The sequence below is a fragment of the Lithobates pipiens genome, unplaced genomic scaffold (assembly GCF_037356315.1).
Source record: "Lithobates pipiens isolate NorthernLeopardFrog02 unplaced genomic scaffold, aLitPip1_a1.2 Scaffold_19, whole genome shotgun sequence".
NCBI lineage: Eukaryota > Metazoa > Chordata > Amphibia > Anura > Ranidae > Lithobates > Lithobates pipiens.
Window position 1 is genome coordinate 245,656,615 of NW_027507764.1, and position 72,089 is coordinate 245,728,703.

At 49.8% G+C, this 72,089-nt stretch overlaps 1 protein-coding gene across 1 annotated transcript; it reads right to left on the bottom strand.

The window, feature by feature from the left end:
• Positions 1 to 5,788: 5,788 nt before the first annotated feature.
• On the bottom strand, positions 5,789 to 35,927 carry CFAP90 (cilia and flagella associated protein 90). The gene is made up of 3 exons (XM_077491884.1): positions 35,658 to 35,927; positions 28,957 to 29,073; positions 5,789 to 6,018 (listed from the first exon to the last, which is right to left on the bottom strand). Exons 1-3 carry the CDS (start codon positions 35,805 to 35,807, stop codon positions 5,839 to 5,841), a joined length of 447 nt encoding a protein of 148 aa, XP_077348010.1. The 5' UTR covers positions 35,808 to 35,927; the 3' UTR covers positions 5,789 to 5,838.
• Positions 35,928 to 72,089: the final 36,162 nt, after the last annotated feature.

A 72,089-nucleotide genomic window follows, 5' to 3' on the forward strand; every position in this document is an offset into this window, starting at 1 on the left:
CTTCAGGGCCGGACTGGGAATAAAAACCAGCCCTGGAAAAAATTTCACATTTGATGAAGAGAGTATTATATATAGATATGACATCACATAGGGCTATATATATATATATATATATATATATATATATATATATAAAAATTCCAGTTAAAAGTGGTAAGTGATCAATCATCAAGGGGGACCCCAGGAACACAGAACGTGGGGGGCACCTTCTGCAGAAAGAATACACTAAGGTAAGGGGGGTGGGTTACTAATATTAGTATTCACTCGCCCCTTAAATCAGTGACCCCCCCCCCCAACTGGCCTGGCGGTGCTGTCACTGACCTCCTCGCAGGTGCACGGTGCAGGGCTCAGTCAGTCGGCTCCAGCTTGGTGGCTCTGGTTTTATCCTAGAGTCTCCTGTCCACAGTCCACACAAGTCTGACTTCTCCCATCACCCCCATCCCAGTGGTGCTCCCACTCTTGACACCTCTCCAGACTCCCTCAGAGACTGCAGATATGCTACAGGAGATGGTCAGAGACTGCAGACTTGATGCAAGAGCTCAATGCAGCCTCACCAGTGCCCATCAAATGCAGGCTCACTGTCCCCATCAATGCAGCCTCACTGTGCCCCCTAATGCACCCTCACTGTGCCCACCAATGCAACCTCACTGTGCCCACCAATGCAGCCTCACTGTGCCCACCAATGCAGCCTCACTGTGCCCACCATTGCAACCTCACTGTGTCCATCAAATGCAGCTTTACTGTGCCGTGAATGCAGTCTCACTGTGCCCATCATTGCATCCCCTCCTGTGCCCCATGTCCCAGTCTGCAGTCCCTGTCTGTGGGAAGGTGTGTTGTTGATACTTGGTACGGTATCTTGCATGCCAGCAGGATATCCATGATGGCCAACAGCAGGCAGCGTCTGTTCTCATTTTGGATGGGGATGGTGCTCCTTCCAGAGGATCTGTTTGCTGTGAGATGGAGTGGTCCCTGGCCACCTGCACCTTCAGTCGTCCTCATTTTCCGGCCCCAGTCAGCCTGTCCTCTGGTCCTGGAGAAGGGGAGAGCACTGGATTGGAGTTGGAGAGAAATGGAGAACACATGGGTGGGGGCAAAGAGCGGGGGGAGTGAAGATCACGGGTGGGTGCGGAGAGTGCTGGGGGGAACTTGAAAGCACTGGGGGGGCCAAAAAGAACAGGGGTACAGAGCACGGTAGGCAGAGAGCACTGGGGGGCTAAGAGTGTGGGGTGATGAAGAGCACGGGGGGCAGAAAAACAGGGGTGGAGAGCACAGGGGCTGGAGAGTACTGGGGGGTACAAAGAGCAGGAGGTAGTGGAGAGCAATGGGGGGGAGCTTGAGAGCACCAGTGGGGGCCAGAAAGAACAGGGGTGGAAAGCACGGGGGACTGGAGAGCACTATGGGGGATGGAAAGCACTGGTAGGTTTGGAGAGCACATGGGTGGGGGCAAAATGTAGAGGGGAGGGGAGAATACAGGGGTGGGGAATGGAGAGTGCTGGGGGGAGCCAAAAAGAACAGGGGGAAGAGCACGGGGGGTAGAGAGCACTGGGGGGGCTGGAGAGCACCAGGAGGCCAGAAAGAATAGGGGTGGGGAGAATGGGGGGCTTGATAGCACTGTGGTGGGGGCTGGAGAGTGATGGGGAGAGCTGAAGAGCACTGGGGGGAGAAAGAACAGAGGGGAGAACACTGGGTGGAGTGGAGAGCACTGGGGGAGACCACCGGGGGGAGTGGAGAGTACTGGGGGGGAAAGAACAGGAGGTAGAGCACTGGGGGGAGTGGGGAGCACTGGGGAGAACAGGGGGGGGAGCACTGGGGGAAGTGGAGAGCACTGGGGGGGGGGAGAACAGGGGGGAGAGCACTGGGGACACAAGGTGAACTGGGGACAGTAAAATAAGTTGGATAGGAGAATCAGCAGGGGGGACCCCTGCAGCCCCCCCCATCGATCCTCCCATCCAGGCACTGTGGCACACAGGGCAGACTGTACGCAGCATTTCTTCCTATGGATCACAGCACTGGCTGGCTCTGTGTTCGGCAGCCGCTCTGTAACACAGTTCCGCCCCCTCAGACTGGATTGTGTGATAGGCAGAATGTTGATTCCCTATACTATCTACTATCTGAGGGGGCAGGACTGTGTTACAGCACGGCTGCCAAACACAGCCAGCGCTGCGATCCATAGGAGAGAGAGGAGGATGCAGTCCAGCCCTGAGTACCTTTGGTAACATGCATGCCATTATTGTTCCAAATAGACTGAGGTCTTTAGCCATGTGTTGTTTTGATCTGACTGGGATTAGTATGAAGCAGCACCTATCCCATTTCATTCTTGTGTGGGGTGGAGTCTGCAGAATGTCTTTTGTCAGATTGACATACAGGTGTAGGTGCGGCTTTAGCCTCTGAGCTTGACATGGCCTCATCCTGCCATAGATCTGACAGTGATGCCACGTACACACAACTGGACTTTTTGACAGCAAAGGTCCGATGGAACAAATCCATCGGACAATTTGATCATGTGTGGGCTCGAATGGGACCCAAAAAACTGAGTTTAGAAATAGAACATGTTTTAAATTTTCCCGCTGGAACTCGGCCAGACCCAGTTCCTAGCGGGAAACCCGTTCATCTGACGGACCAAATACGACGCAAGGGCACCTGCCCGCGAGAATGTTTTCAGCTTGATGCTATCGTGCTGGTTCTCGACTGCAGGGTACTGTACATCTTACGCTCGCTGAATTAGGAAAAACTAATTTTTCTATTGCAGCAAGCGCGAGAGAGAGGCGACAATGTGCCTTTTAGGTCTGGTGTGGATTTCAAGGGGAAGCCCCTACTCTGAAAAAACGGCATGGGGCCCCCCAAAATCCATGCCAGACCCTTATCCAAGCACGCAGCCCAGCCGGTCAGGAAAGGGGGTGGGGGGGAGCGAGCGCTCCCTCTTCTGAGCTGTACCAAGCCACATGCCCTCAACATGGGTGGTGGGAGCTTTGGGGAAGGGGGGCGCCCTGCGGGCCCCCTCACCACAAAGCACCTTGTCGCCATGTTGATGAGGACAAGGGCCTCTTCCCGACAACCCTGGCTGTTGGTTGTCGGGGTCTGCGGGCGGGGGGCTTATCGGAATCCATGAGCCCCCTTTTAATAAGGGGGCCCCCAGATCCCAGCCCCCCACCTTATGTGAATAAGTATGGGGTACATCGTACCCCTACCCATTCAGCTGGGGGAAAATGTGTCAATAAAAAACACACACTAGACAGGTTTTTAAAGTAATTTATTAGGCAGCTCCGGAGGTCTCTTCCGACTTCTCTGCGCTTTCCGGTTCTTCTCCTGCTCTCCGATTCTTCTCCCGGGTTCCTCCGCTATCTTCTGCTCTTTTGCCACTCTTTTGTTAGCGGTGGCCCAGTTTTTTCCGTCGTCGTCTTCTTCTTCTTCCTTCTTCTGTTCTTCCGATGTTGACACAGCGCTCTCTCCCACTGTAATGCTGTGGTCACGGTGCGCAATGACTTATATAGACATGGGGTGGGGTCACCGGGTGATGTCACCCTTATGATGGCACAGTCCCAGCATGCCCCGGGCGTGTGTCCACAACATTACAGCGGGAGAGAGTGTCACGTCAACATCGGAAGAACAGTAGAAGGAAGAAGAAGAAGAAGAAGACGGCGAAGGAGAAAACCGGGCCACCGCTAGCAAAAGAGCGGCAAAAGAGCAGAAGTTAGTGGAGGAGCCTGGGAGAAGAATCGGAGAGCGGGAGAAGAACCAGAAAGCGCAGAGAAGTCGGAAGAGACCCCTGAAATCGGAAGAAGACCCCCGGAGCTGCCTAATAAATTACTTTAAAAACCTGTCTAGTGTGTTTTTTTTATTGACACTTTTTCCCTCAGGTGAATAGGTAGAATGAATGAATGAATGACATACAATGTACCCCATACTTATTCACATAGGGTGGGGGGCCGGGATCAGGGGGCCCCTTATTAAAGGGGGCTCCCAGATTCCAATAAGCACCCTCCCGCAGACCCCGACAACCAACGGCCAGGGTTGCGAGAAGAGGCCCTTGTCCTCATCAACATGGGGACAAGGTGCTTTGGGGTGGGGGGCCCCCATGTGTTGAGGGCATGTGGCCTGGTACGTATCAAGGGGGTAAACTCGCTCGTCCCCACCCCCTTTCCTGACCGGCCGGGCTGCGTGCTCAGATAAGGGTCTGGTATGGATTTTAGGGGGACCCCCACGCTGTTTTTTTGGCGTAGGGGCTTCCCCTTAAAATCCAGGCGACAGGGACCTTAAGGTGTCAATCTCGCCGATAAAAGTGGCAAGATTGACTTCCTTTTCTAGTCCTGTCAAAATTCATCACGTTCAAATTGAACAGACTTAAGTCCGTTCATTTGGAAGTCCACCGTAACTCCATCGGAAGTCCGTCAGGAAGACCGGCAGACCTAGTCCGCCGGAAAGTCCGCTCGTTTGGAAAGTCCATCGGAAAGTCCGTCGAACCTAGTTTGCTGGAAAGTCCGGTTGTGTGTACACGGCATGAGGCTTGGTTATCTCCAAGCCTCGCTCTCGGTTGCCAGGACACTCTTGGGCACATGTGCTATGGGACCTCGAGCGTCCACACGCCACTCTTGACGTCACATGCCGGTTGACATAAAGGGGATAAATAGGTCAGCCGGCGGCCTTTTGCTGGAGCCATGAGGAAGCGAGCAGCCAGAGAATACAAACACAGTAAGCTGAGAGATTTTTGATTATGTATTGCTAAAAAAAACTTCAGCCAGTAAATGATAAATTGGTCCTAATGGGGGTGTCTTAAACAACCGAGCTACCCTATTAGAGACACACATATACAATCTGTAAAAAGAAATGTAATCACTAATAAGAGCAGTACATATCTCTGTTAATATTTAATACATTTTTGTTTAGGTCTGTGAATCCTCACACCTTGCGGGTTTTGATAATCCAGACAAAAAAATTTAAAGCCTCTGCTTGCTTCTGAGGTTCTTTTAGGAATTCAGAATTCCAGTTAACATCTATATATTCATGTTCAAATAGTATGGAGTATGGTTATACACATATAATATACAAGTATAATTCTCAATATTTCTTATACAGTATAGCTTGGGCCCTTTGTCCGCTCTGTGGCTTCCTAATCCGTTGTCCAAATCATTACTGTATGGCTATCAACTACCAAAGAAAGGACAGATAATATACTAATTAAATAGGTATGTAACAAGAATTATAGTGAATAATGACTATGAAGTTGCCAATATTTAGTTGGATGCGCAATGCAATGGAATGATTTATTTATTCTGTATAATAGAATAAATCATTTTGCATGAACAGTTATGTTATGAACATATAATTAAAACGTTTAACTATGTATAATAAGTATATTATTCTTAATGATTTTTTTTTTACTTTTCTACTTAGATTGATGCATATACATCTGAAGAAGCTGTGTAAAATATTTGTCAAAACACGTTGAGTGTAAGCATCAATTTTTACATGAAATGTTCTATATGTGTCTGTTGAATCCATTCATTTTACCAGATGATTTTTATTGATGTAAAATAAATGTTGATTTTGTAACATATCTGTGTCTACTTTGCACCTTTAAAGTCCCCCATTTTTCTGTATTTTTAATATATAGATATGCGTTGCCTACCTGAAAGCAGCACTACTATTTTGTAATAATAAGTAGTCACCTAAACAATGTAATGTGGCAAATAATTTGAATTGTTCTGATTTTACACTGATTCATCTGGGGTATAGTGATCCTTTCTGAAATTATGTTAATCACTTTGCAAAGAATGAATGTCCTCACTCATTATATTGATCACATTTAATGAATAGATTTTCTGCATCAAATGACCAGTGTTATGATGGAGTTACACAACCATAACCTTCTTCCAGTGATTTGCTCATTCCACTCTTGCGGTAAAATTCCAGACGTACCACACCAACTCTAACATGTTCTCTGTTTACTTTGTCTACATTAAGATGAAGGTGTCTCCCATATTCTGAAGAGCTTAGTACTGGCACAAGTCGTGAGGTTTCCTGCAAGAAGAAACAGTTTTATAGAATGTTAAATGAGAAGAAAGTAAAGTCCACAAACTCCATGTAAAGAAACACAAACAATTCTAATTTGAGTCTTTATTGAACACACCCAATAAACATTGTAATAGTGCTTCGCTAGAATGATTCGACTCAAAATCAATATGTGAATATATAAAGTGCTGAAAATAGTGCAAACCAAATATAATAAAAATAGTCCAAAACAATTTATATATAATGGGGATATCCCCAACAAACTGTATGTGACCAAAACAAGTGCTTTAACCACTTGGGATCCGCGCTATTGCCAAATGACGGCATTAGCGCGGATCTACTTTCCCGGGACTACGTCTATTGACGTCGTCCCGGGTACGAGTGGCCTGCGCGCGCCCTGAGGGGCGCGCGCGGCGCGCTCTGTGATCGGCGAGTCCATGAGACTCGCCTGATCACCGATCCGTGCAAGGGGTCGATCCCGACCCCTTATCACGTGATCAGCTGTCAGCCAATGACAGCTGATCATGTGATAGAACGGAGCCGGTAATCGGCTATTATTCCTCCTCGCGCTGACAGCGCGAGGAGAGAAAAAAAAAGCCGATCACCGGTGGCCGTGATCGGGACATCAGTCCCGATCACGGCCAGCAATACAGCTGACCACCTGCCCCCTGCCAGTGCCCACCTGCCCACCGCAGTGCCATCCTGAATAAAAGTAAGTGCCCCCCATCAGTGCCACCCAGCAGTGCCCATAGTGCCCACAGTGCCCACAGTGCCACCCACAGTGCCATCCAGCAGTGCCACCAACAGTGCCACCCACAGTGCCCACAATGTGCCTCAAAGGTGCTGCACCCCAGTGCCGCCCAGCAGTGCTGCCCATCAGTGCCACCCATCAGTGCCCAGCAGTGCCACCTATCAGAGCCACCTATCAGTGCCCATCAGTCCCATCTATCAGTGCCCATCCGTGCCACCCATCCGTGCCACTTATCCGTGCCACCCATCCATGCCATCTTATCTGTGCCCATCTTTGCCCATCAGTGCCGCCTTATCTGTGCCCATCGGTGCCGCCTTATCTGTGCCTATTAGTGCCGCCTTAACTATGCCTATCAGTGCCCACCAGTGCAGCCTATCAGTGCCCACCAATGCAGCCTATCAGTGCCCACCAATGCAGCCCATCAGTGCCCACCAATGCAGCCATCAGTGCCGCCTAATCAGCGCACTTCAATGAAGGAGAAAAATGACCCGTTTGCAAAATTTTATAACAAACTATTAAAACATGATTTTTTTTTTTTTTTTTGCATCTTTTTTTGTTTGTTTAGCAAAAAATAAAACTCCCAGCTGTAATTAAATACCACCAAAAGAAAGCTCTATTTGTGGGAAAAAAATGATAAAAATTTCATTTGGGTACAGTGTTGTATGCCCGCGCAATTGTCATTCAAAGTGCATCAGCGCTGAAAGCTGAAAATTGGTCTGGGACTGAGGGGGGTTTAAGTGCCCAGTAAGCAAGTGGTTAAGAAACCATCCTTGTCCACTCCTGGTCTGCCTTAACCACCTCAGCTCCCACCAGTGATACCCCTATGGAGTTATTCTGATTCATGTTGGCACATTGCTACTGCATTGATACAGATAATGGTCAGACCTTACAGATATTCTTGTTACTATTATATTACAGCATTCAGTTTTCCACGTGAATGCTCCTGAAGAGTGAATGAATCCACGAAATGCATAGAGCTACTATATGCCATGTTTTATGCCAACTATATGTTTTACTTATTCAACGATCACTTGTAACGTGTGATTTGTATTTTCAGTGGTCAATTGTTATTGCTGTATGTTTATCCATTGGATGTAATATATTGGTTTTCTTGGTGTTCTCATGATTACCCTCATACAACTTACCACTGATTTTCCAATAAATTTAAATGTTTTGCACCTGTCTGCTTCATTTAAAGTCCCAACCCCCAGTCATCCGGTTTGTTTCTATTCATAGGGATGGAGGCAACTGACCTCACCGTCTCATTTAAAGTCCCAACGTTATCTTTTTCTTCTGTAGCAATCAAATGCCCAAGCTACAATATCATTCCTTCTAAATGGAAAAGCTCACACCACGGCGCCCACAAAAGGAGTAGTACACTGTAGTGTAGTAAGGTTCATATATTATTTCATTTCATCCAATAATCCACATGTGGATTCAATGAGCGGAGATGCTGGGTATGGATGGGATGCTGGGTATGGATGGGATGGCTGAGTATGGATGGATGGATGAGTATTGCTGAGATGGCTGAGCATGGATGGATGGATGGATGAGGATGCAATGGGCACAGAGCAGCACTGTGGGCATTACAGATCCAGCCCACAGTGCTGCTGCACCCGATCTCTCCCCTCTCCGCTCACACTGTACCGATCGGTACAGAGAGGGGAGAGAGGAACCGGACATGATGCTGGTTTGTTTACAAGTGATCACTCCATCATTTGTCATTTGTCATCACTTAGATGTTATAAGTTGCACTCAATAAATACAGCTGGATAAAATAAAAACTGTATCTGTTGTCATTTCAGGCTGCAAAGCAACAAAATGTGATTTCAAAGGGGGGTGATTCCTTTCTATAACCATTACAGTATCTCACAAAAGTGAGTAAACCCCTCGCATTTTTGTAAATATTTTATTATATATTTTCATGTGAAAACACTAAAGAAATGACACTTTGCTACAATGTAAAATAGTGAGTGTACAGCTTGTATAACAGTGTAAATTTGCTGTCCCCTCAAAATAACTTAAAACACAGCCATTACTGTCTAAACCACTGACAACAAAAGTGAAAATGTCCAAATTGGGGCCAAATATTAATTTTCCCTCCTCAGCGTCATGTGACTCATTAGTGTTACAAGGTCTCAGGTGGGAATTGGGAGCAGGTGTGTTCAATTTGGTGTTATTGCTCACTCTCTCATACTGGTCACTGGAAGTTCAACATGGCACCTCATGGCAAAGAACTCTCTGAAGATCTGAAAAAAAATAATTGTTGCTCTATATTAAGATGGCCTAGGCTATAAGAAGGTTGCCAAGATCCTGCAGGGGCGGCACAGTAGTGTAGTGGTTAGAACTCTTGCCTAGCAGTAAGAAGGGTCACTGGTTCAAATCCCATACCACAACACTACCTGCCTGGAGTTTGCATGTTCTCCCTGTGCCTGCGTGGGTTTCCTCTGGGTACTCCAGTTTCCTCCCACAATCCACAGACATGCAGGTAGGTTAATTGACAGACCATACACTGCATCAAATTGGTCTGCATGGCTGTTGTTCCAGAAGGAAGCCTCTTCTAAAGATGATTCACCAGAAAGCCTGAAGACAAGAAGACTAAGGACATGGATTACTTGAACCATGTCCTATGGTCTGAGGAGACAAAGATAAACTTATTTGGTTGTACAAGTAAATGGCGCTAGAAAATAAAACAACAATCTACCATAATTTTCCCAAAAGAAAACCAATCACACAGTGCTCAGTATATAGATTACAGACTTAAAAGCATGACAATGCTATAGGTCTAATCCATATGCACATGAAAGGGCAATAAACATAATATGGGTATTAAAAACAAAACAAAAAGGGGACAAGGAGGAGAGGGGAGGGGGAATGGGGGATTTTTTCTCAAAGACAGTCCAGCAGCCTTCCGATGGAAACTGAAACCAGGTTCCCGATAGCACTGAAGAAAACAAAAAAGAAAGAGGCGCCTCTGGGTGCAGACTGTATAACGGTTTCTTTAATGTAAATAATAGTGATAAAACTCACATTTTAGTGATTAAAAACAAGCAGTGTACTGGTCCCATATAACGGGGGGAAGAAGGCATCAGTGTAGTCATTCCCATAAGCTGTTGAGTCCTGGCGAGTCTGTCCTCAGCTGATCACGGCAGTGCTGGTGTTTAACCCGGACGGCAGCATGGAGGAGCGTCCGCACAAGGCTTGGAACGCAAACAAGGCTTCAGGCGAGATGGGAGATGATGTCACCAAACGTGCAACGTGGGAGTGCAGCTTGACAAAGGAGTGCAGCCGCCCAACCATCCACAGCTCTGCCAGCTCAGGAAATGCGTTGCACGTTCGGTGACGTCATCTCCCCTCGCCTGAAGCCTTGTTTGCGTTCCAAGCCTTGTGCGGACGCTCCTCCATGCTTCTAGCTGGATTAAACACCAGCACTGCCATGATCAGCTGAGGACAGACTTGCCAGGACTCAACAGCTTATGAGAATGACTACACTGATGCCTTCCCCTTCCCCCCGTTGTATGAGACCAGTACAACGCTTGTTTTTTAATCACTAAAATGTGAGTTTTATCACTATTATTTACATTAAAGAAACTGTTATATAGTACCCAGAGGCGCCTCTCTTTCTTTTTTGTAAACTTATTTGGTTCGGATGGTGTCAAGCGTGTATGGTGGCAACCAGGTGAGGAGTACAAAAACAAGCGTGTCTTGCCTACAGTCAAGCATGGTGGTGGGAGTGTCATGGCCTGGGTCTGCATGAGTGCTGCTAACATTGGGGAGCTATAGTTCATTGAGGGAACCATGAATGCCAACATGTACTGTCATACTGAAGCAGAGCAGTGGGCCGCAGGGCAGTATATTTCAACATAACGACCCCAAACACAACTCCAAGATGACCACTGCCTTGCTAAAGAAGCTGAGGGTAAAGGTGTTGGACTGGCCAAGCATTTCTCCAGATCTAAACCCCATTCAACATCTGTGGGGCATCCTCAAATGGAAGGTGAAGGAGCGCAAGGTTCCTAACATCCAATAGTTTTGTGATCTTTCTTCCAACACAGCGATTCTATTTTTTTGAGTTATTAGGGGGGACAGCAAATTTACACTGTTGTACATTCACTACTTTACATTGTAGCAAAGTGTAATTTCTTCAGTGTTGTCACATGAAAAGATATAATAAAATATTTAAAAAAATGGAGAGGTGTACTCACTTTTGTGAGATACTGTATATATGTATATACAGTTGTGTAAAAAAGTATTTGCCCCCTTTCTGGATTATTTTTTTTTGCATATTTGTCACTCTGAAATGATGGTTCAATTTATTAAGGCAAAAAGCTGTCCAAAACTGCCCGGCTTTATGTGAAAAAGTAATTTCCCTCTAAACCTAATAACTGGTTGTGCCACCCTTGCAACAACTGCAATCAAGCGTTTGCGATAACTGGAGATGAGTCTCACATTGTTGTGGAGCAATTTTGGCCTACTCTTCTTTGCAGAATTGTTTTAAATTAGCCACAAGTCCAGGCTTTAACTAGGCCACCCAAAACCTACATTTTGCTTTGTTTGAACCATTTGGAGGTGGACTTGCTGTTGTGTTTCAGGTCATTGTCCTGCTGCATAACCCAAGTGTACTTGAGCTTGACGTCACAAACTGATGACTGGACATTCTTCTTTAGGATTTTCTGGTAGAGCTTAGAATTCATGGTTCCATCAATTATGTTAAGTTGTCCAGGTCCTGAAGCTGCAAAACAGCCCAGACCATCATGCTACCACCACCATGTCTGACTGTTGGTATGATGTTCTTGTTATGAAATGCTGTATTCGTTTTATGCCAGATGTAATGAGACACACACCTTTCAAAAAGTTACAATTTTGTCTCATCAGGGAGGCCCGGAATGGCTGGACTGCAGGGGAAGTAAAGAAGGGCCGGGCATGACAGTGCTGGCTAAGGTGGAGAAACAAGGGGTTAACTTTTGTGAGGAGAGCTAGGAGGGCGGAGGAAGAGGGGAGCTGGAAAGGAAGGAGGAGGAGCTGTATATAGGGGTTGAGCGGCGGAGCAAGAGAGCAGTGCGGGAAGAAGACAGAACGAGGAGGCAGTTTTTTACCACTGCTCCTCAGCTATGGCGGCCATCGAAGCAATTTTGGCGGAGCTGCAGCAGAAGGCGGAAGTCAGAGGACTGGACTGGTTGCGGCGGCATGTGGAAGAGCTGGCAGACGTGGCAGAAGAAGACCCCGGGACTGGTGAGCGGTCGCAGTGTGCGCAAAGGTCTCGGCCTCTGGCGCGTTTTTCCCCTGCACCTGCTGCTTGGCCACCTCATATCATTAGGAGCCCAGGGGAGGACCAATTGATCCCCCCTGGCGAAGAGGACACAGCGGGACAGTACAGGCCTGGGGCGGTCCACACGCTGCTGGCCTGTGTCGGGGAGGCGGGGCCACAGGCACACATGACGCTGGCTCCCAGTTGGTGAGGAGAGACAGAGAGGAGAGGGGGGTCAACTATAGCAGGGCCCAGCAGCACTGGAGGATGGCTGAGAGGGATGGAGCTTCGGTGGATAAGCTGACAGGAGGAAGGAAAGGAGCCATGCAGCCTGTAAGGGGACGGGGACCACCTGCAGGTAGTTCAGCAGTGAAAGCCGGAAGGGGCACCCGGACATCTGCTTCTTCAGGGGATGCAGGTCTGGTGCGCACCGCCAGTCTGCCGTGGAGTTTTCAGCCGGAGGAGTAGCGGCACCGTTGCGGGCGCTGGCATTGGCCTCCGGGGTCTCTTCCCCCGGGGGGCTTACACCCCTGCCTACCTGGGACCAGGAGGAGAGGTCGAAAGGGGAGATCTCAGATGCTGAAGAACCACAGGTGCCAGCGAGGGAGAACATCGGTCCCTCGGGGGGAGAGTTTCTGGACAGCCTGGTCAGTCACATGATTTCATTTCTTTGACTAATGCTTTACAGGGTTTGCTGGGGGTAGTCCAGGCGGGCACGCGGAGGGGGGGGGGGGTTTGGTGACGCCTGCCATGCAGGGTAATGGGGTGGCAGGGGATCGGCCAACGGCGGGGAATGCCCCTGCCATGACGGAGCCCGACGCGCAGATGCAGGATTTTCTCAAGGGGCTTTGGGCGTTAGTGGGGAGATTCGAGCGGGGGCAAGGGCAGCCGAGTCAGGTCGCCCTGTGGTCGGGGTTCACGGGGGGGTTCCCGGGGCCACAGGGGGAGCGACACCCCTGGCACCTTCCTCGCCCGTGCAGGCGGGAGAGGGGAGGTTGCGGAGACGGCAGTGGACAAGGGGGCCAAGGAAGCGGCCGCAAGGTCGGACATAGTTAGGCTGCCCGACGCAGCACGATGTGAGGTCTGCGTGTGCTTCGAGGGCCCGCTGGGGGCGCACTTGAAGCAGGAGGTGCGTGAGAAGATTGCCAAGGGTGAGTATGTTGAGATCTTCTCGCTGCTCCCGTTGGAGAAGTTTAACTTGGATAGGGTGAAGCCTGACGATTCCAAGAAGGAGGACGAGGAAAAGAGACGGTATCGTTTCATACCATGCACTTTTTCGAATTGGTTGCAGGTGTTCGCCATTTTGGCGAGCGTCATAAGAGAGAAGAACTCCGAGCACTGCTCAGCTTTATTCTGTTATATGGACGCCATCAGGGAGGCCCATAGAGTGTACGGGGGGTAAACGGGGCTCCGGTATGACGAGCAATTTAAGCAGCGCAAGGCGGTGCGACCTGAATTGCGCTGGGATCACAAGGACATCAGCCTCTGGATGAGGCTTATGTCATCGGCGAGGGCCCCACTTCAGTTTCTTCAGGGTGCGCCTGCCTCAGGACTGCCAGCCAGAAAAAAATGGGGGGTATGCTGGCAATTTAATGAAGGCGCCTGCAAGTTTGGGGGAGCATGCTAGTTTAAGCATGAGTGCTCCGGGTGTGGGGGAGCACATATGCTGTTCAGATGTTTCCGAAAGGGGAAGCGGGCCGGAAACTCTGCTCAAAAAAGGGAAGACGCCGGGGATACTGGAAAGGATGCTTTCTATTCTAAGTAAAAGGAAGCGGCTCGTTTGCTGGCGGTGGGGTTTCGGGACGGCTTTAGGATACCCTGTCCGCTGGCAGCGGTGGTGTCCCCTTTGGGGGTAGTCCCCAAGAAGGAGGTGGCGAAGTTTTGTCTGATCCATCACTTGTCCTTTCCAAAAGAGGGCTCGGTCAATGACTTTATTGACCCAAAGGCATGCACAGTGTCATACACGTCGTTCAATGCGGCGTTTAGGTGGGTGAGGCGATATGGACAGGGTGCGCTTATGGCCAAGGTTGATATCAAAACGGTGTTCCGGCTGCTCCCTTTACCCCTGGATAGCTTTCGGCTATTGGGGTGCTACTGGCGCGATCGATTTTATGTGGATAAGTGTCTGCCGATGGGTTGCTCAATTTCGTGCACCTAATTTGAGGTGTTTAGCTTCTTTTTGGAATGGGTGGTGAGGGATGTTTCGGCCTGGAGTCGGTCATCCACTATTTGGATGACTTTCTCTGCGTGGGCCCACCTGCCTTCGCTGTGTGTGCGATACTTCTGTCCACGTTGCAGCACATTGCAGGCAGGTTTGGGGTCCCCTTAGCGGCTGATAAAAGGGAGGGCCAGACGTCCGAGCTGAGTTTCCTAGGTATAGTGATTGACTCGGGGCGATGGAATGCCGGTTGCCTAGGAACAAATTGGAGGAGTTGCAGCGGGAGATCAGGGAGATCCAGGGGTGGCGTAAGGTGCACTTGAGGACTTTACAGTCTCTCCTGGGTAAGCTGAACTTAGCTTGTAGGCGACTGTCAGCAGCCACAGTGGGGGTCACAGTCCCGACTCATTTTGTGCGGCTGCGGCATGAACATAGGGAGGACTTACGGTTGTGGAATATCCTGTCCAAGTACCAATTTGTGTCGGTTTTTCATGAAGTGTTTACGGGAAGTGGGTTTGGATAGCAAGGAGTATGCATCGCACTTCTTCCGCATCGGGGCAGCCTCGGAGGCTGCCAGGTGTGGGCTGGATGAGGCGGCCGTCCGTCTGATCGGCTGATGGGAATCTTGCCGATTCCATACTTATGCGAGGCCACAGTTGGCAGTGGATTAGGTTTGATTTCTTTAAAAAAAATAAAAGAAGAAGAAAAGGGGGGGGGGTTTCTTCTGTTGGGAACTGAAAAAAAAAAGTGAAGTAGTGTGGTGTTCGTTGCCTGCTTGAGTTATTCTGTTATGGTCTTTTCTTTTCAGATGGAGGTGCAGCACGCCTCGTCTGGATCATAGGGCACTCCTATGTGTGTTGGGGGGCCAGGAGAGGAGACCAAAGACCAGATAGCAAGCAACTGGGTATTTCTAGGAGGGAAGCTTGTTTAAGGTGGTTGGGGATCCCGGGGATGAAGTGGGAGAGAGTTTTGGGAGAGGTGGAAAGATACGCAGAAATGGACAGGCCCCCGGACATTCTAGTGGTTCATGTGGGTGGGAACGACCTCGGAGTCCGGAAGGTCAGGGACCTGATCGCGGACATAAAATCAGATTTCATGAGACTGAGGTTCCTGTTCCCGGGTACTATTCTAGTCTGGTCGGACATCGTAGCCAGGACGGTGTGGAGGTGGGCTAGGTCCATTATGAGCATTAATAAGACTCCTATTAGGGTCAACAAAGTGGTGGGGAGGTTTGTGGTGCAGAATGGCGGAATCGTCATTCGGCATCGGGAACTGGAGTGTAATGTGGGGCTGTAGCTGAGGAAAGATGGGGTGCATCTCTCGGATGTTGGGACTGACCTGTGGTCCCTGGGGTTGCAGGACGGTATTCAGAAGGCCCTGGGGGTGTGGGGTTGCTCTCAAGGTTGAGGGAATTCACCCTTTTGGGCTGTGGCGGTGTTTGTCTGGTGGTCTTTGATGGTTGGCGGTAAATCAGAGGTAATACGAAAGGGGTGGGGGGCTCATCACTAGTATGGGTCCCTCTGGCGTATTCCAGAACGTTGGATGGATTGGATTATGGTTATCACTGCCGGAAGTTGTCTCCGAGCGGTCACAGCTGGAGGCCTGGTCAAGTTAAAAGGGGTACTGCAGTGAGTTGGTTGTTTGGTAAAGTTATGGGTCACTGTCAGAGATCACCAGACTGGGCATGTTATTTATATGCTATTTATTTGTTATACTTGATGGTTGTATATGGATATATATATATGGTTATATATATATATATATATATATATTGATTGGAGTGTTTTTTTTTTGAGTTGTGTTAATAAAGACTGTTATGGCCATTTTACTCCAAAGTAAGGTTGTGGTCTCATCTTTTAGGTATGAGGTAGAGGGTTGGAGTAGAATGGATAACAGGGTGAGAGTAAGGGGACCTTTAGACTACACTGGTCAAGGGAGGCCCGGAATGGCTGGACTGCAGGGGAAGTAAAGAAGGGCTGGGCATGACAGTGCTGGCTAAGGTTGAGAAACAAGGGGTTAACTTTTGTGAGGAGCGCTAGGAGGGCAGAGGAAGAGGGGAGCTGGAAAGGAAGGAGGAGGAGCTGTATATAAGGGTGGAGGGGCGGAGCAAGAGAGCAGTGCGGGAAGAAGACAGAACGAGGAGGCAGTTTTTCCCATCCTCCCTCCCTATTTTGTTGAAGTGGGGATTTCTTGTCTGCATTTTTCGTTTTCAAGCAGCAATGGAAGGGCGTCATGACAGCTGATTGGACTGAAGAGGATGTTGGTGATGTTCGTCTGGTGGTCTTTGACAGTTGGCGGTAAATCAGAGGTCATCTGAAAGGGGTGGGGGGCTCATCGCTAGTATGGGCCCCTCCGGTGTATTCAAGAACGTTGAATGGAATACTGTTATGGTTATCACTGCCAGAAGTTGTCTCCGACCAGAGTCTAGCAGACATCCCGGGTATGATAAAGTTTGAAAAATGAAATCATAAATTATAATATAATAAATAACTATAAATAATTGTACCAAATAATAATATAACAATAATAAAAATTATTCAATAATGTAATCAAATCAAAAACACTGACATTTGCTCAGTTGCAGAATTGTCACTGTCATTACTTTTCAATATTTGATGACGGATCTCCCCACAAATCTCTATCCCTCAATTCTGCGAGTGATTCCAATTTATTATCGCTGTTTTCTAGCTGGTCTAAAATCATTTTTGATGTAAAGTGACAGTTTTGGTTGCTATGGACAATCTCCAGTTTCCAGGCATAAAGAACAGTTTTTATAATATAAAACTGCATGGAGGACACTGGCAGAACACTAGGGACAAAGAGGATGTGAAATAATTACATACAGCATTGTAATCTGTAAGATTACATCATACTGTATGTATACTGTGTGTTTTACTTTTTGAATTTGGCGCCGATCTCCATCCCTGTGCGTCGCAACGCTCGCAGGGAACGGAGATCGGCTCTGTGATAGATCCGGTGGAGGACGAGCCGCTCGTGCAGCGGGGGGACATCGCTGGATCCAGGGGAGAAGGTAAGTAGTCTCCTCCTGCATACAGCGATGCGGTCCCGAGTCTGGCTCGGGGTTACCGCTTTTGGTACAAAATCTCCACCCCGAGCCAGACTCAGGAATACCGCCAGGGGGGTTAATAAAGGCTGAATGGATAACAGGGGGAGAGTAAGGGGACCTTTAGACTACACTGGTCAAGTCCACAGAATATTTGCCTAAAAGTCTTGGGGATAATCAAGATGTTTTTGTTAAATGCGAGATGAGACTTTGTGTTCCTTTTGGTCAGCAGTGGCTTTGGCCTTGGAACTCTTCCATGGATGCCATTTTTGGCCAGTCTCTTTCTTATTGTTGAATCTTACCTGAGGCAAGTGAGGCCTGCAGTTCTTTAGATGTTGTTCTGGGTTCTTTTATGACTTTCTGGATGAGTTGTCATCATGCTCTTAGAGTAATTTTTGTAGGTCAGCCACTCCTGGGAAAGTTCTCCACTGTTCCAATTTATCTATATTTGTGGATAATGACTCACATGGTTCACTGGAATTTCAAAGCCTTAGAAATTGCTTTGAAACCTTTCCTAGACTGATACATGTACATTACTTTGTTTCTAATCTGTTTATTTTTTTTAGATTGTGGCATGATGTGTGGCTTTTTGTGATCTGTTAGCATGATTCACCTTGTCAGACAGCTTCTATTTATGTGATTTCTTGATTCAACAGGTCTGCCAGTAATCAGGCCTGGGTGTGGCAAGGGAAATTTAACTCAGCTTTCCAAAAAAATTGTGATTAATCACCTTTCATTCAGGCCGGACATGATATACCTGCTAGGGAGCCTTGAGCGACCTGGGAACAGAGGGAGGGACTCAAGTGTTGATGTATTGCCTGTATGTATATCGACAACTGAAAAATATTTGGATGTAAATGTGCACTGGAAATTGTTGTATACCTGTAAAGTCAATAAACACCTTTCTGATTCAAAAACAAAAATCACAGTTCATTCATGATTCAGCATGGGAGGGGGCAATTCCTATTTCACATAGGGCCAGGCAGCTTTTTGCCCTGAATAAATAAATAAAATATTTTAAAATTGCATCTTGGATTTACTTGGGTTATCTTTGTGTAATATTAAAATTAGTTTGATGATCTAAATCATTTAATTGTGAGAAAAAATAAAAATAAAAATCAGGAAGGTGGCAAATACTTTTTTACACAACTGATGTGTTTTATATATATATATATATATATATATATATATATATATAGCACCAATAACAAATCATAGTAAGCCTTGCCATTTGGATGTCAAATCCAAACCCCATTAACATCAATGGGCCCTGAATATTAACAAACAGTAATTGGCATTTTCTATGCTAAAAGGCAAGGGGATTGTCAAAAATGGCGGGGGGGGGGGGGGGGTAGCATGTGAATCTGCATCACTGGATGATGTGACAGATGATGGATCTACATAAGGGGACTTTTTTTCTATCAAAGGACTTGCAAAAACTGTTTATGTCTTTCTTTTCTTTTTGTAAATGAGTGGGGAGGGTGGTATCTGGAGGCTCCTAATTGTAAAAGGGGCTTCCAGATTCCAATGAGCCCACTGCCTACGGCCCCCACAACCACTGGGCAACCATTCACTAACCTGGGGACTAGGGGTTTTGTCAGACCCGCTCCCCCCATGTTCAGGGTATGTGGCCTTGTATGCTTCAGGAGGGAGGGGGGCACGTGCTCACCCCCCCCCCCCCCTTCCCTATCCTGTCAAGCTGCATGCTCAATAAGGGTCTGGCATGGATTGAAGCAGGTTGGGGGTTCCACACATTTTATTTTTTGTGTGGGTTTCCTCCCTAAAATCTATACCAGACCCAAAGGGTCTGATATAGAATTTGCTGGGGACCTCATGCTGGTGATGACTCTATTGTTGAGCCTGCTCAGCAGTGCCTGCATCTGTTGGCGTCCTTAACAGCTATTGACAGGGAGTAATAGCACTGCTAAAATACATGATGTTTGGCTCTTGCTGACCGAACAGCCAAGGCTCAGTCCAAAATTGCATTTGAACCAAACTGTTATCTCATCCCAACTAAGCAACAGTAAAGGTAATAGAATATTAAAAACAATAGCATACAGTAATACAATGAGATTAATAGTGTTTTTGTTCCTTCTTTTTATTGCCAGTGAAAGGCTTTGCCAGATACTAACAGGGGGAAGTGCAAAACAATAGCAAAGAAAAAATATATTTGTCAAATATTCCATATATGTAGCAGCAAGGATGCACCATCTGTTTCTGTAGTTAGATGAAGGTTAACAAGAATGATAACTTGGTGATAACACCAAGATGATAACTTGGCAGATAACTTGGCTGGATCATGAAAGATGAAGAGCAAGCCATGCTGTCTCTGGCAGAATCTTCCCTCAAGCTTTTCTCTCCACTATGGCAGACTGCACACCTCTCCCTTGTCTGTATGAGTCAGTCTTGGTTCTGGCTCATGTAGTCTTGAATTTTTCCTCTGGTAGTTACTTCAGGCTCACTGCTGTCTGCACTCTTATCCCCAAGCTCTCCATACAGCAAACTGTACACACTTTACAATGTATTGCTAAGGCAGGGGTGCCCAACCTTTTTAAGAGTGAGGGCCACTTAAGCAACTTGTTAACCAGTCGCGGGCCACAATGGGCGGATGACAGGTCACAGCTACTCTATAGGCCCTCCAATCCGATCCACCTAGATGGAGGGGGGCGAACTCCCTTTTAGTTTTTTTATCAGATTTTTAGGACCGGATTGTTGGCAGGCGGGAGTAAACGGACAAAAGTCTGTTTACATCTGCTGCTCTGTAGAGGTGAATTGAGGGTATGATTGGGTAGGGCCGATTGTGTGAAAAGGGCCTAAACTGCTTTCACACTGATGATTACCCACACCGCAGGTACAGCGTAGTGCACCTGTGTCTATCCTGTGGGTTAACTGAACTTTGCCATAGACTCTGCCTGTGGCAAAAGCCGGCGCTGTACAGGAAGCATCGGCTTATGGGCTCTGCTCTGCAGCCATTTTCTTCCTCTACCACCAGCTTCATTCACAACACCGATGATGTGGTATGACGGGTCGCAACCTGCAATCTGGCGACTCCCCGGGCCACTGGCTGGCCACCCCTGTGCTAAGGGGTTACTGAGAACTCAAACAGCTGTTAGAGATGACTATTCTAGTGTCAGCTTCCCTCCCAGGACTGGTAAGCTGCACCAGTGCTGCCCTCTTCAGACCAGGGAATCTCACAACAATATAAACAAAACAAAAGGATGCAGAGCCCTAGTGCCTTACCAACAACATTTTATTAGGAAGGTAAAGATAAACGAGTGCATGCTCATGGCAAGGTGGTCCTGATGTAGTATCCTACCTGGCTTAAGAAAGTTGCAAAGGCTGCATGAATATTTATGGGACTTCCACCAATCCCTGGGGAGGTGTGCCTAGGAGGGGGGGGGGGGTGAGCCCATAAATAGTCTGGGCAAGGGGAGACTACAGCATGCTGGTGTGAGGCAGCCTGGGGGGGACCCTTGCTGAGGGGCCTTGCCTTCCTGGACAGAAGCCAGGGAACGAGCCAGAGGAAGACACTGAAATCCCAGCTAAGCTTAGCTGGGGGGGAAGGGGGGGGGCAAAATGAAGTGCGTCACAGGAGTCAGGAGAGTGCTCATGGGAGGAGATCCAGGAAGGAAGCTGTGGGATAGAGCCCAAGTTGTCTAGACGCTGAGTGAGACATCATTTCCTTCACAGAGAAAGAGCCTGGTGGATATTGGTAGGGGGCAACCGATGATCCTGTGGCTGAGGGAGTGCACTGTGTAGTGCTTTAGTCTTTGGGAAGAAGAAATATCACAGGCAGCAGAGAGATTCTATAGGTTCATTGATGAGATAAGTACAGGCCTGAAGTGAGCCAGTACAGGCAAACAGGGGTGCAATACCGTTGGTTTTTGTACAGCTGAAGGTGTTCAAGATGTTTGTCAACAACTGGACAAGAGCAGCCAGGAAATTAGTAGTCCTCAATTTGTTCAAGCTGTACAGTTCTGAGGAATGGTGAACTTGGATGGGGATAGTGATATTGAGTCATCTGCACAGTGTACGCCTAAAGCTACCCCAATTGCTGGTGTTCCTCTGATCCTATACCATAGGCAGCTGCTGCAGCAATTACAGTCAGTGTATTGTGTCATCTGCACGGTGTACGCCTAAAGTTACCCTAATTGCTGGTGTTCTCCTGATTCTATCCGCAGGAAGCTGTAGCAATTACAGTCGGTGTACGGTGTCATCTGCACAGTTTGCACCTAAAGCTACCCCAATTGCTGGTGTTCTGCTGATCCTATACCGCAGGCAGCTCCAGTCATTACAGTTGGTGTATTGAGTCATCTGCACGGTGTATGCCTAAAGTTACCCTAATTGCTGGTGTTCTGCTGATTCTATCCGCAGGAAGCTGTAGCAATTACAGTTGGTGTACGGTGTCATCTGCACAGTTTGCACCTAAAGCTACCCCAATTGCTGGTGTTCTGCTGATCCTATACCGCAGACAGCTCCAGTAATTACAGTTGGTGTATTGTGTCATCTGCACAGTGTACGCCGAAAGCTACCCCAATTGCTGGTGTTCTGCTGATTCTATCTGTAGGCAGCTATAGCAATTAAAGTCGGTGTACGGTGTCATCTGCACAGTTTGCACCTAAAGCTACCCCAATTGCTGGCGTTCTGCTGATCCTATACCGCAGGCAGCTCCAGGAAATACAGTTGGTGTATTGTGTCATCTGCACAGTGTGCACCTAAAGCTACCCAATTGCTGGTGTTCTTCATATCCTATACCTTAGGAAGGCAGCTGCAGTAATTACAGTCGGTGTACTGTGTCATCTGCACAGTTTGCACCTAAAGCTACCCCAATTGCTAGTGTTCTGCTGATCCTATACCGCAGGCAGCTCCAGTAATTACAGTTGGTGTATTGTGTCATCTGCACAGTGTACGCCTAAAGCTACCCCAATTTCTGGTGTTCTCATAGTAATAATACTACAGGGAGGTAGTTTATTCTGCTAATTGCAGTATAACAAGTATATACATCCCAGCTTTTTGCAGCTACATCTCCCTGCAGGCCATTAGTATGTCTGGAAGGCCAACAAGGAGAGGCAGACATTCACGAGCCAATAAAAGAGGGCAAGCAGGCTCTGTGTCTAGAGGCAACAGTGCTGGTCATGGAAACGGTGCATCCTCATCAGCCCGTGGCCATGGGACACGCTTGTCCTTTTTTTCGGCAGCTGGACGTGTTGAGCCGCAACATGCCGAAGACTTGGTAAAGTGGGTGACCAAGCCCAAGCCCCCCTCATCTCTCACCCAGGCTCAGGGTACTGGCAAAGCAGCTGCCAAAGTGGCCTCTTCCCTCGTCTCAATGGCATCAGTCACTCTTTCCCTAGCGCCACCATGTCCTCCTCCTGAGGAGTCCCCCGAACTGTTTGAGCACAGTGTTGGGTACATGCTCCATGAGGATGCCCAGTGTTTTGAGGGCTCTTATTATTATAGCCAGCTAGAGGAAGGCAGTAACGTGAGCCCAGAGAGAGGGGATGCCCAAGAAGGACAGCAATCTGGCAGTCATGTTCCCCCAGCTGCAGCATACTGCCAGGCTTTCTCCAGTGATGAGGAGGCAGGGGATGATGAGGTCACTGACTCCACATGAGTGCCTGATTGGAGAGGGGAGGAGGAGGCACATCTCCAACGAGACAAGATACCCTCCAGGGGCCAGCTTAAGGCGGCACACTGACTGAATCACACCGCAGAGCTCCATCTGTGTAGGGAGCTGCCTCTGCGCGTTATTTCAAAAGTTCTATGGTGTGGGTCTTTTTTGAGACGAGTGCATCAGATTGCACCACTGCTATTTGCAACATATGTCTCAAGCCTATTTCGTGTGGCCAAAACATCAGCCGCTTGGCCACCACATGCTTGACCAGACATACATTGACCTGCCATGCAGCACGTTGGCAAGCATACCTAAAAGACCCACACCAAAGAACAAAGCGGACCACTCCTTGCTCCTCATCAGCTGGGATCTCCAACCCCACTATACCTTCAGTGCTCTCTGAAACCTGTACTGAGAGGAATGAAGGTGTAGAATTAGGTGTGTCACAGCCAAGTACTTGCAGACAATATGCTAATGATACACCGACGTCTGATTGTACCAGGTAAATTTCCCTGCCCCAGCTACTGGACCGTCAAAAGAAGTTCACTCCCAGCCATCCACATGCCCAGTGGTTGAATGCTAGCTTGGCTAAATTGCTAGCACTTCAACTGATGCCTTTTCAGTTGGTAGACTCGGCCCCCTTCCATGAGTTTGTGCAATGTGCGGTTCCTCAGTGGCAGGTTCCCAAACTCCACTTTTTCTCACAGAAGGCAATTTCGGCTCTCTACCGGCATATGGAAGGCAATGTCCATGCCTCGCTGGACAGGGCAGTCAGCGGTAAGGTGCATATTATCGCTGACTCATGGTCCAGCAGGCATGGACAGGGACGTTACCTATCTTTCACGGCGCATTGAGTGACTCTTCTGGCAGCTGGGAAGGATGCAGGACAAGGTGCAGTAGTGTTGGAGGTTGTTCCGCCACCACGCCTCCAAAATTCTACTACTGGTGATTATGACACACCTCTCTCCTCCACCCCCTCCTCTTCTTCTTCCTCCATGGCCTCTTCCTGTGCTTTGTCCTCTGAACCAGCGGTGCTCCATAGGCGTTCAAGGGGCTACGTCATGCTTGCGCTGGTGTGCTTGGTGGACAGGAGCCACACTGGGGCAGAGATTCTGTCATGGCTGAGAGGTAGTTGATGCCACGCCAGCTTAAGCCAGGAATGGTGTTTTGCGACAATGACACCAACCTCCTCTCTTCCCTCCAACAGGGACAACTGACCCATGTGCCCTGTGTGGCTCACGTCCTTAACTTGGTGGTGCAGTGGTTCTTGGGCAGGTACCCGGGCTTACAGGATGCCCTGAGGCAGGCCAGGAGAGTCTGTGGGCATTTCCGCCAGTCATATAATGCTAGTGCTTGGCTGGCTGACCTCCAAAAGGAATTGAATCTGCCCAAGAACCGCCTAATCTGTGACATGCACACCAGGTGGAACTCAACATTGACCATGCTGCAGCAGTTGCACATGCAGCAGAGGGCCATTAATGAGTACCTGTGCGACTACGGCACCAGGACAGGGTCAGGGGAGCTGTGTTTTTTTACCCCACGCCAGTTGGCCATGATCAGGGATGCATGCACTGTCCTGTCACCATTTGAGGAGGCCACGAGGTGAGCAGTGACAGTGCATGCATCAGTGATACTGTACCTCTTGTCCACCTGTTGGAGCACACGCTGCATGGAATAATGGGCAGGGCACTTGAGGCAGACCAGAGGCAGGAAGAGGAGGACGACTTCCTTGCCTCTTAAGGCCCCCTTTATCCATTGTTTCTGCTGGCCCGCCGATCACAGAGGAGGAGGAGGATTGTGTCAGCATGGAGGTTGAGCCTGGCACTCAGCATCAGCAGCAGTCTTTTAGGCATGATTTACAGTCCCAAGAAACCTATGGACTTGTACGTGGCTGGGAGGAGGTGGCTGCGGATCATGTCATCCTTAGTGACCCAGAGGACTCTGGACCGAATGCCTCAGCTAACCTAAGCTGCATGGACTCCCTGATCCTGCAAAGCCTGCGGAAGGATCCTCGTATTCAGCGGATCAAGGAGAGGGATCATTACTGGCTGGCAATTCTCCTTGATCCACGGTACAAGGGTAAGGTCGCGGACCTTATCTTGCCGTTGCACAGGGAGCAGAGACATCTTTGGTAGGCCTTGCAGAAAGGTCTGTGCAACACGTTCCCAGAGACTGGGAGGTTACAAATTCCTGTTCCTGGACAACATGTTGCTAAAGCTTCGGTCAGTCACAGAAGGAGCGGTGGAGAAGGTGGCCGTCTGACCGATGTGTTCAGACAATTTTTTAATCCACAGCCACAAGGTATGATCGGTTCCAGCAACCATCGCCAGCGTCTGATTTACATGGTGCAGGGATACCTAGGGGCAAGATCAGACTTGGACACCTTTCCCACTGAAAATCCTCTGGGGTACTGGGTCTTGAGGATGGATCACTAGCCAGAGCTTGTACAGTATGCAGTTGAGCTACTGGACTGTCCTGCATCCAGCGTTCTTTTGGAAAGCACATTCAGTGCTGCTGGAGGCTTTGTAACTGATCACAGGGTGCGCCTGTCCACCGACTTGGTTAATCAAATGACCTTCATAAAGATGAATCAGTCTTGGATCACCACCAGCTACCAAGCACCTGAAGCTGATGTAACCGAATAATTTTTTTTGAAATGTCAGATCCCTTTCAAAACTGCCTATGCTGATGCTGAGTGACTATTCTGTTATGCTGAGTCACTATCCTCTTCCTCCTCAATGAACCTGCTGATGGCTGGAAAACATTTTTGGTTCTGAGCGCCGGCACCAGTGGCTAAGGCCCAATTTTTCAGTCCCTGTTTAAGAGGGGCATGTAATTACAATTTTTGATGCAATACTTTGCAGCAGGGCTTATTCCTGCGCTTCAACTAGAGTATCTGTGAGGGGTTGCAGTGTCGTGGCACCAGCACCAGTGCCTAAGGCACAATTTTTCAGGCCCTGTTTAACGGGGGGGGGGGTGATTACAATTTTTGATCCAATACTTTGCAGCAGGGCTCATTCCTGCTCTCCAACTAGAGTTTCTGTGAGGTATTGCAGTGTTGTGGCACTAGTGCCTAAGGCTCAATTTTTCTACCACTGTTCAACGATGGCATGTAATTACAATTCTTGATATAATAGTTCACAGCAGGGCATTCCAGCACCCACCAAGAGTCACTTTGAGGAATTACAGTATTGTGGCAACACCTTAGGCCCAAATTTCTGCAGAGCATATAGGGCAGGCCCCTACTTTCAAACAATCAACATCTCCAACTTGCAAATGGAAGGCGACAACAGGAAGTGAGATGAAATCTACCCCTAGGAAGGGAAATTCTCTCCTGTAAGAGTTGAACGTGTCTCCTCTCCACTGATGCTTTATCCCAATTCTTGTTTTACTAAAAACCCAACATTTTCAAAAAATGTTTGTCACTGAGACAGAAAGCGAGGTGAAATCTTCTGTAGAGGTGCACAGACAGCAAAAAAAATGTTACGGGGTGATAACCCTTCCCTATGTTTTCCAAAAAGTTCAAAAATAGATTTTTTGACTGGAGCTACACTTTTAAAATATACCAGCTCAAAATTACATACAGATTCTACTTAACACAACAAACCTACACAGTCCCTGTCTTGTTTGCCCGCTGTATAATGCTGTTCTGAGTATATAGGGCCTAGGGGCCCCATGCCTTTCCTTTTTTAAATTTGGGTACGGGGTTCCCCTTAATATCTGTACAAGACCCAAAGGGGCTGGTAATGGGCAGGGGGGTATCCATGACATTTTTCTCAATGATTTTCATCCATATTGCCGGGACCAGACATTACATTAAAACCGCAAGTAGTTTTAAATGACTTTTTTTCCGTTAGAAATGTAATTTTGTGAAGGGACTGCTCTAAACACGGGAAACATGTGCCACTTCACAGGAATACTATAGACACCCCCCAGGCATGATTTTTAAAGGAATATTTCACTTTTTTTCACTTTAAGCGTCATTAAAATCAGTGCTCCCAAAAAAACTGCAGTTTTTAAAAAAAAATTTGCATTGATACATGTCCCCTGGGGCAGGAGTCGGGTCCACAAACCCTTTTTAGGACAATAACTTGCATATTAGCCTTTAAAATGAGCACTTTTGATTTTCAACGTTAGAGTCCTATAGACTTTAATGGGGTTCAAAAGTTTGCGCAAATTTTCGGTCCATTCAAAGTTTCTGGTTCGGCTCATCCCTAGTAAGCATGCACTTATTTGTTTTTTCCATAATAATTATATTATTTCCTAATGATATGCTGTTGGTAATGCACTAGACCTCTGCACCCTTTTGATTTGTTATTTCCATACATCAAACCGCTTCTCCTTTCATCCCTCTCCCCTGGGCCCTGCCTGTCCCATCCAGTGGGCAGGGTTTAACTTCCCATCACTGGGGGAGCAGATGATTATGCCTGGGCTGTGTGGCTTAAAATGGCTGCCAGCTAGGGCAACAGGTGAATTGCTAAATGTTATTATCAGGGAGACCATCCAATGCAACAAAAATCTTCCCATAAGTTTAAATGTTACCGTATATACTCGAGTATAAGCCGAGATTTTCAGCCTCTTTTTTGAGGCTGAAAGTGCCCCCCTCGGCTTATACTCGAGTCATCGCCGTCTGACTGCTCGATCAGCGTATCGAGCAGACAGACGGCGGACATACTACAATTCAAAAGCCGCGCCTCCGCCTCCGCCTGTGATAGGCGGAACACTGAATTTCCCAGCAGCCTGTGTTCCGCCTATCACGGACATCGTCTCATCCTCGTCCGTAGTACGAGGATGAGACGATGTCCGTGATAGGCGGAACACAGGCTGCTGGGAAATTCAGTGTTCCGCCTATCACAGGCGAAGGAGGAGGCGCGGCTTTTGAATTTTAGAATGGCCGCCGAGGCGCCGACGAAGAGCGGCGATCCTGGCACGGGACGGGACGGAGGCAAGGCAAGGCACGGCACGGGACGGGACGGAGGCAAGGCACGACACGGCACGGGACGGGACGGAGGCAAGGCACGACACGGGACGGAGGCAAGGAGGCAAGGCACGGCACGGGACGGAGGCAAGGAGGCAAGGCACGGCACGGGACGGAGGCAAGGAGGCAAGGCACGGGACGGAGGCTCGGGACACAGGTAGGCTGGACACACACACACACACACACACACACACACACACGGACACACACACACAGGGATGGATGGATGGAGACACACACACACAGGGATGGATGGATGGATGGAGACACACACACACAGGGATGGATGGATGGATGGAGACACACACACACAGGGATGGATGGATGGATGGAGACACACACACACAGGGATGGATGGATGGATGGACACACACACACACAGGGATGGATGGATGGATGGACACACACACACACAGGGATGGATGGATGGACACACACACACACAGGGATGGACGGACACACAGGGATGGACGGACACACAGGGACGGACACACACACAGGGATGGACAGGCATGTCTCACCCTCGGCTTATACACGAGTCAATAAGTTTGCCAGTTTTTTTGGGGGTAAATTGGGGGCCTCGGCTTATATTCGGGTCGGCCTATACTCGAGTATATACGGTAATTTAATGAATTTTATGCATGTTATTTACCTGTACAAGCCTCCATTGTATAGACATGCAAAAACTCTGAGACTGCTGTTGTGGGCCAACATCTTGAATGTGTTTTCAGCAGCCCCAGCTGACTCAGAATGCTATTCAGGATTCCACTTCACTTCTACCCCAACAGCTAGCTAAAAGTTGAGTAGAGAGGCAAGGGTCAGAAAAGGAGAGGGCTATGACATGCAAGGAGGGAAGCGCCAAGCTAGGTAATTAACTCTACTGGAGTAGTCAGAAGTTCAAAGGAAGTGCAGTGCAAGTGAACAAAACAATCATGATGTTTCTTATAATTTAGTGACAGGATCTCTTTAATAAAAAGTATTGGTAATGCATGACTGCCATACACCTCTATTTTCCAAAAACTGCCTAATGGTAGTTATTACTACACTACAGACTTTTTTCATTGCATAAAAATATCATTTGTAATATCTTCTTTAAATTTCTTTCCTTTATAGCTATAAAATATTTAGCGGTACCTCATTATGAAGCTGCAGACCTTTGTGTTTTGCATGTGCCCTGTCATCCCGGTGAAGTTTTTCATTATAAAATTCTGACCTCTTGAAGATGGAGTCATATGCAGGAATATACTCATCCTTTAAATAGAAACATATCATTGCATTATTCATAAGATTATTAATAGCATGTGGGAAAAAACAAATACCGTATATTAAACCCATAATACAAAAAAGTTACATTTAAAAGTTTGCAAAGTAAAAATGCAAGACTAGCTAGTATCTCTCTAAAACAGAAAGTGCGGGGGCGTGGCCTGACGCATGGAGTAGGAAGATGTGCAGTGCTTCAGCTCCCGGATCCCGTGGCTCTACAGGGCTTCTCCACTCCATAAAATGCCTCCAAAACAGACCAAATGGGGAAGGATAAGTATAAAGACCAAAAGGGAGTTTGGGGATCCCGTCCTGGAGGGGATTTAAGGATTTGAGTCAGCCCTGGACTCACTAGCCGGTTCCCAGGCATCCCACTCCGCTATTGGGACACAGGATTTCCCACCCCCAAACACTCCAGAATCCACTCTACCACATCCCTGGGCTCAGAGGATGGATGGGATTTAGAATCGCAGCCACATGCGCTCCCTCCCCACAAAGGCTGACTTTGAACAGTGTGTTAAATGCATAGAGAAAACTTACAAGCAAGAGATCTCTGAACTTAAAAGGGACATTGGGGTACATTTTGAGGACATAGAAACCCCCACTGAAGGCCTTCAGATCACAGTTCAGACGCATGGGGATACTCAATTCCCCACGCGGTCATGCTGCAACACCTAGCATACCAGCAGGACGACATCAAAAACAGAAATAGGCATAACAACATCCGCATACGCGGAATCCCTGAATCTGTGGAACCCAAAGACCTAAAAATGGCGGTGAAAACCATCTTTAACCAGATCATGCAACTACCTAAAGATAATCCAATTGAACTGGACAAAGTCCACAGGACCTCAGGTCCCAGAAAGCCTGACCCCTCATTTGTCCACGACACTCTGTGCAGAGTGCATTTTTATAACATAAAGGAATCCATTATGTGTGCCGCCAGCACTCGGGACTCTATCCTTTTCAATACTTCCCTCATGATGCTGCTGCCTGACCTCTCACGCCTAACTCTAACCATGCGGAAAGCTCTGAAACCTCTCACGCAGTCACTTCAATCACGTCAGATGAAATACCAATGGTGCTTTCCCTTCCAGCTGAGGGTGCATCATGATGGTAAGACTGCCACCTTCCCACATTCCTCAGCATCTTGGAATTACCTCATGTCTCTATACCGGACTGGCCCTTTACTCCCACTACACCAGGCCTGCCATACTTACCCCAATGGCAAAAACAGAGCCGCAAATGACGCCCTGGATCCTCACTCCACGCAGATCCTAACGATTGATGTCTGCCAGACAGGCTGGTCTTCCCTTTTCTTTTCTTGACAGCAGAAGCATCTCCTGCGTCAACACAGGATTCCTGAGGGCACTCTCTATGAAACTTATCTGATGATCTTACACTAAATGAACACCTTCCAACAAGTTGCAATGGTTATGCCCGGGTGGAAGGCTCCATACTGCTCATTCTTGCAGGGACACGCTGCTCACGCTGCTCCCGGGTCCTGCAAATATCCCCCTCCGCCCTTGCCCTGACACTCGTCTCAATATGCAAACTTTTCCTTGAAGCATGTAGTGTCAACCGTCAGCCCCTATAGTTTGTTTTTTCAGGATCTTATACACCTGATTGAGTTCCACAGTTGCTCCTTTAGCAAAAGATCTTTACTATCGTGCCTAGTTTCCCTATTTCATGTTCACATGTTATGCTCTGTTACCCATAACCGTTTTTGTTCTCCCCCCATTATAGGTTATTTTATTCATACCTACCTCCTGCCCTGTGGGGCCCGGGGCCCCGGGAGCTCCTCCATGCCTACCACTAACCCCTCCTTAGGATTACTCGGTGCACACGTTTTGCACTGTACCTTAGTCTAGAGATGTTACCCACAATATATTCTTATATGTATTGTTTTCATGTGATTATGAATAATTGGCGCCACTTAGTGGCACCCTTAAGTACATTGGCTCCTCCATTACTGTCTACTCCTGCTCTTATGCTACAACCTTTCTTTCTTACATGTTTCCCTCTAACTGTTTCCCCTCCCCTTCTCCCCTCCTTCCTCCCCCCTCCACCCCTGCTGACGGGGACTGGTCCCAGAGGGACTACTATCACTCTGTCTTTACCACTCTCAACCCCCACTTCCCATTATGACCGTCACACCACCTCTTAACCTAGCATCCTGCAACTGTAGGGGCTTTAACACCCCTGAGAAGCACAGCCAGGCCCTCTACCACTTTCACAAACAAAGAACCAGCATCCTGCTGCTGCAGGAGACGTATTTTCATTCTGGGTCAATTCCCACGATACTCAATCACCATTACCCTACCTGGTTTAACAGTACTAATCCTCTGGCCAAATCTAAAGGGGTCTCCATTGCATTCCATAGGTCTTTTCACCCTGAGGTACTTGACTCTTGCATTGATGACAATGGATGTTTTGTGTTTCTCAAATTAAAACGTAATAACTTTCTCTTCACAGTGGCCAATATATATACGCTCCCAACGTGGACCAGGCTTGCTTCCTTTCTACCACTCTCACCCCTGTGTCACTATTGGAGGTAACTTTAATGTCGCGTTGTCCCCGTCTGCCGACATGTCCTCTGGTAAGTCATTCATAGCTACGACCTCACTCTCACACATCAAGTTCCTTCTACACTCCCATCACCTAGTAGATATATGGTGCATACACCACCCCACAGACAGAGATTTCACTTATTTCTCCATAGCCCACAACTCCTACAGCAGATTGGCCTATTTCCTTATCTCACAATCCCTCCTGGATACCCAATTACAGACTTCCCTGGGACATGCCCTCTGGTCTGACCACTCCTTGGTATACCTTTCCTTTGCCCGACCCCCACAGTCACATCGGGGAGCATCTTGGCATCTCAACGACAATCTATTGCGAGACACAGTGTGTATCGCTGAAATTATTAAAGCGATCCAAAACTTTAGATCAGACCACTCCTCAGACACTACCACTCTTAATCAATGGGAGGCCCTGAAGTGTGTGGTCAGAGGTGTTCTTATACAAAATGGTTCTCGATTAAAAACAATTAGATTGGATGAAATACGGCGCCTCCTTAGCACCATTTCAGATATGGAATCCCTCCATAAGCAAATCTTAGACCAGTCTACCTTTCTTACTCAAATGCCCGACGTGACCTCCTCCAATTACTGGATTCCCATTCCCTAATAGCCAGGGATCGTGCACGCAACCACTACTACTCTATAGCCAATAAATGTAGTAGACACCTAGCACTGGTCATTAACCCTAGACCCCCCCGCCATCCCATCCCCTTCATCACCAAACCAAGTCAGTCCAAGGTCTTTAATACCAAAGGCATATCTGCCTCTTTCATAGACTTTTACTCCCAATTGTACAACCACCCACACGCAGCCCCACACAGATCTCCATCTTCCCCCCAGGACCCAATGCAGGCCTATATCGCCGAAACTGCATTACCCGCAATTGACCCACAGGAATCCTCAGAGCTAGATAGACCCTTGGTAGAACTGGAATTCCTGGGTGCCATCAAGGGACTAAAACTAGGTAAATGCCTGGGCCCTGATGGCTACACCTCAAGGTTTTACAAAACCTTTGCGCCCCTGCTAATACCACTCCTTACCAGGGAATTTAACGCCATAGACGACACATAGGTGTTATTTCAGTACTACTTGATGATATAGTATTTGTGTTCTCACTATTCTTTAGACTATATTATTACATACGCTGCCAAGAAGTGGGGCGTCAAGATCTCGCCAAAGGTTTTATAGTAGGTCAGTGAGTACCCGTCTGGTCCCGGGGCTTTACCTGTCTGCATTCTGGCTATGGCTAATGTCACCTCCTCCCCTGTAAGTGGCTCCTCCAACACGCCTAGGGCTTCCTCCGGCAGCTTTGGGAGACCAGATTTTTGGATGTACTCCCTGATAGCCTCCCTCTCTAGGGACTTCCCCCTGTCTGACTGTTGACGCGGCAAATTATATAAGGAAGTATAGTAATTGCGAAACTGGTCTGCGATCTCTTCAGTGGCATGGGCCCTGGACCCCCCCTCTTTTAACAGCTCAGGAATAAAGGCCTGAGCCCGTTGGGCTCTCAAGGCCCGTGCCAACAGTTTGTCGCACTTGTTACTGTGCTCATAAAAAGTCTACTTACATTTCGAGATATGGCATATTTGTTGGGCTGTACCAACTATGGAGCCTTCCTAAGGCTCTTCCCTCTACCCCTCCTAACTGTCACCCGGCCACCTACCTCTGGTGCCTGTACCTCCTTATCTCCACCTCCCTCTACAGTGGCTCCTGCCAGCACCTGCTGGTTAATGTCTAAACTCTTTTCCAGGTTGTTGATGCTGTGCATGGTTGTCACCCGATTCTCTAAATCCAAGATCTGGGCTTCCAGAGAAAAAACTCGCTCACATTTTCGCACAGCAGTATTCACCCTCAAATGGCTCTTCAAGAAACACATACATGGAGCAACATGTGTAATGTGCATCACCAATCCTGTTGGAAATTTTACCTGCTACTTTAATGGGGATATTAAATGGTTACTCTCAGTACTTTACACTACTCCAAGTTACTCCTTGTGCTACAGCTACTCTAAGTTACTCACAGTACTCCATGCCGTTTTCAGTTACTCATAGTTGCCCCCAATACTCGAAGTTACTTCAAATTACGCTAAGACACTCCCAGAACTCCAAGTCACTACCTAGTACCCAACTTATCAGTCTGTACTCCAAGTCACTACTCTGCACTTCAAGTAAATACAGATACTACTCCCCATACCCCAAAGTTACTACAGGTACTACTCCCAGTACCCAAAGTTACTACAGGTATTACTCCCGGTACTGCAAAGTTACTACAAGTACTACTCCCGGTACCCCAAAGTTACTACAAATATTGCTCCCTGTACTTCAAAGTTACTACAGGTATTAGTCCCAGCATTCCAAAGTTTATACAGGTATTCCTCCTAGTGCTCCAAGTTTCTACAGGTATTACTCCCAGTACTCACAGCGTGTTCGCCGCTCCTTTTGTCAGTTTGTCCCACTACGTCTCTTGACGGCTGCTCATCAGTTCCTATCCCTGCGCTTACCTGTCAGTGTGTCCCTGCTCCCACTGCATGCCTGCTCCCACGGCATGCAGCTCCTCCTCTGCCTCCAACCCCCTCCTCCTCGGCTCCTGCGCTGCTCCAGCTGTCAGTCAGTCAAGCCTCGGTCCTCAGGCTCCCGGTCTCCAGTGACTTCAGCCGATTCTCCTGTGACGTGCAGCTCACCTCACAGCTCCTCCTCTGGTCAATGACCAATTCTTTCCTAAATGCACATAATATAACTGGACACCAATATTTATAGGAATAGTTGAACCAAGGAATATTCAATTGTCACTTGGAGTATCAGGATATTTTTCCCCCACTGTAGCAAATTGGAACATGTTTTGTTGGGGCTTTTTGCCTTCCTCTGGATCAACTGTGTGTATATGATAATGTATATGGAGGTTTTATTTTTGTGTGTGTTTTTTTTTTTTCTCTCTCTGTTAGTTGAACCGGATGGACTTTTTTTCCACCAGGTTAACTATTTAACTGTATGTAAGGCAGGGGTACCCAACCGCTGGTCACATGTGGCGTCCTCTGATGTGGCCCGCCACCTCCTTCTCTGGGATGGTGGGTTGGCAAGCCCAGATCACGGGTTCCCGACCCGCCATCCTTGAGCATCAATATGGAGAATGGATCTGGCGCTGGAAGAAGTAGAGCCGATGCTTCCTGTATAGCACCTGCTTCTGTTACAGGCGGAGTGATATCAAATGTACTCTGCCTGTGACAGGAGCGATACAGGACGCCATGGCTCTGCTCTCTACTGCAGCCACCTGCTTCATCTAGTGCCAACTCCTTTCACACTGATGCTTGGGGATTGTGGGTCAGGAACCAGCCAGCAATACCCACCAGCAGTACCCACAAGTAGTACCAACCAGCAATACCTGTGAGCAGTACCCACCAGCAGTACCAGTCAGGAGTAGCTTCCCTGGACAGCCAGCGATACCTGCAGGAATCCTGAGGAAGAAGTGAAAATTGAGGTCAGTTGAGGTGCAGGTAAACAGCAGAGCATCAGTGTGAAAGCAGCCTTGGGTCCCTTTTACACAATCAGTGTGATAGGGTCCATCTGTGTTCATTTACCTCTATAGAAGGGCAGATGTATATGGACTTATGTCCATTTACACCCTCCTATCTCCAATCCGATCCACTTAACAAAACAGAAGGGGTTCCCTCCCCTTCTGTCTGGGCAGATTGGAGGGCCCATAGAGTAAAGCGGGCTGTTTTAGTGGATGCTCTAAATATGCAGAGTGGACATGGACCTGTCATCTGTCCGCTTCTTCTTCATATCATTGTGACCCGTGACAGGTTACCAAGTCGCTCAAGTGGCCCCCGCTCTATACTGTGCCCTACAGTATATTAGGCAGTTGGTAGCTATCAGCTATTAAGGTAAGACTACACTTTAAAAGAGTTATAGCAAGATAACAGAAGTTAAAGATGATAGTTTCTAAATAATGATTCTTAGGTTCTGTATAAATATTAGTGGAAGCACGACTTACCTTATTTTCTTGGTAAAAATAACTTAATGTCTTAGGATTTTTTCTCCTCAGTGGCACATGTGAAAAGGCAGATAGAGATGAGAGATGTGGCTGTTGACTTTTCTTACTTGAATACTGTTTATTCTTTTCATCATATTCTTTGGTTTCCATTATAGTGTGTGTGCAAAGATCAAGGAATGTGTAAAGCTTGCAAAGCTTGCTCTCAGTCCGACTAAAATGTTTCTCATCCTCCTGCAACTCCTGAAGCTATAACTGGTTGCTAGGATTCTAAAAGGCACAAACAAACTCTGACCTTAGAAAAGGCTTCGCATTTACAGTGTTTGATAGAAGAACTGTCTGCATTTCTGTCCTAGCAACTAGTCAGTGTCTACCACATAAAAAAAAAAAAAAAAAAAGATCTTTTTTTTTTTTTTTTTTAAGTTTCTTGGTTACAGACAAGAGGTAAAAGTAGCACAGTGGTTACCACTTCTGTCTAGCAGCACTAGGGTTCATATACCAACTAGGGATGATCCGAACACCCCCGGTTTGGTTCACACCAGAACCTGCGAACAGACGGAAAATTTGTGCGAACTTTAGAACCCCATTAAAGTCTATGGTACTCGAACTTTCAAAATCAAAAGTGCTCATTTTAAAGGCCAATATGCAAGTTATTGTCCTAAAAAGGGTTTGGGGACCCGGCTCCTGCCCCAGGGGACATGTATCAATGCAAAAAAAAGTTTTAAAAACGGTTAAAGTGAAAAAAAGTGAAATATTACTTTAAATATCATGCCTGGGGGGTGTCTACAGTATGCCTGTGAAGTGACACGTGCTTCCTATGTTTAGAACAGTCCCTGCACAAAATGACATTATGGAAAAAAAAGTAATTTAAAACTGCTTGCGGTTTTAATGTTATATCTGGTTCCGGCAATACGGATGAAAAACATTGAGAAAAATGGCATGGGTAGCCCCCCCTGCCCATTACCAGCCCCTTTGGGTCTTGTACGGATATTTAGGGGAACCCCATACCCAAATTAAAAAAAGGAAAGGCGTGGGGCCCCCAGGTCCTATATACTCAGAACAGCAGTATACAGGCGGTGCAAACAAGACAGGGACTGTGTAGATTTGTTGTGTTAAGTATAATCTGTTTGTAATTTTAAAATGGTACATTTTTAAAGTGTAGCGCCAGTCAAAAAATCAATTTTTAAGCTTTTTGGAAAACATGGGGAAGGTTTATCACCCCTGTATAATTTTTTTTGCCATCTGTCTTTTTCCATGTCACTTCTTGTTGTCTCCTTCCGTTTGCAAGTAGGAGACGTTTGTAAGTTGGATGTTTGAAAGTAGGGGCCTGTCCTATATGCTCTGCAGAAATTTGGGCCTAAGGTGTTGGTGTTGCCACAACACTGTAAGCCCTCAAAGTGACTCTTGGTGGGTGCTGGAACGCCCTGCTGTGAACTATTATATCAAGAATTGTAATTACATGCACCTGTTAAACAGAGGCTAAAAAACTGGGCCTTAGGCACTGGTGCCACAACACTGCAACACCTCACATAAACTCTAGTTGGAGAGCAAGGATGAGCTCTGCTGCAAAGTATTGCATTAAAAATTGTAATTACATGCCCCTCTTAAACAGGGGCTGAAAAATTGGGCCTTAGCCACTGGTGGCGGTGCCCAGAACCAAAAATGTTCTTCCAAGCTATCAGCAGGATCATTGAGGAGGAAGAGGATAGTCAGTCAGCATAACAGGATAGTCACTCAGCATCAGCATAGGCAGTCTTGAAGGAATCTGACATTTCAAAAAAAATTATTCGGTTACAGCAGCTTCAGGTGCTTGGTAGCTGGTGCTGATCCAAGACTGATTCATCTTTATGAAGGTCAGTTGATCAACCGAGTCAGTGGACAGACACACCCTGTGATCGGTTACAAAGCCTCCAGCAGCACTGAATGTGCGTTCCGAAAGAACGCTGGATGCAGGACAGGCCTGTAGCTCAATTGCATACTGTGCAAGCTCTGGCCAGTGATCCATCCTCAAGACCCAGTAACCCAAGTCTGACTTTGCCCCTAGGTATTCCTGCACCATGTAAATCAGACGCTGGAGATGGTTGCTGGAACCGATCATACCTTGGGGCTGCGTACTAAAAAACAGTTTGAACGCATCGGTCAGACGGCCACCTTCTCCACTGCTCCTTCTGTGACTGACCGAAGCCTCAGCAACACGTTGTCCAGGACCAGGAATTTGTAACCTCCCAGTCTCTGGGAACGCGTTGCACAGAGCTTTCTGCAAGGCCTCCCAGAGATGTCTCAACCACAACCTTACCCTTGTACTGTGGATCAAGGAGAGTTGCTAGCCAGTAGTGATCTTTCTCCTTGATCCGCTGAATACGAGGATCCTTCCGCAGTGTCATGGTTATGCAATAGAGTTCATCTGCTTACCTGTCTCCATGTGTTCATCTCTAGAGACCAGCCGACCCTCACCTGACTGCCTTTGTAATCCATCCTCTGGCATGGCTCCACCCTAGCTCCTATCAGACAACTCTATATTAACCTGTGCACTGCAGGCCAACCCTGCTGATCAACCTTTGTGTGTTCGCTTCCTGTTACCTGCCGTGTGCTCTGCTGTTATTCCGTTACTGACTTTGGCGTGTCCTTGACTATCCCTGTTTGCCTGTGATCCTGACCTTTTGGCGTGTCCCTGACTATTCCGGTCTGCTTGTGGCCCCCACCTTGGCTTTGTCCCTCACCATCCCTATCCTCCTGTTGCCTACTGTGGGCGTGAGCTGGGGGACCCTGGGGGTCGCGACCTGGAGCCAGTTGCAGCCAAGTCCATCCTCACCACTTGAGGCTCTGGTGAACACCTGCTGGCTCTTAGACTCCGCGCCCCAGGGAATCTTACGCTCTAACCCCGGTGGGATCCATCTTGGTGTTCTGGCGGCCCTGCCTTTTTTATCACCTTGACCCCCGTCCGCAGCAGTCAGCCGTAGGGTCCACAACCTTGCGGTGCACTCCTAATCCCTACGGTGTGCATCTGTCACCTGGCCTCAAGGTGACCTGACAGTTTGATTAGCCATGGACCCGGCTGACGTGCGGCTTCCTGCAGTCGGTCCTTTGCAGGGCATAGTTCGGAGGCTCGAGACCCAGGAATCTAATCAGACTCAGGTGATGCGATTCCTTCAAGATCTGGCTTTCCGCTTCGAGCAGCTACAGGCTTCCTTGGGAACCCCAAACCTGCAGCCTCAAGTACAGTCTGCAACTGCACCTATCACACCAGCCGTATCCACGCATTCATTATTACTGCCAGCTCCGTCCCGTTTCTCTGGGGACTCCAAGGCCTGCAGGGGGTTCCTCAGCCAATGCACCATTCATTTTGAGCTCCAGCCTCAAAACGTTCTGTCTGATCGGGCATCATTTCCCTCCTCTCCGGTGAAGCTTTGGCCTGGGCTGCTCCCCTGTGGGAGAAAAATGATCCGGTGGTTTCCAGCCTGTCCAACTTCTTGAAGCTCTTTCTTACTATCTTTGGAGGAGCCAGCTCGGGTTTCCTCTGCGGCTAGTGCCCTTTTACGCCTTCACCAAGAATCTTGTTCAGTGGGACAATATGCACTTCAGTTCCGTATCCTCACAGCTGAATTGAGCTGGAACAATGAGGCCCTGGTCGCAACCTTTTTACATGGCCTCTCTGACCGAGTGAAGGACGAATTAGCAGGAAGAGCTATCCCCGCCGGTCTGGACGATGTAATTTCCTTCTGCAATCAGATTGACATTCGTTTCCAGGAGAGGTCCTTAGAAAAAAAAGACGCCAGCACCCCCTAGGTCCTAGTCAGCCTGAACTTTTTTCCCCTGTGGAGCATCCTCTGTCTGCTGAGGAACCCATGCAGCTGGGCCGGACCAGACTAACCCCCGAAGAACGTGCTAAACGCAGAACTCTGGGCTTGTGTCTTTATTGTGGGGGGCAAGGGTCATTTTTGTGACTCCTGCTCGCTTCGTCCGGGAAACGCTCGGGTCTAATACATTTGGAAGGTGGAGTATTGGACCCAGAAACATCACCTTCTCGTCTTCTTCTTCCGGTGTTCCTCCATGTAGGCACTTCTCCCCAATCGGTCCTAGCATATCTGGACTCTGGGGCTGCCGGCAATTTTATGGACTGGAGAACTGCTTCTTCTATGAAGCTTATCCTTTCTTACCTCGCTACTCCACTGGTAGTCTCGGCAATTGATGGCACTGTGCTCCCAGGGGGCCCTATCCGTTTCCAGACACTACCTATTAGGATGTCGGTAGGGATACTCCACCAGGAGTGGATCTCCTTCCTCATCCTACCCAAGGCCTCTACCCCCAATGTATTGGGCCTTCCTTGGCTACAGCTTCACTCGCCACATGTGGACTGGGTCTCTGGGCAGATCCTGGCTTGGGGTCCTTCGTGTTCCTCGTCCTGTCTTCTCAAGGTGACCCCCAAGGGGAAACTTCCCATTGCTACCACATCCATATCGTCTGATCTTCCCGCGGCATACAGCGATTTCCGGGATGTGTTCTGTAAGAAGTCTGCTGAGGTGCTTCCTCCCCACAGATCTTTTGACTGTTGTATTGATCTTGTCCCTGGAGCAACCCTGCCCAGGGGTCGTACCTACCCTCTGTCCATTCCAGAGACCCAGGCCATGTCTGAGTATGTCGCCGAGAATCTGGAGAGAGGTTCCATCCAGAAATCGTCATCGCCTGCAGAAGCAGGGTTCTTTTTTGTTGCCAAAAAGGATGGTACCCTCAGACCCTGCATCGACTATAGAGGTTTAAACGCAGTGACTATCAAAAACCGATATCCCTTACCCCTAATATCTGAGCTATCCGACAGGTTGAAGGGGGCTTCCATTTTCACTAAGTTGGATCTCAGAGGTGCATACAATCTCATTCGAATACGGGAAGGTGACGAATGAAAGACCGCGTTTAACACTAGGGACAGGCATTACGAATACCTGGTTATGCCTTTTGGTTTGTGTAATGCTCCAGCTGTGTTCCAAAACTTTGTCAATGAGATATTCAGGGATCTACTGTACCAGTTTGTTGTCATCTATCTGGATGATATTCTCATCTTTTCCGAAAATCTGCCTGCTCACAGAAACCATGTACGCACCGTACTTCAGCGCCTTAGAGAGAACAATCTCTATGCCAAGATGGAGAAATGTTCCTTTGAATGTTCTGAGTTCCTGTTTTTGGGATGTTTTGTTTCTAGTGCGGGTCTACGCCTGGATCCCGGGAAGGTCTCAGCCATTACCAACTGGCCCCTTCCCGCTAGCCTCAAGGCCACACAGTGCTTTCTTGGCTTCACAAATTATTATAGGCAGTTCATAAGGAATTACTCTTCCATTGCCGCGCGTATTATCGCTTTGACCAAGAAGGGTGCGAATGCCAAGGACTGGCCTCCCGAGGCTGTCTCTGCGTTTCACGATCTGAAACAGGCCTTTGTCTCTGGACCTCTCTTGAGGAGACCAAATCCTGGGGACCCATTTTTTATTGAAGTGGACGCTTCTTCGATGGGGGTGGGAGCTGTGCTTCTTCAGTTCTTTGAGAAGAAACGTCAACCATGTGCGTTCTTCTCCAAAAAAAAATCTCAGGCAGAGAGAAATTATGCCATTGGTGATCGGGAACTTCTCGCAATTAAATTGGTGTTGGAGGAGTGGCGTCATCTCTTGGAAGGTTCCCCTCACTCCATAACGATCTTTACTGATCATAAGAATCTACAGTACCTACAGAATGCTAAACGTCTGAACCCCAGACAGGCCAGGTGGAGTCTCTTCTTTTCCCGTTTTAAATTCACGATTACGTACAAACCTGGTTCCTGCAACGGTTGAGCTGATGCGCTCTCTAGGTCATTTGACACTTTGGACAAGGAGTCCAACCCTGATCCTGAGCCAATCATTCCTACCTCATGCATTGTTGCCCATTCTACCACCCTGGAATCAAAAATTCCTCCTGGCAAGACCTTTGTTCCCATGGAGCGAAGAGCCAAGATCCTTCGTTGGGGACATGATTCCAAGGTGGCAGGTCATGCTGGGTTCCTCCGATCCTTCCTGCTCATCAGTCGTCACTACTGGTGGCCTAATCTCCGCTCGGATGTTAAAGACTACGTTAAGGCTTGTCACGTCTGTGCTCAGTCCAAATCTTCCACTCAAGCCCCTGCGGGTCTTCTCATGCCCTTGCCCATTCCTAAGGAGCCCTGATCTCATATCACCATGGATTTCATTACTGATCTTCCACTGTCGGAGAATAATACGGCCATTTGGGTAGTAATCGATCGGTTCGCCAAGATGGCTCATTTTGTTCCTCTTCCTGGTCTCCCTTCTACCCCTGCCTTGGTTCCCATTTTTGTACGAGAGATTTTCTGCCTTCATGGTGTTCCTTCTCATGTCGTTTCATACAGGGGTGTGCAGTTTACTTCTCGTTTTTGGAGAGCCTTTTGCAAATCTCTCGACATTATCTTGGATTTTACCTCTTCTTATCATCCCCAATCCAATGGCCAGACAGAGTTAATCAGGAGTTGGAGATCTTTCTCCGTAACCTTGGTCTCTGCCCATCATGATGACTGGGCATCACTATTACCGTGGGCTGAGTTCTCCCACAATAATCATGTCAACGTCAGTTCTCAGAAAACACCCGTTGTCACTGTTTATGGAAGACATCCTCAACTCCCTCTTCCCATGACTTGTTCTTCTGACATTCCAGCTTTGGCTACTGTTCAGGAATCATTCAATTCCATGTGGGCTGACGTTCATGATTCCCTCCAGAAAGCTGCCAACAAATTCAAGAGTTTTGCTGACTGTCGCAGGCGTAAGCCACCTTCTCTTCAGCCAGGAGACAAAGTCTGGCTCTCCACTAGGAACATCAAACTCCGGGTTCCTTCTCTCAAATTTGCTCCAAGATTCATTGGCCCGTACACAATTTATAAACTGAATCTGGTTTGTTTCAAGCTCCAGATTCCCAAAAGCCTCAAAATCTCTAACTCCTTCCATGTTGCCCTTCTGAAGCCTTTAGTCCTCAATAATATCTCTCGTCCTCGCTCTACTGTAGCACCGGTCTCTGAGGATGATCAGGAGTACGAGGTTAGCCAAATTTTGGATTCCCGACTCTGTAGAGGCATTCTCCGGTACCTCGTGCACTGGAAAGGTTTTGGTCCTGAGGAGAGGTCGTGGATTTCGGCTTCCAAGGTCTTTGCACCTCCTCTGTTAAGGAAGTTTCATTTGAAGTTCCCCTCTAAACCTGGTCCCAGGTGGGGAAGGGGGAGGCCTCGCAAGAGGGGGGGTACTGTCATGGTTATGCAATAGAGTTCGTCTGCTTACCTGTCTCCATGTGTTCATCTCTAGAGACCAGCCGACACTCACCTGACTGCCTTTGTAATCCATCCTCTGGCATGGCTCCACCCTAGCTCCTATCAGACAACTCTATATTAACCTGTGCACTGCAGGCCAACCCTGCTGATCAACCTTTGTGTGTTAGCTTCCTGTTACCTGCCATGTGCTCTGCTGTTATTCCGTTACCGACTTTGGCGTGTCCTTGACTATCCCTGTTTGCCTGTGATCCTGACCTTTTGGCGTGTCCCTGACTATTCCTGTCTGCTTGTGGCCCCGACCTTGGCTTTGTCCCTCACCATCCCTATCCTCCTGTTGCCTACTGTGGGTGTGAGCTGGGGGATCCTGGGGGTCGCGACCTGGAGCCAGTTGCAGCCAAGTCCATCCTCACCACTCGAGGCTCTGGTGAACACTTGCTGGCTCAGACTCCGCGCCCCAGGGAATCTTATGCTCTAACCCTGGTGGGATCCATCTTGGTGTTCTGGCGGCCCTGCCTTCCTATCACCTTGACCCCCGTCCGCAGCAGTCAGCCGTAGGGTCCACAACCTTGCGGTGCACTCCTAATCCCTACGGTGTGCATCTGTCACCTGGCCTCAAGGTGACCTGACACGCAGGCTTTGCAGGATCAGGGAGGCCATGCAGCGCAAGTTAGCTGAGGCATTTGGTCCGGAGTCCTCAACATGAGGACAACATGATCTGTAGCCACCTCCTCCCCGCCACATACAAGTCCACGGGTTTCTTGGGACTGTAAATCATCCCTACAAGACTGCTGATGCTGAGTGCCAGGCTCTACCTCCATGCTGACACAATCATCATCATCATCCTCCTCCTCCTCCTGTGTGATGGGTGGGACAGCAGGAACACTGTCTGGATAAAGGGGGCCTTGAGAGGCAAGGAAGTCCTCCTCTTCCTGCCTCTGGTTTGTCTCAAGTGCCCTGTTCATTATTCCACGCAGTGTGTGCTCCAACAGGTGGACAAGAGGTACAGTGTCACTGATGCATGCACTGTGACTGCTCACCCTCCTCTTGGCCTCCTCAAATGGTGACAGGACATCCTGTAAGCCTGGGTACCTGCCCAAGAACCGCTGCACCACCAAGTTAAGGACGTGAGCCACACAGGGCACATGGGTCAGTTGTCCCTGTTGGAGGGTGGAGAGGAGGTTGGTGCCAATGTCACAAACCACCATTCCTGGCTTAAGCTGGAATGGCGTCAACCACCTCTCAGCCTGCCCCTGCAGAGCTGACAGAATATCTGCCCCAGTGTGGCTCCTGTCCCCCAAGCACACCAGCATGCATGGCATCTTTTTGCCTGCATACTTGCGTAGCCCCTTGCACACCTATGGAGCACCGCTGGTTCAGAGGACAAAGCACAGGAAGAGGCCATGGAGGAAGAAGAAGAGGAGGGGGTGGAGGAGAGAGGTGTGTCTCAACCAGTAGTAGCATTTTGGAGGCATGGTGGCGGAACAACCTCCAACACTACTGCACCTTGTCCTGCATCCTTCCCAGCTGCCAGAAGTCACTCAATGCGCCGTGAAAGATAGGTAACGTCCTTGTCCATGCCTGCTGGACCATGAGTCAGCCGTAATATGCACCTTACCGTGGACTGCCCTGTCCAGCGAGGCATGAACATTGCCTTCCACATGCCGGTAGAGAGCCAGAATCGCCTTCCGTGAGAAAAAGTGGCGTTTGGGAACCTGCCACTGAGGAACCGCACATTGCACAAACTCACGGAAGGGGGCAGAGTCTACCAACTGAAAAGGCAGCAGTTGAAGTGCTAGCAATTTAACCAAGCTAGCATTCAACCGCTGGGCATGTGGATGACTGGGAGTGAACTTCTTTCGACTGTCCAGCAGCTGGGGCAGGGAAATTTGCCTGCTACAATTGGACATGGGTGTACTGCTAGCAGAGTGCCCACAAGTTCTTGGCTGTGACACACCTAATTCTACACCTTCATTCCTCTCAGTGCAGGTTTCAGAGAGGACTGAAGGGATAGTGGGGTTGGAGATTCCAGCTGATGAGGAGGAAGGAGAGAGGTCCACTTTGTTCTTTGGCGTGGGTCTTTAAGGTACGCTTTCCAATGAACTGCATGGCAGGTCAACATATGTCTGGTCAAGTATGTGGTGCCCAAACGGCTGATGTTTTGGCCATACGAGATACGCTTGAGACATATGTTGCAAATAGCAGTGGTGTGATCTGATGCACTCGTCTCAAAAAAGGCCCACACCAAAGAACTTTTGGAATAATGAGCAGCGCCCTGCACAGGCGGAGCTCTGCGGTGTGATTCAGTCTGTGTGCTGCCCTTAAGCTAGCCCCTGGAGGGCATCTTGCCTCGTTGGAGATGTGCCTCCTCCTCCCTCCTATCAGGCACCCACGTGGAGTCAGTGACCTCATCATCCCCTCCCTCCTCATCACTGGAGCAAACCTGGCAGTATGCTGCAGCAGGTGGAACATGACTGCCAGATTGCTGTCCTTCTTCGGCATCCCTTCTCTCTGGGCTCACGCTACGGTCTCTCTCTAGCTGGGTATCATCATCAGAGCTTTCAAAATGCTGGGCATCCTCCTGGAGCATGTACCCAACACTGTGCTCAAACAGTTTGGGGGACTCCTCAGGAGGACATGGTGGGTCTAGGGAAGGAGTGACTGATGCCAATGAGACGAGGGAAGACACCGCGTTGGCAGCTGCTTTGCCAGTACCCTGAGCCTGGGTGAGAGAGGATGAGGAGGATGAAAAGGATGAGGGCTTGGCCATCCACTCTACCAAGTCTTCGGCATGTTGCGGCTCAACACGTCCAGCTGCCGAAAATAAGGAGACCATGGCCAAGTGCTGATGAGGATGCACTGTCCATGACCAGCACTGTTGCCTCTAGGCACAGAGCCTGCTTGCCCTTTTATTGGCTCGTGACTGTCTGCCTCTTCTTGTTGGCCTTTCAGACATACTATTGGCCTGCAGGGAGATGAGAACACCAGCAATTGGGGTAGCTTTAGGTGCACACTGAGCAGATGACACAGTACATGGACTGTAATTACTGCAGCTGCCTGCCTGTGGTATAGGATCTGAAGAACACGAGCAATTGGGGTTGCTTCAGGTGTACACTGTGCAGATGGCACAATACACCGACTGTAACTGCTACAGCTGCCTGTGGTATAGGACTAGAACAACACCAGCAATTGGGGTAGCTTCAGGTGTACACTGTGCAGGTGGCCCAATACACCGAATGTAACTGCTGCAGCTGCCCATGGTATAGGACCATAAGAACACAAGCAATAGGGGTTGCTTTAGGTGTACACTGTGCAGGTGGCACAATACACCTACTGTAACTGCTACAGCTGCCTGTGGTATAGGACTAGAACAACAACAGCAATTGGGGTAGCTTCAGGTGTACACTGTGCAGGGGGCACAATACACCGACTGTAATTGCACTAGGTTCAAAAGAAATGAAGACACTGTCTCTGCCTATCTGTCTCTATGAGCCGTCCTCAACACACTACGCAAGGCCGCTGCCCCAATTATGGCTCTCCTCGCTGCCCGCACTGTGATTGGCCAAGCATGCTCGCCATAGTGAATACTTGGCCAATCATCAGCCAGCAATGCATTGCGATGCCGCAGTGCATTGTGGGCCGTGAGCGCCACTCGAATATGGCGCGAACGGCCCATAAAGTTCTGGTTTCGCCAAACGGGCGAACACCTGGTGGTCGAGTCGAACATGCGTTCGACTCAAACACCCAGCTCATCCCTAATCCCAACCAAGGCACTACTTTCCTGGAGGTTGCATGTTCTCCCTGTGCCTGCGTGGGTTTCCATCCATACTCCAAAGACATGCTAGTAGGTTAATGTTTCGTGTTTAACTACTACTCAGCCTTGGAGGATTGGGCAGCTCAATGACTGGAGGACTTTACAATTTGGCACTGCGCTGCTTTAACTGGTAATTGCGTGGCAATGCAATGTTCTACCCAAATGAAATGTGTGTTCTTTTTTTTCCCCACAAATAGAGCTTTCTTTTTATGGTATTTGATTGCCTCTGCGATTTTTATTTTTGGCGATATAAAAGGAAAATGACCGAAGATTTTGAAAAAAAAAATTATATTTTCTACTTTTTGTTATAAAAAAAATGTAATGAACTCAATTTTAGTCATACATTTAGGCCAAAATATATTCAGCCACATATCTTTCATAAAAATAAAAAAAATGTCAATATGCATATATTTATTGGTTTACGCAAAAGTTACAGCGTCTACAAACTAAGGTACATTTTCTGGAATTTACGCAGCTTTTAGTTTATGACTACCTATCTCATTTCTTGAGGTGCTAAAATGGCAGGGCAGTACAAACCCCCCAAATGACCCCATTTTGGAAAGTAGACACCCCAAGGAAATTGCTGAGAGGCATGTTGAGCCCATTGAATTTTTTTTTTGCAGGTACCACCTTCAGGCTTTTTAAAGGCATAATTTTTCATTTTACTCCTCACTACCTATCACAGTTTTGAAGGCCATAAAATGCCAAGATAGCAACATCCCCCCGCCCCCAATTACCCCATTTTGTAAAGTAGACACCCCAAGATATTCGCTAGTTGCGGGAATATGAAAAAATAATTTTTTGCACAAAGTTGTCACTAAATTATATATTGCTCAAACATGCCATGGACATATGTGGAAAGACACCCCAAAATACATTCTGCTGCTTCTCCTTAGTACAGGGATACCACATATGTGAGACTATTTGGGAGCCTAGCCATGTACAGGACCCCGAAAACCAATTACCACCTTCAGGCTTTCTAAGGGCGTAAAATGGTGATTTCACTTCCTCACTACCTATCACAGTTTCGGAAGCCATGAAACGAAAAGAACACAAAACCCCCCTAAATGATTCCATTTTGGAAAGTAGACACCCCAAGCTATTTGCTGAGAGGCATGTTGAGCCCATGGAATATTTTATATTTTGCCACAAGTTTCGGAAATTTTTTTTTTTTTTTTTAACACAACATTGTCGCTAAATGATATAGTGTTAAAAAATGGTATGTTACATGTGTAATTACACCCCAAAATACATTCTGCTGCTTCTCCTGAGTATGGGGATACCACATGTGTGGAACTTTTTGGTAGTCGAATAGCGTACAGGACCCAGAAAAGCAATCACTGCCTTCAGGCTTCCTAAGGGTGTACATTTTTGATTTCACACCTCACTGCCTATCACAGTTTTGGAGGCCAGGAAATGCCCAGATAGCACAAATCCCCCCAAATGACCCCATTTTGGAAAGTAGACACCCCAAGCTATCTTCTGAGAGACATGTTGAGTATTTTGCAGATCTTGCTTTTTGTCACAAAGTTTTGAAAATTGAAAAAATAAAACTTTTTTTTTCATTTCTTTCTTCATTTTCAAAAATAAACAAGATCTGCAAAATAATCACCATGCCTCTTAGCAAATACCAATGTGTTAATTTGGGGGGGTTGTGCTATCTGGACATTTCAGGGCCTCTGCAACTGTGATAGATAGTGAGGAGCAAAATCACAATTTTACACTTTAGAAATCCTGAAGGCGGTGATTGGTTTTTGGGGTCCTGTACGCAGCTAGGCTCTCAAAAAGTCCCACACATGTGGTATCCCCGTACACAGAAGAAGCAACAGAATGTATTTTGGGGTGTAATTCCACATATAACCATGCCATGTTTGAACAATATATCATTTAGTGACAACTTTGTGTAAAAAAAAAAAAGAAAAAAAAGAAAACAAAATTGCAATTTTCCCACAACTTGTGGCAAAATATAAAATATTCCATGGACTCAACATGCCTCTCATCAAATAGCTTGGGGTGTCCACAATTCCAAAATGGGGTCATTCGGGAGGGGGGGTTGTGCCATTTTTTATGGCCTTCAAAACTGTGATAGGTAGTGAGGAGTGAAATCAAAAATTTACACCCTTATGCCACATACACGTGGTTGGAATTTTGGACAGAAAAAAGAGTGATGAGAGCTTTTCATCGGAAAATGCGACCGTGTGTATGCTCCATCGGAATTTTGATGGCCAAATTTCCGCCAGCAAAAGATTGAGAGCAGGAAATTCCGATCGTGTGTATGCAATTTCAACACGCAAAAACTCACGCATGCTCAGATTCACAGAAGCTATTGGCTACTGGCTATTGTACTTTTTCTAGTCCCATCGTATGTGTTGTACGTCATTGCATTCTTGACGGTCGGAATTTGGTGTGACCGTGTGTATGCAAGGCAGCTTGAGCGAAATCCCATTGGAATTCCGTAAACATCAGAGCTTTTTACGACCAAAATTCCAATCGTGTGTACGGGGCATTAGAAATCCTGAAGGCGGTGATTGGTTTCCGGGGTCCTGTATGTGGGTAGGCTCCCAAAAAGTCTCACACACGAGGTATCCTTGTACTCGGGAGAAGCATCAGAATACATTTTGGGGTGTAATTCCACATATAACCATGCCATGTTTGAACAATATATCATTTAGTGACAACTTTGTGCAAAAAAAGTGTAATTTTCCCGAAACTTGTGACAAAATATAAAATATTCCATGAACTCAACATGCCTATAAGCAAATAGTTTGGGGTGTCTACTTTCCAAAAAGGGGTGGGGGGGTTTTGAACTGTCCTGGCATTTTATGTACAACAAGCTTATGTCACACATCAACCACTCTTCTAACCACTTGAAGACAAAGCCCTTTCTGACCCTTTTTGTTTACATGAAAAAATATATTTTTTTCAAGAAAATTACTTTGACCCCCCAACAAAACATTATATATTTTTTTAAAGGTGGGTGTTTTTTCCCACAGTATTTGCACAGCGATTTTTCAAATGCAATATTTTTGGAAAATACAAACTTTTTTCAATTTTAATGCACTAAAACACACTATATTGCCCACATTTTTGATGATATAAAAAGATGATCTTATGCTGAGTACATGACATTATTTAAAATTGCGCACAGGGAGGTGTGTGCGGATGTGAGTGGCGGCGGACGTCTTTGTGAGGAGCTCTGAGAATCCTGATTCCAATCCGCAAACATGCGTGCATATTCTGACCTGCAATGTTCTGTGCAGTATTTCCTGGCGATTCAGCTTGTAACCATCCGAGGGACATCATCTCCAGGCACCCGTGGCCGCCATCTTGCAGATCCGGGGCCTCCCAGGGACTCTCTCAATTTGGAAGGATCGGGAGGTAAGGGACTCTCATCCGTCCTCACATCCTGCTCATCCACCCACCTGGTACGCTCTGGAGGCCCGGCCAGGCTCCGGGGATGTCTGTGGTAGCCGCAGCCTAGTCAGTCCGGCCTAGCACAGCCTAGTGAGGCCTGTGGATCCCTACCATTTCCTGCAGCTGCTGCCCCATGGAGAGGCACCGCGGCCGGTCCGGCCTGGCTCGGAGGTGCAGGCCTCCTCTCCATCCGCCCTACCAACCATACAAGTTCCTGCCAAAGCCTGAGGAGCTGTTAGAGACTGCCTGTCAGAGCTGGGTGTCCAGCGGCCTGGTGTGCCCTTTTTGCTGCTGCCTGTGCTCCACTGTTTTGGGCCCTTCACATCCTGGCACTTCCAGCCCCACATCCCTGCCAGTGGACCCGGGTGCTAAACAGTTGGCGGATCCGTCACTTTCATTGCAATGGGCTGAGACTATAAAATATCTTGACATTATTATTTCCCCCAGTACAGGATTTTTGTAGACTTAACCTTCTTCCTATCCTACAAATGACTCAAAATAGGCTGAAAGTGTGGGCTAACCTCCCCGTCACGCTGATTGGATGGATCAATTTAATAAAAATGAAATTACTTCCCCTCTTCAATATTTGGTGCGCCATTCTCCAAAGCATTTTTTAAGCGGCTAAATTCGCACATATCCAGTTTTCTGTGGGGCTCCCCCCTCCCCGTTTCCGATTGTCTATACACCAAAGACCTTGGACACAGGGGGGGCTGGCCTGTTCTGATTTTTTCCTTCATTTTATTGCAGCGATGCTTACCCATGCCCACAAATGTCTTACATTGGATGCCACTAATGCAGCAGTTGCCTTGGAGGCTGCAGTTGTGGGGTTATTTATAGCACTGCAGAATGCTTTATTTTGAGGTACTAGGGCTCCACATCCTCTCACTACCTCAATGAAAACAGTGCTGAGAGCATGGTCCGGGGTAGCCCCCCCCCCCCTGGGTGGCCGATCCTCAGGTGCGCTCCCCAAATACTCCACTATGGATTAATCCTTCTCTACCTGAATTCTATTCCATCCCGGACCTGGTCATATGGGCTTCGCGGGGTATTCGATATCTACATCATATCTGTGAGAATGGTGCACTACTGACATCTAACCAACTCGAATCTAGATTTGACTTACCCAATGTGTACTTCTTCCGGTTCCTGCAGTTCCTGCGCTTATAGGGCACAGCTTGGGAGCTCTCCTCTGACCCTTTACCAGTCAAACACAGAAACGTTCCTACCTCAAGAAACACTGATTAAACCATTATCCACAATCTACAAGGCCCTGCAGTCTACTGTTCATCACGGTTTGGAGAGACTTCGTGACTTCTGGGAGTCGGAGCTGCCCAAGCTGGATGGGGAGGACTGGGAGGATGTCTGGAGCTCCCCTTTAGACACTTGGTCTCCTCCAGAGATCGGTTGATCCAGTTTAAAATATTACACAAGTTTTATTATACTCCATACAGGCTTCCTAAAATATACTCAGACTGCACGTCGCAGTGTTGGGGCTGTTGAGCTTACTCTGCGGGGTTCATACACATGATCTGATCATGCCCCGAAGTGCAGCATTACTGGTCATTTATTACAACTTTCACCACTAAACTGACCACAATTCCTATACCCCAAAACATAGAGATTTGCCTGCTTGGCTTGGTGGATGCTCTTGCCCCTTCGAGGGCAGTTCGTACATTACTGGGATTGCTTCTCTTCTATGCCAGGAAACTCATTGTACTCAAGTGGAGAGCTCCCATGTCTGCCCTTACCCTGAATGCATGGAAATCATTAGTTAACCTTGCAGTACCCTTATATAAGGAAACGTACTCCAGCAGAGGATGTCCCCTAAAATTTCAAAAAGTTTAGAACATATGGTTAGAGTCTGAAATGACAACTGTAGAACAAGAAGACCCTGTAGGACTACAGGTCTGATCTGATTTGCATATGGGAGGATGGTTCCTTACTGTCGCCCCCAGGGGTGCATTTCGACAAACCACGTACCTATAGCCACCCACGTTGTAGACTTTTTCTTGAAGGATGCCTGTCGTATATCACATATTTGTGTAAATTGCTGAGCATTACACTTAGCCTGTTAATTTTAGCAGCAGGCTACGGGGTTGTTTTGTTGTCTGTTCACAAGGTTAGGCTAGTAGTTAACCCCCCTGAAGGTATTCCCGAGTCAGGCTCGGGGTGGAATTTTTATACCAAGAGCGGTAACCCCAAGCCAGACTCAGGACTGCATCGCTGGATCCAGGAGGAGGTTTACTTACCTTCTCCCTCGGATCCAGCGTTGTCTCCCCGCTGTATGAGCGAGCCGTGTCCCGCTCGATCTATCACGGAGCTGATCTCCGTTCCCTGCGAGTGTTGCGACGCACGGGGACAGAGATCGGCGCCAAATTCAAAAAGTGAAACACACATTACATACAGTATAATGTAATCTTACAGATTACATTGCTGTATGTAATTATTTCACATCCCCTTTGTCCCTAGTGGTCTGTCCAGTGCTCTGCATGCAGTATTATATAATAAAAACTGTTCTTTATGCCTGGAAACTGGAGATTGTCCATAGCAACCAAACTGTCATTTTACATCAAAAATGGTTTTAGACCAGCTAGAAAACAGCGATAATAAATTGTAATCACTCGCAGAATTGAGCAATAGCGATTTGTGGGGAGATCCGTCATCAAATACTGAAAAGTAATGACAGTGACAATTCTGCAACTGAACAAATTTCAGTGTTTTTGATTTGATTACATTATTGAATAATTTTTATTATTGTTATATTATTATTTGGTACAATTATTTATAGTTATTTATGATATTATAATTTATGATTTCATTTTTCAAACTTTATCATACCCGGGATGTCTGCTAGACTCTGGTTTGGACAGATTTAAGAGAGTTATTCCTAAGAATTACAGGACTAAAATATAATTTAGTTCCTAAAATCAGAAATAATCGTACCGCCAGGGAGGTTAAGGTATGATATGCCTTGCCTAATGATTTATATACCTTGAGCCGGGGGTATGCCCAGAGGCTCTGTTATGTAACGTTTCTTTTTCTGTAATAAATAAAAAGAATTTATTAAAAAATATATAAAATATATAAAATTGCGCACAAACGTGCAGCGGCGACAAACTACATACATATTTAAAAGCCTTTACAGGTTACCATTTTAGATTTACAGAGGAGGTCTACTGCTAAAATTACTGCCCTCGATCTGACCTTTGCGGTGATAGCTCACATGCATGATGCAATTGCTGTTTACATATGACACCACACCAATGCTTGCGTTCGCTGTGCGCGTGAGCAAGGGGGGACAGGGGTGGCTTTTTTTTTAATTATTATTTATTATGCATTTTTATTATATTTTTAAACTGTTCCTTTCATTATTATTTTTTATCATTTTTATTGTTATCTCAGGGAATGTAAATATCCCCTATGATAGAAATAGGTAGTGGCAGGTACTCTTTTAGACCCTAGATCTCTCCTCTGCCCTCAAAGCATCTGACCACACCAAGATCGGTGTGATAAAATGCTTTGCCATTTTCCCAATGGCACTGTTTATATCTAGCGAAACCGAAGTCACAAAATGCTCATAGCTTCCAGTTTCTTAGGCCATAGAGATGGAGACATTCTGGTCTCTGATCAGCTCTATGGTTAGCTGCCGGAATCGCCGGCTGCATTCTCGGGTTCCCTGTTGGGACAGGAGAGCCCGATAAAACCATGGAAGATGGGGGGGGGGGGGAACGTTCCATCCTACTGCTTATAAAAGCAGTCTAGAGGCTCATTAGCCACTAGGATTGCTTTTACATGAAAGCCGACCGCTGGCTGAAAAGAATTATGCCAAGATGATACCTAAACCTGCAGGCATCATTCTGGTATAACCACTCAAAGTCCAGCAACATACCAGTACGTTGCTGGTCCTTGTTGGGCATACATTGTAATGTTCTTGTGCTGGTCTAATGCAGCCTCTGGGCTGAACAAAAAAAAAATAGGATTTTTATAACAGCTTACCTGTAAAATCCTTTTCTTTTGAGGTACATCACGGGACACAGAGACTCAGTAATTACTGATGGGTTATAGGGTATCACTAGGTGATTGGACACTGGCACACCCTAGACAGGAAGTTCAATCCCCCATATAACCCCTTCCCCTACTGGAGGTACCTCAGTTTTGTAGCAAAGCAATATAAGTGTATTAGAAGAGGGGAGGGACCTCTGTGCCCCGTGATGTACCTCAAAAGAAAAGGATTTTACAGGTAAGCTGTTATAAAAATACTATTTTCTTTCTCGTACATCACGGGACAGAGACTCAGTAATTACTGATGGGATGTCCCAGAGCAATGCTATCTGAGGGGAGGGGAACTACACAACATAGGGTGTAATCAGACCTGAGGACCCTGTACCGCTGCCGCAGCACACTACGCCCAAAGGCGATATCCTCATGCCTTCTCACATCCATATGATAAAATTTGGTGAATGTATGGACTGATGACCAGGTTGCGGCCTTGCAGATTTGAGCCATGGAGGCCTGGTGATGTACTGCACACAAAGCACTAATAGCCCTAGTTGAGTGCGCCTTGATTTGAAAAGGCGGAATCTTTTGCTTCAAACCATGAGCTTGAACAATTACTTGTCGAATCCATTTAGCAATGGTAGATTTCGACGCTGCCTGTCCTCTCTTAGGACCCTCTGGCAATATGAACAAAACATCAGTTTTGCGAACTTTAGCAGTCGTTTCCAGATAGGCTTTGACTGCTCTCACTACATCCAAAGAATGTAGTTACTTCTCTTCCATAGAGCAGGGATTTGGAAAAAAGGAAGTCAGAACAATATCTTGGTTTAGATGAAAACCTGAGACCACCTTCGGTAGAAAACTAGGATGAGGGTGTAACGCCACTCTATCCTTGTGCATTATCAGATACGGTTCTTTACAAGAGAGGGCCGCTAATTCTGATACTCTTCTGGAAGAAGAAATGGTCACCAGAAAAATACATTTCCTTGTCAACAGAACTTAGGTAATTTGATGTATCGGTTCAAAAGGCTGCTTCTGTAGAGCTGACAGAACCAAATTCAAATCCCAGGGGTTCAGAGGCGCCCTAACTGGAGGATTAAGGCGCGTTACCCCTTGTATAAAGCTTCGGACCAAAGAATGCAAAGCAAGTGGATGTTGAAACAGAACCAATAAGGCCGAGACTTGGCCCTTGATGGTACTCAAGGCCAGTTTCATCTCTAATCCATTTTGCAGAAATTCAAGGATTCTGCTTATGACATATTTTTTGGGGTGCCAACCCCTGGATTCACACCAGGAGACATATGCTTTCCAGACTCTGTGATAAATCATTCTGGAAGCTGGCTTTCTTGCATTAATCAAGGTAGATATCACAGAGCCCGAAAGCCCACGATTCTTCAAAATGTGGGTTTCAATAGCCAAACAGTTAAATTTATCGTTTGTAAGGTAAGATGGAATACTGGTCCCTGGGATAGCAGGTCTGGACGGGATGGTAGGGTTCAAGGAGAGCCTACCGCCAACTTCACTATTTCTGCATACCAAGCTCTTCGGGGCCATGCTGGGGCCACCGGAAGCACAACTTCTTTTCCTGCCTGATCCCGCAAAGAAGTCTTGGCAGTAGCAGAATAGGAGGGAATGCATAAATCAGAGAGAACTGATGCCACAGAGTTACCAACGCATCTGTCCCGCATTCAAGAGGATCCCTCGTTCTTGACACAAAGTTGTTGACCTTGTTGTTGAACCTGGACGCAAAGAGATCTACATCCGGAACCCCCCATCTCTGGCATATGGCCAAGAAGACATCAGGGTGATGAGACCATTCCCCTGGGACTAACTGCTGGCGGCTCAAGTAGTCTGCCTGCCAGTTCTCTACCCCCGGAATGAAGAATGCTGATATGCATGGCACATGTCCTTCTGCCCAGATTAAGATCTGGTTTACTTCTCTCTGAGCTGCACGACTCTTGGTGCCCCCTTGGTGATTGATATAAGCCACTGCTGTGGTATTGTCGGAACTGGATTCTGACAGGGCAACCCTGCAACCTGAGTGTCCATGCTATTAGGGCTAGATACTCCGCACGGATCTCCAGAATGTTGATGGGTAAGGCCCTCTCAGTCTTGGACCATCTCCCTTGGACAGTCGACTGTTCCAGGACTGTCCCCCAACCCGAAAGACTGGCATCTATTGTTACCTTGCAGGATGGATACTACCGATCGGATTGATTCCTTTTCGAAAGGACCGTATCTTTAGAAATCGGTTTAGATCTAGAATGGGTCTTACATCTCTGTTTGGCTTTGGTACCGTGAAAAGGTTTGAATAAAACCCCATTCCCTGCTCTTGCATGGGAAATACCATGACAACTTTTTGAGATAATAGTCGCTCAAACACTAGAAGACTAGACTTCTTTTTCTCTGGGTCTCTGGGTACATTTGATCTGAGGAAACGAGGAGAAGGGAATTCTCAGAATTCTAGTTTGTAACCTAGAGTTATTGTAGAGACCACCCATTTGTCCCGAAATTCCTCCTGCCAGAGCCCTGAGAACTTTTTTTTTTTTTTTTTTTTAACAAAAGAGCCCTGAGAACTTTAGTAGTCTTCCCCCCCCCCCCCCCACTCGAGTGAGCGGGGGCGCCCCTTCATAAGGAGGTCTCAGCATTTTGTCTTGAAGACCTTCTCCCCCAGAACTTCTTTTATCCCTGGGGTTGACTGAGTTTTAACCTTTGAGCCTGACGGAGGAGGCCGTCGTGACTGCCTGGAGGCTGATGACCCTGGCACTGGAGAAAGCACCCATTTAAAGGAGGGACGTTTACTCCTTTTCTTGACTGGTAAAAAGGGTGCTTTTCCCACTAGAGATCCTATGTATATAATTGTCCAAATCCTCTCCAAACAGTTTTGCACCATGAAAGGGAAATCCCGCCAGGAGTTTCTTACATGGTGATTCGGCTGACCAATTTTTCAGCCATAGGATTCTACGCATGTGTACCAACCCAAGTGTAAGGCGAGAGGTCTGAAGGCTAGAATTTCTGATAGCATCAACAGCAAAACACAAAGCCACTGGTAGGTTAGCTAACCCCCGAGCTTGCTGTTCAGGTAAAGCTTTAAACACCTGTTTAACATGGTCTCTCAAATATTGACAGACTCCAATTGCTGCCACTGCAGGTTGAGCTACTGAACCTGCCGAGAAAACATTTTTTACTCTTCTGGGGTCCCTCGGCGGCTGTCTCAGCTTCCTCCCACAGGTGCTTCTCACGTTCATGCGAGCTCCCTCGCATGGTGAGAAGCATCTGCGGGCGCGCTCCCGTGATACAGCCGGCGGCTATAGCCGCTCGCTGTATCACACGGCCCCACCCGGCGCTCCGTGTCAGTGGATGTGATTGACAGCAGCGCGAGCCAATGGCTGCGCTGCTTTCCATCCATCCACTCCAGCCAATCAGCGGCCAGGCTGAACGGTGGAAAGGACGTCGGGGGAACAGCGCGGGACTTTCGAGGGGTGAGGTAAGTAAAACGGGAGGCTGGGGGCGCCGGCAGTGTCAGATGTTTTTTCACCTTAATGCATAGAATGCATTAAGGTGAAAAAACATTTACCTTTACAACCCCTTTAAAATCTTCATTAAAAAACAAAGACTGATCAGAGGTACAGTAACCTAACATACAGTCGATTATGATGAACTCTCACAATGAACTATTTTATAACGAAACAACCTTTGTAATAGGATAGATATTAAATCAGAATGAGATTCTGATTTGGCGCTATCATGGGTTCATGTTGAATCCTGCTTGTTCAAATTCTATGGACCCAGTAAAGTAATGCAGTAATTCACCATAGAACTCCCTGGTTTTGAATTCTAGGACAGATGGCTTAGAGGGGGGCATGAAGAGGGCTTTAGGATAAACCAGCCCCCTCACTATAAAAGGGTAAGGTCATATATATATATAAATATATATATATATATATATATATATATATATATATATATATATATACACACACATATAGACAAGCATAGGAAGCAATGCTGATAAACTATAGAGAAAGATTAGTGTAAGGCAGGGGTGGTCAACCAGTGGCCCGCGGAGACCTCTGATGTGGCCCGCGACCTCCTGCTCTGAAATGTCGGGTTGGCAAGCCCAGATCGCAGGTTGCCGACCCGTCAAACCACAGCATCAGTTTTGTGAATGAAGCTGGTGGTAGAGGAAGAAAGCAGCTGTGGAGCAGAGCCCCATAAGTTTCCTGTACAGTGCTGGCTTTTGCCACAGGTGGAGCCTATGGCAAAGTTCAGCTAACCCACAGGATAGACACAGGTGCACCAACCATGGGTACGATGGGTAAACCGCAGCACATCAGTGTGAAAGCAGTCTTAGGCCTTTTTCACACGATCAGCCCTACCCAATCTGACCCTTAAGTCATGCTTAAATCACTCAAGTCGCTCCGACTTAGAAAAAAGGTTCCTGTACTACTTTTGCGGCGACTTTGGGCGACTTGCATTGACTTCTATACAGAAGTCGTTTTGCAAGTCGCCGCTGATCATGTGCAGGTCGCGGCGCTGCAAGTCGTGCCGCCCACTGTGTGAACCGAGCCTTAGGGTATTGTTTACTGAGACAATCATATTATAATATAAACATCACAGTGAGCCAAGACTCGGAGGATTAACCCCTGCAATACTGGCTGATACCTGGATAATCTTTCTCTCCCTAGTTGCCTGTTATTTCTGGTGTATCACCAACTGGTGGCTATAAAAAACGTTATTCCTAAAATACAGAACCAGCTCTATAATAGGTGTGGGAGACTGAAAGAGAGCTGGGCTATGGGACAGTTTCACACCAGAACAGCGAGGATTAACCCAAGTATTTTTTGCAGTTTTATCTGTGTTTTGGTACCATCCTAATGAATTACATAAGCGTATAGTTGTATATTCTGAGGAAACCCTCTGAGGGACTTTTTTTTACATTTAAATACATGTGTGTGTACACCACTCCCACCCAGAGACCCCCAGATGCCTGAACTGCTTCCACTGGAAGAATATATCTTAGAATGAAGTAGGATACTTCCAGACCCTGTGTCTGGCTATGCCCGGGGCATGATATAGAAGCCTTATAAGCCATAACAGTGCGGGGAAGCGCAGAGGCAAAAAAGGAAGACATATTTTTTCTGTTTGTTTTTTTTTTGTTTTTTTTGTCCCCCAGCACTACGTACTAATCCCGAAGGCATTGGTTACGCTTATCTTGCATATCCCTAGCGGGGACAGCTATCTACAGTGTGTTGTGTGCTGATATCCCAAGTGAATTCTTGCTTAAATTGTTGCTATACTATCCGGACTCTTAGATCTATAGGGTGCCTGGTGGTCTCATGGTCTGAATACAGGGGATATGAGAGAGGTACAAACTGAGCTCAATCGGACTGGTGAGTGACTTTTGTATTTAAGAAAGAAAAATATCAAGTTGCAGACGAAGTGATGAGCAGGAGCTGTGGGAAAAAGTTTAATCTGCCTGTAACTTATCACAGATTGTTCTACATTGAATCTTTAAAATAAGATGAAGGAAATATTAGGGGAAGGTGGTGTAAATACACCTGGTTTGGAAAACCTTGCCCACTTCTGGACTATAACAAAATAGATATAACTGCAAGTGGATACTCATTGGGCTATTTGAAGCTCCTGAAAATCTGGCAGGATTAGTATAAGCAGTAAATCGCAGAGGGGAAAAAAAAAACTTTTTTCTTTCCCCTCCTGGATGGTTACAGTTTGGAAAATATACAGGTACGCTGTTAATTGACAATATTGAACTATTTTTTGCGCAACTGTCGCATTTTTGTATTGGGGGAAAAAAAGGAAAAGAAAAATCGCAGGGAGTGCAGCTGGTTGCATAATACCCCTCCCCCGTCTGCATTTTTTTTGCTCTGCTGGTTCAGCACCCCTTTACTAAGTGTAAGCAATATGACCAGAAAGAGGGGAGAAGAGCAGTCACATCAGGAAAATGCCGGGTCACAAACAGCACGTCCGGTAAAAGAGAAGTAAAGGGGAGGCCAGACGGCAGCAGCCGCAGCAGCTAAACTTGAAAGGTTTGCCCATACCCCGGAAAATTCCCCTAATAAAGGGCCTCAGCAACAGCCAACAGTAAAAGCTCAATTAGCTCAAGACAAAAAGAGTCAAGGCAAAGTGCAGGGCCAGAAAAGTTCGTCACTAACGGGGACAAAAATGGCAGGCAATAATAAGACAGTAGATGGGAGCTCAGAGCCTATGGTTGAACCTAACTCTCATACCCCTGTAGTAGAACAAGAGGAACCATCACTAAAGGATATATTTACCGCCATTAATGAATGTAAGAGCTCATTGAACAGTTTATGTGAACAAATTGGTGGAATTAAGGAGGAATTACTTTCGCTTGGTCAAAAATTGCAGAAAACCACAGAAAGGACTACGGCCCTAGAGGAAAGATTGAGTTCAATGGAAGATGACTTTGTTCCTCTCAAATAGGAAATTAGACTAATACGAGAACAAATGTGTCTCCAGACTTTAAAATTGGATGAAATGGAAAATAGGGCACGTAGGAGCAATGTTCGGGTGGTGGGACTACCTGAGGGAAGTGAAGGACCTCACCCTGTGGAGTTTCTGGAGAAATGGATTAAAGAGGAGTTTAGGAAGACCAGTTTTTCACCTCTGTTCGCTATAGAGGGAGCTCATAGAGTTCCAGCTAGAGCTCCGTTAACTGATGGACACCCTGTTGTGGAAAATTTTAGATGTATTTATTATATGTATTGTCATAAGAGTCCTCCTGTGTTCATTCTCCCCCAGCCCGCTCTAAAAGAGCTGACTGGGGCAGACTGAAGCTGGTTGAGATCCGTTAGGTAGTGGATAACTTCTTGGGATTGGAAAAAGGTGTTTGCGGAGTGGGGGTATGTCTGCCAGCAAAAGGGCCCCTGTACAGACGATCGTCTGGGGGCATATGCTTACTCTGCAGGGATTGGTTGTAGGCGGATGTGTGCACATTGTCTCTGCTGTGTCTGATCACCACATGGAGATGGGCAGTTCACATCTGTGGATAGCCTTCCATTCACAAGGAGGTTTAGAATAATCCAAGTATACATTGTTCTTTGGAACAATGTATATTAAGGATTTCTATCAACGGAATTATAGTCATCGTTCATTGGTTTTGTATGGTTTCCATCATTGAAAGCATTAGTCAGTTTGCGTCACTGACTATTTGAATGTATACATGTCTGTGATTGGTACTTCTGTATTGTATTGTATTGTATTGTCCTTATATGGGCATTCACATCCTGTGTTACTGCTGTGAGGTCACACCCTTTGTGGGAGGTGTTCAGCTGTTGGAGGCAAACCCTCCAGGGCGTGGCTTCCAGTGGAAAGGTAAATAAATAAAGTTTTGGTCGAGGTCTGCTAAGACATGCTGACCGTTTGGAGAATGAAAGACAGCTGGTGATGGCTCTTTAATGGGGAACCAAGGGGGCCTGGCTGAGGAGCAGTCAGGCTGAAATAAGGATGTAGGTTGCATTGGGGATGTCTGGTCATTGGGATGAATGAGTTGAAAAGGTAAGCTTAAAGTATTATATCATTAAGATGAAAATGGGTGCTTATTGGAAGCACAGCAGCAGATGGGGCTGTGTGCATAGCATACAGCAAAATTACCATGACAACCTGCGGTCAATGCTCTTAAAGTTTTTTAATTATAAGGATAAAGAAATTCTTCTGAGAAAAGCCAGGGAGAAGGAGAACATTTTTTTCAAAAGTGTCAGGATCTAATTTTATTCAGACTACTCCCCAATGCTACAAAAACGCAGAGCAGAGTTTACAGGGATCAAACGCTCTCTGCAGAAGCAGAAAATCATGTATTCCCTACTGTACCCAGCCCGTCTGAGGATAAGGGCATTGGGAGGGACACAAATTTTTGATACAGTAGCTGAGGGGACAAGATGGCTTGAGGAGAATAAGAAGAATCTACAGGATGAAGAACTCTAGAGATGATATGATTGGACTTTAGGTTTAATCTAATGGGAAGGGGGGGGGACATATGTGTGGATATTATAATGTATGGGGCAGGCAATGTGCCAGCCAAGTTGTTGTTTTGGTTGTATTTGTGGGGGGTGGGAGGCAAGAACAAGTATAACTTAAGAATGGTATGTAATACACTGGGGGGGGGGTCTAAGGAGTTGGATGAGGGGTTAGTTTGGAGAAAGGTCACGCATGAAACCTTTGGGGGGAGCCAAGGTAGGCAATGGGGGGGGTTTAGGGGTGGGGGGGAGTGGCTAATGGGGGCAGGGGGTGGGGAGCAGGGAAGGTACTTTAACCACATTAAAAGCAGTACACAGGATTGTCACGTGGATAGTGTAAAATGAGTTTTTTCTTATGCATTACGAAATGGGATTGGTATAATAATTCAATTGGTTGGTTATTTATGGGTGCAAGATGTTCAGTATTTTGGAGAAAGGGTCTTAAGCGAACATAATCTGTTATCTGGGCGCCGAGAATTTGCCTGGGCGGAGGTCGCCCGGATTCTGGGCGCCGAATCTTTGCCAGGGTGGAGGCCGCCCGGACTCACACTCTGGGCGCTGAATCTTTGCCTGGGAGGAGGCCGCCCGGACTCACACTCTGGGCGCTGAATATTTGCCTGGGCGGAGGCCGCTCAGACTCTGGGCGACGAGACCCTGCCTGGGCGGAGGCCGCCTGGATTCACACTCTGGGTGCCAAGTCTTTGCCTGGGCGGAGGCCGCCTGGACTCGCACTCTGGGCGCCGAGTGTTTGCCTGGGCGGAGGCCGCTCGGACTCTGGGCGCCGAGTCTTTGCCTTGGTGGAGGCCACCCGGACTCGCACTCTGGGCGCCGAGTGTTTGCCTGGGCGGAGGCCGCTCGGACTCTGGGCGCCGAGTCTTTGCCTTGGTGGAGGCCACCCGGACTCGCACTCTGGGCACCGAGTCTATACCTGGGCAGAGGCCGCCCGGACTCGTGCTCTGGGCGCCGAGCCTTTCCCTGGGCGGAGGCCGCCCGGACTCGCACTCAGGGCGGCGAGTCTTTGCCTGGGCGGAGGCCGCCCGGACTCACACTCAGGGCGCCGAGTTTTTGCCTGGGCGGAGGCCGCCCGGATTCTGGGCGCCGAATCTTTGCCAGGGTGGAGGCCGCCCGGACTCGCACTCTGGGCGCTGAATCTTTGCCTGGGAGGAGGTCGCCCGGACTCACACTCTGGGTGCCAAGTCTTTGCCTGGACAGAGGCAACCCCGACTCACACTCTGGGCGCCGAGACTTTGCCTGGGCGGAGGCCGATCGGACTCTGGGTGCCAAGTATTTGCCTTGGTGGAGGCCACCCAGACTCACACTCTGGGCGCCAAGTCCTTCCCTGGGCGGAAGATGCCCGGACTCGCACTCTGGGCGCCGAGCCTTTGCCTGGGCGGAGGCCGCACGGACTCACACTCTGGGCGCCGAGTATTTGCCTGGCCGGAAGCCACCCGGACTAACACTCTGGGCGCCGAATCTTTGCCTGGGTGGAGGCCACCTGGACTCTCACTCTGGGCGGCAAGAGTTCGCCTGGGCGGAGGCCGCTCGGCCTCACACTCAGGGCGCCAAGTATTTGCCTGGCCGGAGGCTGTCCGGACTCACACTCTAGGCGCAGAGTCTTTGCCTGAGCGAAGGCCGCCCGGACTCACACTTTGGGCGCCGAGCCCATTGCCTGTGCGGAGGCCGCCCGCATTCTGGGCGCCGAGTCTTTGCCAGGGTGGAGGCCGCCTGGACTCGCACTCTGGGCGCTGAGCCTTTGCCTGGGCGGAGGCCGCCTGGACTCGCACTCTGGGCGCCGAGCCTTTGCCTGGGCGGAGGCCGCCTGGACTCGCACTCTGGGCGCCGAGCCTTTGCCTGGCCGGAAGCCACCCGGACTAAAACTCTGGGCGCCGAGTCTATACCTGGGCGGAGGCCGCCCGGACTCGCGCTCTGGGCGCCGAGTCTTTGCCTGGGCGGAGGCCGCCCGGACTCGTGCTATGGGCGCCGAGTCTTTGCCTGGGCAGATGCCGCTCGGACTCTGGGCGCCGAGTCTTTGCCTTGGTGGAGGCCACCCGGACTCGCACTCTGGGCACTGAGTCTATACCTGGGCGGAGGCCGCCCGGACTCGCGCTCTGGGCGCCGAGCGTCTGCCTTGGTGGAGGCCACCCAGACTCACACGCTAGCTAACGTCTGCAGTCCTCACCCGAGAGCTGGTAGCTCAATCAGGGTGAAGCGACTCCTTTTCGCTAGCAAATGTCTGGCGTCTTCACTCGAGAGCTGGTAGCTCAATCAGGGTGAAGAGACTCCTTTTTGGTAGCAAATGTCTGGAGTCTTCACCCGAGAGCTGGTAGCTAATCCAGCGTGAAGTTACTCCTTTTCGCTAGCAAATGTCTGGAGTCTTCACCCGAGAGCTGGTAGCTAATCCAGCGTGAAGTGACTCCTTTTCGCTAGCAAATGTCTGGAGTCTTCACCCGAGAGCTGGTAGCTAATCCAGCGTGAAGTGACTCCTTTTCGCTAGCAAATGTCTGGAGTCTTCACCCGAGAGCTGGTAGATCAATCAGGGTGAAGCGACTCATTTCCCTTGGTGGAGGCCACCCGGACTCACACTCTGGGCGCAGAGTCTCTGCCTGGGCGGAGGCCACACGGATTCTGGGCGCCGAGTCTTTGCCTGGGCGAAGGCCGCCCGGACTCACACTCTGGGCGCCGAATCTTTGCCTGGGCGGAGGCCGCCCAGACTCACACTCTGGGCGCTGAGTCTTTGCCTGGGCGAAGGCCGCCCGGACTCACACTCTGGGCGCCGAGTCTTTGCCTGGGCGAAGGCCACTCGGACTCTGGGCGCCGAGTCTTTGCCTTGGTGGAGGCCACCCGGACTCGCACTCTGGGCGCCGAGTGTTTGCCTGGGCGGAGGCCGCTCGGACTCTGGGCGCCGAGTCTTTGCCTTGGTGGAGGCCACCCGGACTCGCACTCTGGACACCAAGTCTATACCTGGGCGGAGGCCGCCCGGACTCGTGCTCTGGGCGCCGAGTCTTTGCCTGGGCGGAGGCCGCCCGGACTCACACTCAGGGCGCCGAGTTTGTGCCTGGGTGGAGGCCGCCCGGATGGTGAATGGTGAAGCGACTCCTTTTCGCTAGCAAATGTCTGGAGTCATGACCCGAGAGCTGGTAGCTCAATCAGGGTGAAGCGACTCCTTTTCGCTAGCAAATGTCTGCAGTCCTCACCCGAGAGCTGGTAGCTCAGAGTGAAGCAACTCCTTTTCGCTAGCAAATATCTGGAGTCTTCACTCGAGAGCTGGTAGCTCAATCAGGGTGAAGCGAATCCTTTTTGCTAGCAAATGTCATGAGTCTTCATCCTAGAGCTGGTAGCTCAATCAGGGTGAATTGACTCCTTTTCGCTAGCTAACGTCTGCAGTCCTCACCCGAGAGCTGGTAGCTCAATCAGGGTGAAGCGACTCCTTTTCGCTAGCAAATGTCTGGCGTCTTCACTCGAGAGCTGGTAGCTCAATCAGGGTGAAGTGACTCCTTTTCGCTAGCAAATGTCTGGAGTCTTCACCCGAGAGCTGGTAGATCAATCAGGGTGAAGCGACACCTTTCCCTTGGTGGAGGCCACCCGGACTCACACTCTGGGCGCAGAGTCTCTGCCTGGGCGGAGGCCGCACGGATTCTGGGCACCGAGTCTTTGCCTGGACGAAGGCCGCCCGGACTCACACTCTGGGCGCTGAATCTTTGCCTGGGCGGAGGCCGCCCAGACTCACACTCTGGGCGCTGAGTCTTTGCCTGGGCGAAGGCCGCCCAGACTCACACTCTGGGCGCCGAGTCTTTGCCTGGGCGGAGGCCGCCGGGACTCTCACTCTGGGCGGCAAGAGTTTGCCTGGGCGGAGGCCGCTCGGACTCACACTCTGGGCGGCAAGAGTTTGCCTGGGCGGAGGCCGCTCGGACTCACACTCTGGGCGCCGAGTCTTTGCCTGGGCGAAGGCCGCCCGGACTCACACTCTGAGCGCAGAGTCTTTGCCTGGGCGGAGGCCACACGGATCCTGGGCGCCGAATCTTTGCCAGGGTGGAGGCCGCCTGGACTCTCACTCTGGGCGGCAAGAGTTTGCCTGGGCGGAGGCTGCCCGGACTCACACTCTAGGCGCCGAGTCTTTGCCTGAGCGAAGGCCGCCCGGACTCACACTTTGGGCGCCGAGCCTATTGCCTGTGCGGAGGCCGCCCGAATTCGGGGCGCCGAGTCTTTGCCAGGGTGGAGGCCGCCTGGACTCGCACTCTGGGCGCCGAGTCTTTGCCTGGGCGGAGGCCGCCTGGACTCGCACTCTGGGCGCCGAGTGTTTGCCTGGGCGGAGGCCGCTCGGACTCTGGGCGCCGAGTCATTGCCTTGGTGGAGGCCACCCGGACACGCACTCTGGGCACCGAGTCTATACCTGGGCGGAGGCCACCCGGACTCACGCTCTGGGCGCCGAGTCTTTACCTGGGCGGAGGCCACCCGGACTCGCGCTATGGGCGCCGAGTCTTTGCCTGGGCAGAGGCCGCTCGGACTCTGGGTGCCGAGTCTTTGCCTGGGCGGAGGCCGCTCGCACTCTGGGCGCCGAGTGTTTGCCTGGGCGGAGGCCGCCCGGACTCGCACTCTGGGCGCCGAGTCCATACCTGGGCGGAGGCCGCCCGGACTCGTGCTCTGGGCGCCGAGTTTTTGCCTGGGCGGAGGTCGCCCGGATTCTGGGCGCCGAATCTTTGCCAGGGTGGAGGCTGCCCGGACTCACACTCTGGTCGCTGAATCTTTGCCTGGGAGGAGGTCGCCCGGACTCACACTCTGGGCGCTGAATATTTGCCTGGGCGGAGGCCGCTCAGACTCTGGGCGACGAGACCCTGCCTGGGCGGAGGCCGCCTGGATTCACACTCTGGGTGCCAAGTCTTTGCCTGGGCGGAGGCCACCCGGAATCGCACTCTGGGCACCGAGTCTATACCTGGGCGGAGGCCGCCCGGACTCGTGCTCTGGGCGCCGAGCCTTTCCCTGGGCGGAGGCCGCCCGGACTCACACTCAGGGCTCCGAGTCTTTGCCTGGGCGGAGGCCGCCCGGACTCACACTCAGGGCGCCGAGTTTTTGCCTGGGCGGAGGCCGCCCGGATTCTGGGCGCCGAATCTTTGCCAGGGTGGAGGCTGCCCGGATTCTGGGCGCCGAATCTTTGCCAGGGTGGAGGCCTGCCCGGACTCACACTCTGGGCGCTGAATCTTTGCCTGGGAGGAGGTCGCCCGGACTCACACTCTGGGCGCCGAATCTTTGCCTGGGCGGAGGACGCTCAGACTCTGGGCGACGAGACCCTGGCTGGGCGGAGGCCGCCTGGACTCACACTCTGGGTGCCAAGTCTTTGCCTGGACAGAGGCAACCCTGACTCACACTCTGGGCGCCGAGACTTTGCCTGGGCGGAGGCCGATCGGACTCTGGGTGCCGAGTATTTGCCTTGGTGGAGGCCACCCAGACTCACACTCTGGGCGCCAAGTCCTTCCCTGGGCGGAAGATGCCCGGACTCGCACTCTGAGCGCCGAGCCTTTGCCTGGGCGGAAGCCACCCGGACTAACACTCTGGGCGCCGAGTCTTTGCCTGGGTGGAGGCCACCTGGACTCTCACTCTGGGCGGCAAGAGTTCGCCTGGGCGGAGGCCGCTCGGACTCGCACTCTGGGCGCCGAGTCTTTGCCTGGGCGAAGGCCGCCTGGACTCACACTCTGGGTGCCAAGTCTTTGCCTGGACAGAGGCAACCCCGACTCACACTCTGGGCGCCGAGACTTTGCCTGGGCAGAGGCCGATCGGACTCTGGGTGCCGAGTATTTGCCTTGGTGGAGGCCACCCAGACTCACACTCTGGGCGCCAAGTCCTTCCCTGGGCGGAAGATGCCCGGACTCGCACTCTGGGCGCCGAGCCTTTGCCTGGGCGGAAGCCACCCGGACTAACACTCTGGGCGCCGAGTCTTTGCCTGGGTGGAGGCCACCTGGACTCTCACTCTGGGCGGCAAGAGTTCGCCTGGGCGGAGGCCGCTCGGCCTCACAGGGCGCCAAGTATTTGCCTGGCCGGAGGCTGCCCGGACTCACACTCTAGGCGCAGAGTCTTTGCCTGAGCGAAGGCCGCCCGGACTCACACTTTGGGCGCCGAGCCCATTGCCTGTGCGGAGGCCGCCCGCATTCTGGGCGCCGAGTCTTTGCCAGGGCGGAGGCCGCCTGGACTCGCACTCTGGGCGCCGAGCCTTTGCCTGGGCGGAGGCCGCCTGGACTCGCACTCTGGGCGCCGAGCCTTTGCCTGGGTGGAGGCCGCCTGGACTCGCACTCTGGGCGCCGAGCCTTTGCCTGGGCGGAGGCCGCCTGGACTCGCACTCTGGGCGCCGAGCCTTTGCCTGGGCGGAGTTCGCCTGGACTCGCACTCTGGGCGCAGAGCCTTTGCCTGGGCGGAGGCCGCCTGGACTCGCACTCTGGGCGCAGAGCCTTTGCCTGGGCGGAGGCCGCCTGGACTCGCACTCTGGGCGGAGAGCCTTTGCCTGGCCGGAAGCCACCCGGACTAACACTCTGGGCGCCAAGTCTATACCTGGGCGGAGGCCGCCCGGACTCGCGCTCTGGGCGCCGAGTCTTTGCCTGGGCGGAGGCCGCCCGGACTCGCGCTCTGGGCGCCGAGTCTTTGCCTGGGCGGAGGCCGCTCGGACTCGCGCTCTGGGCGCCGAGTCTTTGCCTTGGTGGAGGCCACCCGGACTCGCACTCTGGGCACTGAGTCTATACCTGGGCGGAGGCCGCCCGGACTCGCGCTCTGGGCGCCGAGCGTCTGCCTTGGTGGAGGCCACCCAGACTCACACTCTGGGCGCCAAGTCCTTCCCTGGGCGGAAGATGCCCGGACTCACACTCTGGGTGCCGAGCCTTTGCCTGGGCGGAGGCCGCCCGGACTCACAATCTGGGCGGTAAGAGTTTGCCTGGGCGGAGGCCGCTCGGACTCACACTCAGGGCGCCAAGTATTTGCCTGGCCGGAGGCTGCCCGGATTCACACTTTGGGCACCGAGCCCATTGCATGTGCGGAGGCCGCCCGCATTCTGGGCGCCGAGTCTTTGCCAGGGGGGAGGCCGCCTGGACTCGCACTCTGGGCGCCGAGTCTTTGCCTGGGCAGAGGCCACCCGGACTCGCACTCTGGGCGCCGAGTGTTTGCCTGGGCGGAGGCCGCTCGGACTCTGAGCGCGGAGTCTTTGCCTTGGTGGAGGCCACCCGGACTCGCACTCTGGGCACCGAGTCTATACCTGGGCGGAGGCCGACCGGACTCGCGCTCTGGGAGCCGAGTCTTTGCCTGGGCGGAGGCCGCCCGGACTCGCGCTCTGGTCGCCGAGTCTTTGCCTGGGCGGAGGCCGCTCGGACTCTGGGCGCCGAGTCTTTGCCTTGGTGGAGGCCACCCGGACTCGCACTCTGGGCACTGAGTCTATACCTGGGCGGAGGCCGCCCGGACTCGCGCTCTGGGCGCCGAGCGTCTGCCTTGGTGGAGGCCACCCAGACTCACACTCTGGGCGCCAAGTCCTTCCCTGGGCGGAAGATGCCCGGACTCACACTCTGGGCGCCGAGCCTTTGCCTGGGCGGAGGCCGCCCGGACTCACAATCTGGGCGCCGAGTATTTGCCTGGCCGGAAGCCACCTGGACTAACACTCTGGGCGCCGAGTCTTTGCCTGGGTGGAGGCTGCCCGGACTCTCACTCTGGGCGGCAAGAGTTTGCCTGGGCGGAGGCCGCTCGGACTCACACTCAGGGCGCCAAGTATTTGCCTGGCCGGAGTCTGCCCGGACTCACACTCTAGGCGCCGAGTCTTTGCCTGAGCGAAGGCCGCCCGGACTCACACTTTGGGCGCCGAGCCCATTGCATGAGCGGAGGCCGCCCGCATTCTGGGCGCCGAGTCTTTGCCAGGGTGGAGGCCGCCTGGACTCGCACTCTGGGCGCCGAGTCTTTGCCAGGGCAGAGGCCGCCCGGACTCGCACTCTGGGTGCCGAGTCTTTGCCTGGGTGGAGGACGCCCGGATTCTGGGCGCCGAATCTTTGCCAGGGTGGAGGCCGCCCAGACTCATACTCTGGGCACCGAGTCTTTGCCTGAGCGAAGGCCGCCTGGACTCACACTCTGAGTGCCGAGACTTTGCCTGGGCAAAGGCTGCCTGGACTCGCACTCTGGGCGCCGAGTCTTTGCCAGGGCAGAGGCCGCCCGGACTCGCACTCTGGGTGCCGAGTCTTTGCCTGGGTCGGACTCACACTCAGGGCGCCAAGTATTTGCCTGGCCGGAGGCTGCCCGGATTCACACTTTGGGCACCGAGCCCATTGCATGTGCGGAGGCCGCCCGCATTCTGGGTGCCGAGTCTTTGCCAGGGGGGAAGCCGCCTGGACTCGCACTCTGGGCGCCGAGTCTTTGCCTGGGCAGAGGCCGCCCGGACTCGCACTCTGGGCGCCGAGTGTTTGCCTGGGCGGAGGCCGCTCGGACTCTGAGCGCCGAGTCTTTGCCTTGGTGGAGGCCACCCGGACTCGCACTCTGGGCACCGAGTCTATACCTGGGCGGAGGCCGACCGGACTCGCGCTCTGGGCGCCGAGTCTTTGCCTGGGCGGAGGCCGCCCGGACTCGCGCTCTGGGCACAGAGTCTTTGCCTGGGCGGAGGCCGTTGGGACTCTGGGCGCCGAGTCTTTGCCTTGGTGGAGGCCACCCGGACTCACACTCTGGGCACTGAGTCTATACCTGGGCGGAGGCCGCCCGGACTCGCGCTCTGGGCGCCGATCGTCTGCCTTGGTGGAGGCCACCCAGACTCACACTCTGGGCGCCAAGTCCTTCCCTGGGCGGAAGATGCCCGGACTCACACTCTGGGCGCCGAGCCTTTGCCTGGGCGGAGGCCGCCCGGACTCACAATCTGGGCGGCAAGAGTTTGCCTGGGCGGAGTCCGCTCGGACTCACACTCAGGGCGCCAAGTATTTGCCTGGCCGGAGGCTGCCCGGATTCACACTTTGGGCACCGAGCCCATTGCATGTGCGGAGGCCGCCCGCATTCTGGGCGCCGAGTCTTTGCCAGGGGGGAGGCCGCCTGGACTCGCACTCTGGGCGCCGAGTCTTTGCCTGGGCAGAGGCCGCCCGGACTCGCACTCTGGGCGCCGAGTGTTTGCCTGGGCGGAGGCCGCTCGGACTCTGAGCGCCGAGTCTTTGCCTTGGTGGAGGCCACCCGGACTCGCACTCTGGGCACCGAGTCTATACCTGGGCGGAGGCCGACCGGACTCGCACTCTGGGCGCCGAGTGTCTGCCTTGGTGGAGGCCACCCAGACTCACACTCTGGGCGCCAAGTCCTTCCCTGGGCGGAAGATGCCCGGACTCACACTCTGTGCGCCGAGCCTTTGCCTGGGCGGAGGCCGCCCGGACCCACAATCTGGGCGCCGAGTATTTGCCTGGCCGGAAGCCACCCGGACTAACACTCTGGGCGCCGAGTCTGCCTGAGCAAAGGCCGCCCGGACCCACACTCTGGGCGCCGAGCCTTTGCCTGGGCGGAGGCCGCCCGGACTCAGACTCTGGGCGCTGAGTATTTGCCTGGCCGGAAGCCACCCGGACTAACACTCTGGGCGCCGAGTCTTTGCCTGGGTGGAGGCCGCCCGGACTCTCACTCTGGGCGGCAAGAGTTTGCCTGGGCGGAGGCCGCTCGGACTCACACTCAGGGCGCCAAGTATTTGCCTGGCCGGAGTCTGCCCGGACTCACACTCTAGACGCCGAGTCTTTGCCTGAGCGAAGGCCGCCCGGACTCACACTTTGGGCGCCGAGCCCATTGCATGAGCGGAGGCCGCCCGCATTCTGGGCGCCGAGTCTTTGCCAGGGTGGAGGCCGCCTGGACTCGCACTCTGGGCGCCGAATCTTTGCCAGGGCAGAGGCCACCCGGACTCGCACTCTGGGTGCCGAGTCTTTGCCTGGGTGGAGGACGCCCGGATTCTGGGCGCCGAA

Excerpts from the sequence above, each read along its gene's own strand:
- CFAP90 (XM_077491884.1), bottom strand. The coding sequence starts at position 35,807 with ATGGAAACCAAAGAATATGATGAAAAGAATAAACAGTATTCAAGTAAG. Across the intron at positions 29,074-35,657 it reads ATTTTTACCAAGAAAATAAG|GATGAGTATATTCCTGCATA; the intron begins GTAAGTCGTGCT and ends TTCTATTTAAAG. Across the intron at positions 6,019-28,956 it reads GTCTGCAGCTTCATAATGAG|GAAACCTCACGACTTGTGCC; the intron begins GTACCGCTAAAT and ends TTCTTCTTGCAG.